General features: G+C 39.2%; 1 protein-coding gene across 3 annotated transcripts; it reads right to left on the bottom strand.

Moving 5' to 3' along the window:
* Nucleotides 1-327: 327 nt before the first annotated feature.
* On the bottom strand, nucleotides 328-44022 carry LOC149806606 (uncharacterized). Of its 3 annotated transcripts, none has more exons than XM_089955465.1 (6): nucleotides 43769-44022; nucleotides 31489-32075; nucleotides 24585-24893; nucleotides 23716-23901; nucleotides 2029-2169; nucleotides 328-946 (listed from the first exon to the last, which is right to left on the bottom strand). In XM_089955465.1, exons 2-6 carry the CDS (start codon nucleotides 32072-32074, stop codon nucleotides 564-566), a joined length of 1605 nt encoding a protein of 534 aa, XP_089811591.1. In that variant the 5' UTR covers nucleotide 32075; nucleotides 43769-44022; the 3' UTR covers nucleotides 328-563. The 3 variants fall into 3 exon arrangements, with proteins under 3 accessions (XP_089811591.1, XP_089811600.1, XP_089811610.1); XM_089955474.1 differs by lacking the exon at nucleotides 43769-44022 and adding an exon at nucleotides 39094-39237; XM_089955484.1 differs by lacking the exon at nucleotides 23716-23901.
* Nucleotides 44023-60948: the final 16926 nt, after the last annotated feature.

Raw genomic sequence — 60948 nt, 5'->3', positions numbered from 1 at the left:
CAGATACAACGGACTTCAGCATTCCTTTGTAATACTATGTAACACAATGACTGTAGGTAAATGCACAGATACAGCGGACTTTAACATTCCTTTGTAATACTATGTAACACAATAACTGTAGGTAAATGCACAGATACAGTGGACCTTAACTTTGCTTTGTAAATACTATGCAACATGATAACTGTAGTTTTAACCTTGAAAACTGAGTTTTCGCATTAAATGAGAATTATAATTTTCTAATTCAAACCATTCTAAAAAGAAATTAAATATAGCAGAAGAGAAAATGATCATAAAACGACGACACAATGAACATTTACTGTTCAAGAGTGAGAGAAGATAATTTTTTAATAAAACACGTATAAAATTTTACTAAAAAGAAACACGAGATGTCCGGAATGGGAATTCAGCAATAGGTAAAAATTCATTTTTTACAACTGGATAAAAGGTTCAGTAATCTTTGCTTAAAACACTTGCATCCACGTGACTAGTGACATCCTTTTGTTATTTTTCTGTTGTCATCTGTGATCAGTTTATTTATGTATTGTATGGTTGACCACGTTGCATTATTTATTAGCATCAATAACGTGGATGGCAATACTTTCCGGCCGTAAAGTCTCCACGGCTTTGACCATTTGCCTTTTCGGCAAGGACAATTCCAGACGTTTCCAAAATTTCTGTAACTCTTTCGGATTGTGGTCACCTGACCACATGATGCAGGTGACAGAGTTAAGGATGACCTTGAGAGTGGGATCAATCGTGTCCTTGATTTCGGTGATGTCCTCTAGAAGAATGGGAATAATACGGTGCTTCTTCTGTAACATCTCTTGTTGTGCGCACTGATATTCGAACCTTGTAAACTCGCTCTTCACGTAGTTCTTGGACATCACCAGAATGGTTCTCCTGCTGTTCTGAACTGCTTGAATAATGCTGTTGTTGTTTGCGATTGCTGGAAATTGAAGAATAAGACTGAGTATTTATTTTTCGTTTCTCCTCTTCGATACAATATTTCGATTGAGGAAGAGTGAGAGAGATCGAATATGCCATACGTGTATATGGAAGTGTTGCTAGAGGATGTTAGACGTGTATGCCAATTACCAAATTAACTGAGGTTTCTTTAGAGGTTAGATTTTTTATAGTGTAGTATGCAATAGTTCTGTTTCGTGTATTGCCAAGCATTTCTAGTAACTTCGTGGCTTCAAATAAGTTTACAAACTATTGACACGTACAAAATAATATTTTCACAAATTGGGACCTGGTATTAATGAAGTAAAGAAAAAAGGTAAAATGCATATACAAGTCAGTACAAGTTATTTTCTTCATGTCAGTAAATTGTTGTTTTGTTGTTGGGGGTGGGTGGGGGTGTACGCCATTTGTCAGCGCAAAAAAGTGCTTTATATTGCGGCCATGATGACTGGTGGAGAAAGAACCCTGAAAATCCCAGGTAAGAATCACCGACCCATGGGAAGTTATTGGCAGCTTTCTCACATAGGCCGAGCCGAAGACTCAGACCCACGCAGACAGAGGTGAGATGATAATGATCGGTAACGGAGATAGGTTCAGACACCGATGGAAACCAAAAAAGTAAACGAATGTAAAATTTCAAATCACTGAACATACGGGTAAGGTGGACAGAAATGCAGGCTTGAAAAGAGAACTATTTAAAAAGTACACTTCAGAAAATGGTTCCCGACATTTCATGATTAGATTACTGCGTTGAATAGTTCGTTATTCTATTGCACTAGTCTATTTTATACGTTTATTCTCTGTCTCTGTCGCTGTGTCTCTGTCTCTGTCTCTCTGTCTCTGTCTGTCTGTCTGTCTGTCTGTCTCGTCTAGGTCTAACTGCTACGCAGATAGTCATAAGCATATACTGATTTTACATCATTGTTACACTGATGATTCACATACAGTGTGTCGACGAAATTGTGTTGATAAATTAGTATGCGACCAATTCTCATTTTTACGCAATGTTGAAGTCATGGATATATCATGCTCTGTCTGAAAGGTAAAGCTAAGGAAATCACATACTTTCTCCGACTCCAACGTCCTTGAAGTGTATATTGACTTTGAAGCCCATTTTCTCTAGCATGGGGTAGAGCTTTCGAAGCACGAACTCCTCGTCAACCGGGTCAGAGCGGTACAACACTAACGCATCCCAGATACGATCATCTGCAAAACAAAACAAAACAAATATAAAGTAAGCCATGTCAGCGTGATGAAGACGTGCTCTCATCTAAATAAGAAAATAGTAGCATATCAAAACACCTAATGAGAGAAACACGTATTGATGGTTTCAGGAATTTGAGAATTGTGAAACGTATTTTATTCAGACATATTAATTATTAGGCTATATATTGCACCAAAAAAGGTTGATGGAAGAATAAAGTAGTAAAGTCAAGTGTGCATTGGAAGGAATAATGTGTTGATAATGTGAACCATACTGCGTGCATTGGTAGCAGGAATGTAGGAAAACTGCAATCCGTATCGTGTACATTGGTAGCAGGAATTTAAGGATACTGCGATCCGTATCGAGTGCATTGGTAGAAGGAATGCAATGATACTGCGACCCGAATCGAGTACATTGGTAGCAGGAATGTGAGAATACTGCGATCCTTATCGAGTGCATTGATAGCAGGAATGCAAGGATACTGCAATCCGTATCGAGTGCATCGGTAGCAGGAATTTAATGATACTGCGATCCGTATCGTGTACATTGGTAGCAGGAATGTAAGGATAATGCAATCCGTATTGACTGCATTGATAGCAGGAATGCAAGGATACTGCAATCCGTATCGAGTGCATCGGTAGCAGGAATTTAAGCATACTGCGATCCGTATCGAGTGCATTGGTAGCAGGAATGTAAGGATAATGCAATCCGTATTGACTGCATTGGTGGCAGGAATGTAAGGATACTGTGATCCTTAACGAGTGCATTGGTAGCAGGAATGTAAGGAATCTGCGATTCGTATCGAGTGCATTGGTAGCAGGAATTTAAGGATACTGCGATCCTTATTGAGTGCATTGGTGGCAGGAATGTAAGGATACTGCGATCCTTAACGAGTGCATTGGTAGCAGGAATGTATGCAATCTGCGATTCGTATCGAGTGCATTGGTAGTAGGAATTTAAGGATACTGCGATCCTTATTGAGTGCATTGGTGGCAGGAATGTAAGGATACTGTGATCCGTATTGAGTGCATTTGTAGCAGGAATGTAAAGATACTGCAATCCGTATCGAGTACATTGGTAGCAGGAATGTAAATATTCCTCTAAACCGTATCGAATGTTTTGATAGCAAGAATGTAAGGATACTGCGATCCTTATCGAGTGCATTGGTAGCAGGTATATAAGGATACTGCGATCCGTATCGAGGATCTCGATATTTTCACTAGAATACTATACACCATATCGTGCCCTTCCTTTTGCGATGAGTACGATACAATATTAGATCTTAGATAATTGGGTAATGCTCAAATTTATTGAAACTTGAAATTGACCAAGTATCCGTATCGAGTGCATTGGTAGCAGGAATGTAAAGATACTGCGATCATTATCGAGTGCATTGGTAGCAGGAATGTGAGGATACTGGGATCCATGTCGAGTACATTGGTAGCAGGAATGCAAGAATAATGCGATCCGTATCGAGTGCATTGGTAGCAGGAATCTGAGAATACTGCGATCCTTATGAGTACATTGGTAGCAGAATTGCAAGGATACTGCAATCCGTATCGAGTGCATCGGTAGCAGGAATTTAAGGATACTGCGATCCGTATCGTGTACATTGGTACCAGGAATTTAAGGATACTGCGATTCGTATCAAGTGCATTGGTAGCAATAATGTAAGGGTATTGCTATCCTTATCGAGTGCATTGGTGGCAGGAATGTAAGGATACTGCGATATGTATCGAGGGCATTGGTAGCAGGAATGTAAAGATACTGCAATCCGTATCGAATGCATTGGTAGCAGGAATGTACATTTCCGCTAAACCGTATCGAGTGCATTGATAGCAGGACTGTAAGGATACTGCGGTCCTTAAGGAGTGCGTTGGTAGCAGATATATAAGGATACTGCGATCCGTATCGAGGATCTCGATATTGTCACTGGAATACTATACACCATATCGTGCCCTTCCTTTCACGATGCGTACGATACAATATTAGATCTTAGATAATTGCGTAATGCTCAAATTTATTGAAACTTGAAATTGACCAAGTATCCGTATCGAGTGCATTGGTAGCAGGAATGTGAGAATACTACGATCCTTATCGAGTACATTGGTAGCAAGAATACAAGGATACTGCAATCCGTATCGAGTGCATCGGTAGCAGGAATTTAATGATACTGAGATCCGTATCGTGTACATTGGTAGCAGGAATGTAAGGATACTGCGATCCATATCGTGTACATTGGTAGCAGGAATGTAAGGATACTGCGATTCGCATCAAGTGCATTGGTAGCAGGAATATAAGGATACTGCGGTCCTTAAGGAGTGCATTGGTAGCAGATATATAAGGATACTGCGATCCGTATCGAGGATCTCGATATTTTCACTAGAACACCATACACCATATCGTGCCCTTCCTTTCACGATGCGTACGATACAATCTTAAATATTAGATAATTGCGTAATGCACACATTTACTGAAACTTGAAATTGAATAAAATTGTAAGATTTATTGACTTGTATAGTTTTCATCTGATATAGATTTTCTTTTATGTTGTTTAATGATTTTGCATGAAGAATTGATAATGAAAGACACTTGGCATGCATTCAGTACTAAAAAGAAAACACCAATATTATTAACTTCGTACGGAATTGTGATAGCAAAGTGAAGCTCATCATTTGTCATTTTAATGAGACCAACCAAAAAAATACGTTCAGGACACTATCGGGGCATATCACGTATCTGATGTGGATCGAATCTCAACATTAGTTTTCTTACACTCTCCTAAATGGCAGGGAGTCTGGAGATAAACAGTATTAAGCCACCATTTTAAGAAAGCCGTGTTATTGCAAGGATGGACCATCTAGACGTGAATAGATGGATTCGTGGGTGTTGCTTTCATGACATGATCTGAATGACCCGTTCTCAATAATTATATTTCCACATCTGTCAATATTTTTACAACGATTCATAGTATGTGTGCTTTGAGATTAGGCTAAGTTAAAATGAAATGACGACATTTGATATTGTCTGTGTTGACACGGAGTAGCATGCAAGCATGAAATGACGACATTTGATACTGTCTGTGTTGAAACGGAGTGGCATGCAAGCATGAAATGACGACATTTGATATTGTCTGTGTTGACACGGAGTAGCATGCACTCATGCAATGACAACATTTGATATTGTCTGTGTTGACACGAAGTGGCATGCAAGCATGAAATGACGACATTTGATACTGTCTGTGTTGACACGGAGTGGCATGCAAGCATGAAATGACGACATTTGATATTGTCTGTGTTGACACGAAGTGGCATGCAAGCATGAAATGTCGACATTTGATATTGTCTGTGTTGACAAGCATGAAATGACGACTTTTGATATTGTCTGTGTTGACATGGAGTAGCATGCAAGCATGAAATGACAACATTTGATATTGTCTGTGTTGACACGAAGTGGCATGCAAGCATGAAATGACGAAATTTGATATTGTCTGTGTTGACACGAAGTGGCATGCAAGCATGAAATGACGACATTTGATATTGTCTGTGTTGACACGGAGTAGCATGCAAGCATGAAATGACGACATTTGATATTGTCTGTGTTGACACGGAGTAGCATGCACTCATGCAATGACAACATTTGATATTGTCTGTGTTGACACGAAGTGGCATGCAAGCATGAAATGACGACATTTGATACTGTCTGTGTTGACACGGAGTGGCATGCAAGCATGAAATGACGACATTTGATATTGTCTGTGTTGACACGAAGTGGCATGCAAGCATGAAATGTCGACATTTGATATTGTCTGTGTTGACAAGCATGAAATGACGACTTTTGATATTGTCTGTGTTGACATGGAGTAGCATGCAAGCATGAAATGACAACATTTGATATTGTCTGTGTTGACACGAAGTGGCATGCAAGCATGAAATGACGAAATTTGATATTGTCTGTGTTGACACGAAGTGGCATGCAAGCATGAAATGACGACATTTGATATTGCCTGTGTTGACACGGAGTAGCATGCAAGCATGAAATGACGACATTTGATATTGTCTGTGTTGACACGAAGTGGCATGCAAGCATGAAATGACGTCATTTGATACTGTCTGTGTTGACAATACTGTCTATATTGACAAGGAGTAGCATGCACTCATGCAATGACAACATTTGATATGGTCTGTGTTGACACGGATTAGAATACAAGCATGAAAAGACAACATTTGATATTGTCTGTGTTGACACGGAGTATCATGCAAAGCATGAAATGACAACATTTGATATTGTCTGTGTTGACAATACTATGTTGACAAGGAGTAGCATGCACTCATGCAATGACAACATTTGATATTGTCTTTGTTGACACGGAGTAACATGCAAGCATGAAATGACAAAATCTGATATTGTCTGTGTTGACACAGAGTAGCATGCAAGCATGAAATGACAAAAAAAAAATATTATTTGTGTCGACACGGAGTAGCATGCAAGCATGAAATGACAAAATCTGATAGTGTCTGTGTTGACACGGAGTAGCATGCAAGCATGAAATGACATTTTATATTGTCTGTGTTGACACGGAGTAGCATGCAAACATGAAATGACAACATTTGATATTGTCTGTGTTGACACGGAGTAGCATTCAATCATGAAATGACAACATTTGGTATTGTCTGTGTTGACACGGAGTAGCACGCAAGCATGAAATGACAAATTTGATATTATCTGTGTTGACACGGAGTAGCATGCAAGCATGAAATGACAATATTTGATATTGTCTGTGTTGACATGGAGTAGCATGCAAGCATGAAATGACAACATTTGGTATTGTCTGTGTTGACAAGGAGTAGCATGCAAGCATGAAATGACAACATTTGATATTGTCTGTGTTGACATGGAGTAGCATGCAAGCATGAAATGACAACATTTGATATTGTCTGTGTTGACAAGGAGTAGCATGCAAGCATGAAATGACAACATTTGATATTGTCTGTGTTGACAAGGAGTAGCATGCAAGCATGAAATGACAACATTTGATATTGTCTGTGTTGACACGAAGTGGCATGCAAGCATGAAATGACAACATTTGATATTGTCTGTGTTGACACGGAGTAGCATGCAAGCATGAAATGACAACATTTGATATTGTCTGTGTTGACACGAAGTGGCATGCAAGCATGAAATGACAACATTTGATATTGTCTGTGTTGACATGGAGTAGCATGCAAGCATGAAATGACAACATTTGATATTGTCTGTGTTGACAAGGAGTAGCATGCAAGCACGTCTACGTTTCATTGCAAAGGGTAAAAGTACTACCTAATATCTGTACGTGTTCATCCAACAAAAAATTGTGGACAGTTTCTATATCAAATCTTTTTAGTAAAGGATTCGCACAAATGTAACGACGCTAATATATAGTGAATAATAATAAATTAGTGACGTGCGCAGGAAAGATGTTGGTTGTGTTACGACTCTATGAACTTAAACTAAGTAACAGCTAAAGCAATACCAACAAGTTTAGTAAAATTCACAAATAATTCATTTCTCAAGCAGCAGGGGGGGCGAATCCGACATTTTGTCCAATCGTCATTTGGCTTAATTAATACTTTCTGCACTCAGCGGATCCGGTGTCGTCAGCGCCTGGTAAAAAAAAAGACGACGTCATCGTTGGGGGATCGTCCAATCGTCATTTGGTTTAATTAACACCTTCTGCGCGCCGATCCCCAGCGTCGTCAGCGTCCGGTAAGCACATCGACGACCGCGTCGATGTCATCGCCCCCCCTGCTGCTAAGTGGCTACTTGCAATTTAACCGAATATTTGGTCAAGTCCGATACGATATCGTGTCCGAGGGTCATGTAAATTTATCGTTACAAATCCATGTGGGGTCGACTGAGCATGACTAAAAAAGTTTCGAAAAACATTAAAGTCCATGTCACCGCCGCACCATGTCTGCCAAATATTTCGTAGCGTGTGTGTATCAACGCCGTTGAATACAGCAAGAATATTACAGTTGTCTCTGATTACTTTTGGAATCTGAGTGTATCGTTGAGTGACATATATCACGTCAGTGTTTTTATGCCTGCCTCTGGAAAATATCCTAGCTGGGTTTTTTTGATTGTCTAACATAACATCATCGTACACGACTAGATTGTTAACGTCGCCATCAATATCATCGATACCTGGTGCATCATTGATATCTGTAATAAACTCGATGACATTTTTTTTAGCGATCGCTGATGCATTCTCGTTGAAATCTTTTAACACCTCGTAGCATCGTTGATCATCTACGCTAGGAGCAACCAAATACAACTTATCCCACTTCATCCATCTCATTATTAAATTGAGTAACAATTGCGTCTTGCCGGATCCAGATGGTCCGATGATAATCATCCGGATCGAGTTTGGTAACGCTGCAACGTGCTTAACTGGTTCTCTTGTTTTAGTCGCTGAAAAGTCAATTATATTCATGTCTCTATACATAAATTATGGATCTATATTGTGTAAAGTGTAGAGTGCGTACTGGCACAAATGATATGACAACCGTTACAACAAGAAATAACAGATCGGCGCTTACTGGCAAGTGTGCACAATGCGGTATAAAGAAATTTAGATTTATTTCTATTAGACCCGGAGATGTTTTAAAAAAAAGCGAGGAGGTGATATTGCAGCCAAGTTATCAAAACTCCCCGGAACCCCGTGGGCAAAGTATCCAGGAGAAAAACACCTCCCAGGATATAGCTACTGTGGCCCCGGAACACGATTAGATATCAGACTCGATGATCAAAATCAGCCCAAACCCGGTGAGTATCCAATAAACGCTATCGATAAGGCGTGTCATGCTCATGATGTTGCTTACAAAAGTAGCGATCTGCAACAGCGTCATATCGCGGACGTAAAATTAATTCACGCGTTAAATGCTATTCCTGATAAATCCGTCAAAGAAAAATTGGCCTCATGGTTGGTAAAATCGGCTATGAAAGGTAAATTAATAATTGGAAGCCGAGCTTCTCGCGCTGGTAATTGAAAACGCTAGCGTTTATAATAACAACATGGAATCCATCTATTATTCTCCGAGAGGATACTGGAAGGGGAAGGCCGCAATTGGTAAGCTTGCAAGCGCTGCAAAAGTAACGAGGGCCGTTGCGGCTAATTGGTTATCCAAACAGGCTATATGGCAAATCTATCTACCACCGCCTAAACAAATCAACTTCTCGCGCTTTGATGTCAGCGTACCTAATGAAGTTCATCAGGCTGATATACTATTTCTGCCGCATGACAACGGTTACAAATACGCGCTAACCGTAGTTGATGTTGCGAGTCGATACAAACAAGCGGAGCCGTTAAAAACAAAGTCAGCAACTGAAGTAGCCGATGCGTTTGAGCGGATTTATCGAAGAGGTCCTCTGCGCTGGCCAAATCTATTACAAGTTGATCCTGGTAGTGAATTTCGCGGCGCTGTTTTATCAACGCTGAAACATCATAGCGTCGCGATACGACGAGGTCATACTGCGCTACATCGTGATCAGGCAATTGTTGAACGATTCAATCGGACTCTTGCTGAACGGTTATTTGGGTATCAATACGCGAAGGAATTCATCCAAGAAAAACGATCTCGTGAATGGGTCAAAAGGTTGCCAGGCGTAATTGCAGCGTTAAATAACGAGATTACCCGAGCAATCAACATGAAGCCCAGCGACGCGATTAAAAAAAAGTATATACCCGGAAGATCAAAAATAGATAGCGTTTCCAAGCCGATTCTCGGCGATGTCACTGTTAGATATCTATATGAACCAGGAGAGCTTGAAGGCGGTAAAAAAAGAGCTACTGATCCTATCTGGAGTGTTACCACACATAACATATCAACGATAACACGATCAACTGGTAGACCACCGATCTATAGACTGGATTCAACTGCTCCTCAGCGCGGATTTACACGCGAGCAACTACAAGTAATACCTGACGATACTCAATTGCCCCCGCGTGGTCTTAACTAGCGCCGTTGCGTCTATTGCACTCAAGACAGGTCAACCTCACATTGTTTTTGACATGACCGAGACTGTTATCGATCCTGTCCACGGTAAATTGGCGAGTGTCTTTATCCGAATAACGCCAACGCATTACACAATTACAACTCGCGCAGTGATTATTCTGTTGTTGTCGTAACGCAATTATTAATTCGGCATCAATATCAAAACGCCGCTGATTTTTTTATCCTGTTGGCGGTAACCCGAGAGTTTTCTATCAATGACGCTTGCATCGATGGTGACTCCGTCACTGGTTTCGTCACTGACTCCGTCAATAACAATTCTTCGAAGCTGATTTATCCTCCGCACTCTGGACACTGCAAGATAGACTAGATTCGACCATTCGATGCGATTATCAACTATCCAAACAATTGTGTCCGTGATGGTTAGTCCCTGCGAGGAATGTATTGTTGTTGCGTATCCTAGCGTCCACGGGGATTTATCAGCACGTAGCGCGTCCTCGACGACGCTGATATCAACGAGCACAATATCATTCAGCACGAGAATTTGTTTTTTTGTCCCTGACGCTGTCGGGGTCGGGATTTCAACTTCAATGTTCTGCCGCCGTGTGTCAGCGGGTCTATAACATAACGGCACTGGACGCGTTGGAAACTTTTCCTTATGCAACGTAAACAACTTCCGCTGAAGTGTGTCTCTGACTATCTTTCTGCTCGCTACAATCAAATCGTTTGGTCTCCATGTTTCCCAGAATTCATTTAACGGCGTTTCCGGAATCACCTCGCGGATTATTTCACATTGAATTCTATCCGGCTGTAATCTGATTAATTTTTTAACCTCGCGCAGTTGTTCATCAAGTGCCCGGTAATCAGGATCGGTTTCTTCATAATAGTCCACAAAACCCTTTAACCAATCATGTGGACCCTCGCCGACAAATGGTGGTGGTTGACCATGGTCGCCACACATGATCACTGCTGTATTCGCGAGCAGCAACCAATCAAGAAACATTTGTAAAACATCTAACGAAACAGTACATATCTCATCCCAGATGATAACCTCAGGAATAAATTTTTCCCCCATTCGATCAGGAGTCCACTCACCACCGCTGTATCGAAAAAAGCTGTGATAAGTAACGGCGTCAACATTTCGTTGTTTTATCTCTCGCGCTAGTCTATGGGTCGGTGTAAGCACGATTATACTTGCCCGCGTTCGAAATAATTCAATTGCCCGAGTCGTCTTTCCTGACCCGCCACAGCCGCTTAAATAAGCTGTTTTATGTCTACAAATTGGATCAGAACACGGTGGTGCATTAGACCATTCTGACAATTTATCACCGCGTAAGTAATTGTTCTCAACGGTGACATCTGCTGACGGGGAATAATCGCGTCGTATTTCATTTTTAATTCTCCATGTACCCCAACTCTCGTCCGGACTAGTAAACTCGGCTATGTTTTCCTTGTACGCTACGTCTATATAAAATGAATCAACGGCTACTCTAACCGCGGTGTCGGGGAATCTATTTATCATCGAGAATAAATTGATAGCGGCGTAACCCAGCATAGACGCCCTCAAATGCGGGTATGCCGGGCTGTCTCCATCGCTGTAGGTAACAACTGTACCCAACTTTGTTCCATTGGACAAGAAAGCTGTTTCGCAGTTCACGTATTTATTTTTCGCCACTGCGTCATTGATTGCGAAATCATATTCTGCGTCATCTATAATCAGCCGTGAGCAATATCGTTTGTAATCGCAGTTTTTTCCACCTTGTGTGAACTTACCGATTATTCTTCTACCGAGATCTTTTGCCTCGTGGTTTCGTTGGTTGAATATCTTTTTGGACCATTCGACGATATATTCCTCGTCGGCATCGATGTGTTTTCTGGATTCGTCAATTATGCTATCTAGACGCTCTGGTTCTGGTAACCAGACTTCAGTCTGCGCCCGATATGATATAATCGCGTCACTGACAATCAACGAAACTAGCATTTTACAATCAATCATATACCGTAGCAGCGCTATTGGCAACCACTTCTTTTCAGCCATGTGTCTACCGATCCAAATATAACAACAGCGATGAAGTCCTGCCGCGAACTCAAATGATACTATGCGAGCGAATCCAGTTAAATCAAAATCAGGCAGTGGTCCATTAATAGCAACACGAGTCATTTCATGTCTGGGGTGTCCAAATCGTTTGAAATACTCAGCGGCGGATCCATACCCGAGAAAACTCGCTGGATAACAGGCAACCATATCAACGGAAATCATAGCGTCGCGGTTGTATTCAGTGTTCCATAGTCCACCGTGATAGTATTCCAAACAACTGGATTGTACATCCGGTAGAAATTCCTTGCGCGTTGGACTCCACGCATTTTTCCTCGCTGCAACATGAGCTACAACCGATGGAATCGTAAAACAATTTGTTAGCAGTTGTTCATCATGCTCTTCAAATTCTATGGCGGTTTTTTTCATCCTGTTGTGAAATGCTTCAGTGCGGTATAATTCACCGTTTGGTCTTACAAACTGATCAAAGGTATCAGCGCTGCGAAGTAACCACACTGATACAGGGTCGTTTTTACACAAACAAGCAATAGCATCAAATAGTTTCCTCTCCGCGAGAAACCCGTTCTCTTCCAGGAATTCCCCCGGGATATACTTTACCGTTCTATCCCGTGGAAACACTGTGATCGCGGGCGTCCATGCGTGTTCGTTATGATCAATAATTTTGATTGGGGCCCCATTTGATTTGTACTTTGATTCGTATAATACTTCACCGGTTATCGTTGTAACGGTTATTGGAAATCTCAACGACGTTTCTAATCTCGCTATGTCGCTGATGGTTGCTCCACGCTCTTTTACGGTTAGTTCCCACTGGTTGATTTTGCTACGTCGTAAATCAGTCAATTTGTTTCCTCGACATGCATTTGCAAAATGCTCTATTACTCGTTCTGCTACACAATTTATCCCCGTTGACTGTTTCATTGGTTTCAGTTTTCCGATATCAGGTTTCTTATTTAACGGGTATATTCCATAAACAACTGCTGTTTCAGGATACGCTCGTTCATAGTATGGTCTGTCAATTCCGGTTAACAGCCCCGGCTTGGAGTCGCGGCTAACAATGACTGTTTTCTTGTCGCTGAGAACTGGTTCAAATTTATCACGTATGATCCAATCACCTGATTCCACCCGGACAATGAATTTTACTCTGAAGAAATACCTTTTACCGTCAAGTTGTGATATTATCGTTGCTGCGCGGTTGTCGTTCATGGTAGCATCAACAACGCCATCAATTCGAAATGTTGACCAACTATGAGATGCGCCATCACGCTTGAATTCATCGATACAATCGCGTATTTTACTCAACAGGGTTCTATCGTTTATTAACGCTTTTGGTGCGTCCTTGAGGACTCTATCGAGATTGAACTTAATATTTTTCCAGGGCTTAATTGCTGCTAATCTCTCGAACTCATCCATATAATTAAAACAAGTATTTAAATGAAAGAATATAGTATAATGAATCACTGCAAATGGTTGATGATTGGGTCGATAACCCCGTGCAATAAATCATGTAGAGGTGAAATCTGCGGGTACCATTTACAAAGCGTTCGTAATGGTTCTCTTGGCCCCCTCCCGTGCTTGGTTTGCCACGTCGGTGTAAGAGGAAAATCGCAGTTGTGTATCAATTGTGGCGTAAAGCGATACAGAGAGTTAAAACGCTATTATGACAAGCGAATTAAAAACGCCGTCATTGACCCTACCGCTGACTTCGTCATCAAAACCCCCCAAGACTACGTTGAAAGATTCATAATTAAACCAAATAATAAATTAGACAAGTAGTATTATTATATAAATGGACCAAGAGTTCAGACCTCACCCCTTGCTCGTCAATTACGAGGCATCTCGCGACGGCATTGTTAGAAATTGTAGACTGAAGAAGCCGGTTGGATGGAAAAATAATCAGGGGTATTTGATGTTTGGTGCCGGAAAGAAGAAGTACTATGTTCATAGGGCGGTATTTGAGGTATTCAACGGATTAATCGAGAATGGACTTGTGATTGATCATATTAATAATAATAAGACTGATAATTCTCTTATAAACTTGCAAGCTATCTCGCAAAGCCAGAATGCCAAAAAGGGCCAAACTGGTAAATACCCAAAGAAAGCAAGGGGTGTCAAATCGTTTGATACAACAACGCACGAAGAAAAAACATTTCACTCCATGAATGCGGCAGGAAAATATTTTGACATTTGTATAACCTCAGTACGATTTGTTGCAGAAGGAATACAGAATTCAGCGATCTCAAAAAAGACTGGGCACAGAATTCGATTTTCATATATAACAGAAATTAGCGAGTGACGAAGTCACCGTGACAAGGCCACCGGCGCCTATGGCGCTGACGAAGTCGCCATGACAGTGCGAACGCTACAACAAATCGTCTGTTCCGGAAGAAAACAAAGTATTTAGTGTTGTTGAACACCTTGGGATTGATACGCGGGGTTTCATTTTTTTTATTTAAAAACAAGATGTTTTATAGGAATAATGAATATCGAAGACATCAATAATATATTAGCCGAGATTTCAAAATTAAAAAATCAAGGAATTGAATTATCTGATGGTCTCGACAGTGAAAAAATATTATCCGATTATGAAATTATTAACGAGCAATCAAAACGGGGACGTTTTACCCTGGCCCGCGAGTACTTTTTTATAAAACGATTACAACATACGATTAATGAAAACTTATACCACAATGACGCAAATGCATTCATTGGACTATTTACCGCCGTTGAAATAATACGAAAAAAACTCGGACGTGTTTATGAACGACGCCGGGAGATTTCTAGTAAGATCAAAAACATTAGAAGGATTATAGACGAAAACTCCGGCGAGAAATTAGAAATTGCGGAGCAATTGCAATAATGGTAGGCGAATCACTCACTACTCGGCTAGCCAGAGAGCGGCTAGCGGCGCTTAAAAAGTTCATACCGTTACGAGACAGGGTCCGAGAACAACTTCAAACGCGGCAACGAATGCAAACTGATTTTGCTGTTGGAAGTGAACAGTTATTTGCCCCGGTAACTAAAGCGACTAAGGATGTTACAGCGGCAACAGAACGAGCAATATATGGAGATATTCCTAAGGAGGGCGAACGGAAAGAGGCGCCTCTTCTTCCTGTACTTGAAAAGATAGCAGCAGAGACAGAACAAACACAGCAACGGATAAAACAACTTTCCAGTGATATAAAAACCCAACGAGAGTATGAACGATTAGCTGATATTGATGATTCTGAACAGGGTGGTGTTGGTGAATCTCAAAAAATTTCCTCTCAAAGAGGGATTTCCTTTGTAGGTAAACTCACTGAAATGGCTATAACACAAATAAAACGACCTCAATTACTGAAATCCGACGATTATAGGGTTTTTGGTAATTTTGCCGCTCAAAGCTATCATTCAAAAAAAGACTTTTTAAAAGACGAGTATAAAAACAGCAATATAAAACGAGATGACTGGGTTAATTGGTTGTATAAAACGAATAAAGGGATTGATCGCTTGGATACAAAAGAATTGGGATATAAAGAATTTAAAAAAGGAATTAATGATTATGATATACGACAACAACAAGAATTACTACAACAGCAAGAACAGCGAAAAGGAGAAGTCCAAGAAAAACGTCGTAAAAAAGCTAGTTCTAAAAAAACAAGCGGAGAGGGGTATCCAAGTGGTAGTGGTCTAGTTGAAAACGCTAGTGTTACCTGTCCTGGTAGTGTTCTCAGTGATATATCACGGCTGGAAGTACTAATCGGAGGAAAACGAGCCGGAAATAACTCTCCGGAAATAATCAATGAGGCCGCTGATATTTGCAAGCGGTTATTTGCAGGCGGTATTATGGACATTAATGCATATCGAACGCTCATAGACGAACTCGTGGATGATTAAAAAAATTATAAAATTATAAAATTATAAAATTATCGTTTTTGTTAATTTTTGACCGTTTTTGGCCATTTTTTGACTGTTTTTGGCCATTTTTTGACTGTTTTTGGCCATTTTTTGAGGGCAAAAACCCAAGGAAATCATTTAGAGAAAATCGATGTTTTTCTGAAAAATCGAAAAAAAACGACTATAGGCAACAAAAAACGATCAAAAATTACTAAAAATCAAGAAAAAACCTGAAAAAAACCAGATTTTTATCGAGGGCAAAAACCCGAGGAAATTTTGATAAAATTTATTCCGGTTTTCCACACGGCGGTGGGAAGGGGGGTCAATCACTGGTGATCACAATCACTAATTGAAAAACCGGTGTTTTTATAATAAAGATGATCATACACTACAACCACGATAAACCAGTACTCGTCTACGTGGTAAACTCGCGATTGCCTGTTTACCGCGCGTACTATGGAGATGGTCTCGGTAGCACCATTGCGGGGTTATTTACAAGAATGGCTCCAAAAGTAGCGCCGTTAGCCAAACAATTAGGAATGAAGGCTATTGATGTTATTCGTGATAAGGGAATCAGCGCTATTGGAGATGTTGCCGGAAAGGCGTTTTCAGCCGCGCGGGACAAACTAATGTCGTTGGTGAAATCCAAGAGATTTTCAAGAAAAAAACAGATGCCATGCCATCAACGACAGTGATGCCTGCAAATGTCAGTAAAGTAATAAATAACGCCGTGGAAGAAAAACTAGAGTCGTTGGCGGCGACGACTCCGTCGTTGGCGACTTCGCCATCAGCCGATGCGGCAACCAACGCGCTCATGAACGCGATAGCGGGGAGTGGTCTACGACGAAAACGACGTTAATGGATTTCAATTGAAAACATCAACATGATAAATAATAAAATGTTTGCGCGAACCGCTGACCCCGCGTTTGACATGGACGCCCCAGTGCGCAGGGATGATTCTGTCCGTGATTATCAATATTATTCTTATTATGCAGCGCAACCCGACCTACGATCGCGAATTGAACTTCAGGTCCAAGATACCAGTAAATATTTTTTGCCGTGTGAAGCGTTTATCGAAATTGAGGGAGAACTCGTGACAAATGCTGCCGATAATGCGCCATACGCAGATGACAATCGTGTTCGAGTTGGCTTTGTCAACAACGGTATCATGGTGTTATTTGAGAGCGCCAGATATCTTATTGACGGGCGAGAAATTGAATCAATAGAACGCGAGGTTGATGTTGCAACAACGATAATTGGGTTAGCGAGATACTCGGATGATTATACAAGATCGGCGGGCCCATCTATGATGTTCGCAAAGGATATCACTAATAACGCTGACCATCTTCAGTACGTCAACGTGCTGGTGGAAAGAGATACCGCAGTTGCTAATCAAGCTGAAGCAGCCAATCCAGACCGCAGGGCAAGACCGGGCGCTGAGTTCAATATTATAAAAAGTCTTAACGATAATTACAATATGGGATTTGCAACACGAGTAGAAATGTTGCAAAGACCACGCCGACGGTTTTCATGCGCGATTCCACTCCATCACATATTTGGATTCTGCAGAAATGTCAGAAAAGTTATCTATGGGGCTAAGCATACAATCGCGCTGACGCGAAGGGGCGATGATAACAATGCAATATGGCGTGCTGCTGGCGTCGCTGCCGGTAAAGTCGTTTTAACTAAAATGGCATTGTGGATGCCGGTGCTGACTCCATCAGTTACCACGGAAGCACAATTGTTATCATTTATGGAACAGGGAGGGAAATCGCTGTTGAGTTGGCTAGCGGTAACAACTGATGCTAAAGAGGATAACGTCGCCGATACGTTTACATGGCACCTGGCATCAAAACAGGGTGTTTCAGCCCCGCGTCATATATTCATAGCGCTACAGAATAGGGATCGATTGGGCAGTTAAGAACACAGCCATATGATATTTGATCAATTAGGAGTCAGTGATGTTTCGCTGAGAATAAACGGACAACAGGAACCATCCGAGGATATACAGCTTAATTACGGCGACAACCATATCGCACGTGTGTACCATCGATTGCTGTCATATATGGGCCGTGATCAAAACGTCGACACTGGTTTGCAAATATCACAACTTGATTTTAAAAAGCTGTATCCGATTTATTATTTTTCGTTGGAACATCTTGATTTAACGAGACAATCCGTCGTTGATATACACTTCCGAGCTCGTATAGCCCCGGGTGGTGTTAATTACAGAGCGGTTGCTGTCATTCTCAGCGATAAATCAATGCTGCTAGAAGGTGTTGGTGGACGAATGAGAATCGTTGATGCGCCAGTGGAAAACATGTAATTGAAAGCACAAAACGCGTTTACAATAAAATGTCGTATAGTGTTGTCAGTGTAGAGTTGACTGATGGTCAAGTCAAGAAATTACGATCAAAGTCGGCTAAACAATGCGGGACCACAATAACGCTGAAGCCGTCACAGATGGCGGGTGGTAATCATAAGATATCGTTGACGGCGCGTCAAATAAAACATTTCAATGATGCGATGAAGAATAAAAAGGGTGTTCAAATAGATTTTTCAGCCGCAGCAATTAAAAACATGGAAAAGACCGGTGGGATATTTCCGCTGTTAGCTGCGATTCCAGCGTTGATTGCCGCGGCGGCCCCAGCAGTGGCTAAGGCGGCTGCGTTGGGGGCCGTTGGTACCGCGGCGGGGATGGCATTGAAGAAGGCAACCGGGAAAGGCTACAAAAAAAAACGACCCGTAGCCGGAAAGGGTCTAAGACTACCGGGGACCCCGTATTCATGGTACTCGGGAAAGGGTCTAAGACTACCGGGAACCGTTTATTAACGCAGGAGTCTATGACTCCAATGTCTAATTTTGATTTAATAGACGCCGCAAACGCGCTAGCGATAAAAAAACTTCAGAGGTGTTTTTATGAGAGATCAATTACCGGCGGCACCAAGGAATATTGAAACAGGTATAATTAACCTCGATGGGTCCTCCGGAGCGGGAACTCATTGGGTTGCGTACGCGATTGATCCGCGTGCGATCGTCTATTTTGATTCATACGGGTTAGCCCCGCCGAACGAGTTCATGCGGTATATCCGGGCGTGTTCAGCCCGGGCGTGTTCGGCCCGGGTTTTTTATTCCACGTTGCCAACACAGCAGTTAAGCGACCCACCGATATGTGGCCGTGAGGTATTGAACGTACTCGCGGCGATTTCATCATCGCGGAAACCACCTCATGTGGTTGTAAACGAATACACTAGTGGGGTCGTAGAAGCTCAACGGATTTTAGAGAATAGCATTTACAATAATAATGATTGATATCTGGGGACGACCGGTTTCGGCGCTGAAAGAATCCACGGAAACGGCCGCCGCCGACATAAAAAAACTAATTGAGGATGAAATCGCCGGTACGTTGAACTTAACCAGTGTTGACCCAGGTGAAATAGTTGTATTTCAAGACCGCCAGGGTAAATTGAAATCCAGTAATGTGTCGCTGGATGACGTTCTAATACGACGGCGTGATGCCGCCGAGGACGTTATCGCGTTGTATACCAGAGACGGACGACTCAAACCGGGTGAACATATATTGGCGATAACGAATAGGATAACATCAACCCAAGACGATCTTATAAAGTTGAGTGAATTTATGATCGAATTCAACACGCAGATGAAAAAATCTACCGATAGTTTTTTTGGGATCCCGACGGTAACCGAACCAAATCTTGCAACAATAAAAAATACTATTTCGGAGTTTACAACGCTGTCGGGCCAATTTTACACGTTACGAAAAAATGTTAACAGGATCGATGACAACTTTGATAAATTCTTTGGTAAAAAAAATACCAAGCTGGATGAGATTACAATAACTATAAATGATATCACTGCGTATAGACAGGAAATAGAAACAATCAAAACTAATGTTGCAACGAGCAAAGGGAATGTAGACGTGCATGAACGGGAAATAGGAATAATCGGCGCTAATGTTGCAACGATCATAAATAATGTAGACTCGTATGGACGGAAAATAGAAACAATCAAAACTGATGTTACAACGATCATGAATAATATGGACGCGCGTACACAGGAAATAGGAACAATCAAAACTGATATTGAAGCGAACAAAAAGGGTGTGGACGCGCATACACAGGAAATAGGAACAATCAAAACTGATATTGAAGCGAACAAAAAAATGTAGACGCGTATTGGCGGGGAATAGGATTAATCAAAACTGATGTTGCAGCGAACAAAAAAGGTATAGACGTGCATACATATGAAATAGAAACAATTAAACTTGATGTTGCAGCGAACAAAAAAAGTATAACCGAGAATACACGGGAAATAGAAACAATCAAAACTGACATTAAATTGAGCAAGATTAATATAGACGGGTATGCACAGAATATAAGAACAATCAGAGCTGATGTTGAAGAGATTAAAGACGGACTACCGAGAGTAGCAGAGCAATTCGAAAAAATAAAAAACCCTCATGAGAACATCATCAACACAGTATACACAATTCGGCATGGATCATTTGATTGGACTCCTACACAGAATATATTAAGTATTACCGCAACTGTTAAGGGCATTTATCGATTGACACTGGTTTCAATGATGCAGTTTAATATGTTATCGTTTAGTTCATCCGGGTTTAACAATACAATATCAACAATTATAGACAGGAGCGCAACTGAACGGTTTACAATTTATGCCGTTGATAGAAATCTAGCCGAGGCAAACATCACATGGTATGTGGAATTTGTAGTGGATCTAAGTAAGTAATTGAAGACACTAGTTCTTTTAAATAAAAATGACCACCAAGGAAATTGAATCAGAGGTATCACCGACGTCACATCAATATCGATTCGATACCGCAAAAGAGTTCTCCGCGAACTTGAAAACGCTTTCCGAACAATACCGTGTAAAAATAAAAAAATACCGCCGAAAAATAACCGCCATCGACGCGGTCGTGTACTCGGTGTCGGGTATAGTAGCCGGTACCGGTGTTATTTTATCCACGGTGACCACGACATCCCCGATCGCCGTTCCAATCGCTATCTCCGCAATGACAACAGTTGCTGAAGTCGCCAACGCAATCACTAGGAAGATATCATCGTGTTTTCAGAAAAAACTCAACGAGTATACAGTAAAACATCAAATAGTATCCGACGCGTACTCGAAATTATCCGGGTTGATCTCGTTATCGATTGATAATTTGTTCGTATCCGATGTTGAATTCTCCACGATGGTCCAGTTGTATAGCTCCGCGATGTCAAAAATCGAGGATTTTTAACTGGAAGCCGGAACCACCTGGTTGTTGAAATTAGACACTAAAGACAACGAATAATAATAATGTCGCTGAACCCCGAAGGGTTTCAATTACTTCAACGGATCGCGGAGAACACAACTCCGGTACAAACAAATATGATATCGATAACGTCAACGAAGCCAGAATTCAGTGTGAACTTCCCGTCGCCGGTTCCAGTGAAGGAAATAGCGCTGGCAAAATTGCGAATATATCACAGTTGGCCTAATATCCGAGCGGACGCATTTAACGGACAACAACCTAAAACCTCGCTGGTTTTTGCACGGACAAATAAACCCGATGGGACCCCAGACTGGGAGGAGGTTACAATACCAACTGGGTCATACCAAATAGAACAAATCAATAAAGAATTTCAACGCAGGATAAAATCGATCACAGGAAAAGAATCAAAAATCGCTATTACGGTTCATGAACCAACGTTATCGTCGACGATTGAAATAGGCACACCGGGGTATATGGTTGATATTTATAACAGTTCAATAAGAACCATACTAGGATGGCCTGAGAATCCACCTCATGAAATCCCCGAGGACACCCCCCCCCCCCCCATCAACTATCCTCAGACACGATAACGGAGATGGTGGTAGGCATATTGCTCCATACAACGTAAATATTGCATCGGTGATAGCGATTAATCTAGTGTGTGATGTTATCGAAGGGAGTTACCAGGTGGATACCAAGCAATCAAATCAGGCTCAACAGGGATATATCCTTTATTCGTTTTCACCAACAGCCCCTCCGGGATTTTTAATCGTTGAGAGTCCGATTAATCCGGTCTATATGCGATGCCATAATCGGTTTTTAACGAGAATTAATTTTAGACTTACCGATCAGTCAAATAACCTAATTGATCTGCAAGAGGAGGAGTTAGTGATCACTCTGTTTGTAAGATCATAGCAGCAGGGGGGGCGATGACATCGACGCGGTCGTCGATGTGCTTACCGGACGCTGACGACGCTGGGGATCGGCGCGCAGAAGGTGTTAATTAAACTAAATGACGATTGGACGATCCCCCAACGATGACGTCGTCTTTTTTTTACCAGGCGCTGACGACACCGGATCCGCTGAGTGCAGAAAGTATTAATTAAGCCAAATGACGATTGGACAAAATGTCGGATTCGCCCCCCCTGCTGCTTCTCAAGGTATAAAGTGAAAATTTGTAAGGAACTTACAGTATTGTGAATAAAATCCCAAATAAGTACATCACTAATCAAAATGTATTGCTTGTTCAGAATGAATTTAGAGTTAAATGTGCTAATGTGCCAATAATCTTGAATGGGGTGATGTGTCAACAGTCTTGGAGGAACGAAATATTTCTGTTTACTTCAGACTTTTATAAAATCCAAAGAAATAATAAAACGACCACGATATGGGTCAAAATTCCGCTTCCATTAGCATCTAAGTTTCTATAAAAAAAACAGAATTTGAAGTCAAATATCACAACACAAGGCTATTTATAACGTACAAACGAGTTAAAAGCAGGTAGGCCTTCTAGAACGTTCTAGTGAGTTGATGTGCCAACAGCCTTGCAGAATGAAATAAATCTGTTTACTTGAAACTGATATAAAAACTAAAGCATAACAAAATCACCAGGATGTTAGTCACAACAGAATCATCTAAATTTATATAATAAAACTAGCTCTTGAACTCAGACATCAATAAACAACTTTTCGATAACATACATGCAATACAAAATGTAGGTATGCCTTCTAGAACCTTCTAAGATCAAACATTCATGTCAATATATTTACATTATGTTTAGGTACTATCTACAATCATGGACAAGGGTTAAACACACAATTTAGAGATACACAATAATGGAAAAAGGTTAAGCGCACAATACAGATATACATAAGAGTTGGGCATGGATGCATATTAATCATGGAGAAATTGGCAGGTGAGATAAAGAGCCAGTATTATACAATATGATGGTGTCAAGTGAATATGAAGGATACAGAAAATCGTGCAGTTTTTATGCATATCAGACTTGAAAGAATTACGTGTGGAATCAAAATGTAAGGAAATATTTAAAATGCATTTATGTAAAAAAAATATATAATGTCTTTAATCAAAACACGAAATACGTTTAGGTCGCATTACGTTGTATTCATTACAGTCGCGACTTTTTAATGACTCTTTATTATGCTATGCGCGCTTTACAATAGCGTCATTTCCGGTTTAGCTTCCACCTCGCCCCTCTGTTATGAAACTTGAAATTATGGGCCCCCTTCTTGATTTACCCCCGCAGGGTGGTTCATGGGGATGAGGCGATAGTTACGCCCGTGAAGTTTAAATAAAATAATCGATGTACCTTGATCCTCGTAGGGCTGAAAATAGTGTACCAGTTTCATGATCAGTATAACGCGATGTTTCCACATTAGGTAGGGCAAAACAATCAACATCACCAGCAGCATGAAGAGCAGCACAACGCACACTCCGACTAGCCAGAGGTACCAGGTATCTTTTTCCACTTGGACCCGTGGGTTACCTGTGTTCTCTATATTGACAATAAGAAGGCTTTTGTAAAATATATATGTACTTTTAAATCTGAAAATGAGCAACTCATCTTTGGATCGATTTAATTTTTTGCGGTAATAGAGATTGACTCATTATCAAAGTAGATTAATTTGTTCGATATTAAACACACGTGTATGTAGATCTTTGATAGAGCAAACAAATGCATCTGGTGTCATTTGAGTATCCAAGTGTACAAAATGATATAAGTCTTTGCGTCAGTGGAATTTTGGGTTAAATTTATGAAGTAATATTCTTCGAAATTGATATATAAACTTAATAATGAGCCCTGAACGGAAATTAGTATAACTCTCAAAACACTTTCATATGTATCAAACTTCTAAAATAAATGACATATTGTCGAATGATGCCCTGTTCCTATCTTTAGATCCCCATAATTCAGGTCTATCAAAACAATTCATCAGCTGTTAATGTTTACTTATCAGGTACTACATTAGAGTAATCCTTCCTTGAAGGTATGTGACATTTCGTTCCTGCTCAATGGCGTTTTTTTAAAAGAACTTTATAACAAAAGTGCAATGTGTATTGGGATCTTTTAAAATGATTAAATTGGGAGCATTTAAAATAAAAATTTGATAAAAAGTTACTGTATATAATTACCTTTTAAAATAATTAATTTAAGCACTAAGTGAACACATCACTAACCTACTGTTTTCAGTGTCGCACATCCTTCGCCGGTATAGTCTGGGTAACAGCTACAAAACTGAGAACTGTCTTCCGTGTTAACTCTACACTCCCCATGGGGTCCGCAGTCAAGACAGCACACAAAGTTACAAAAGTCACCTTGAGCTCCCGGATAGCACTCACATCTCGTGATCGAGGTCATATTGTCCGTGACACAGTCTCCATAAAAGCAGGGTATCCCTCCTGGGCAGAACCCGGTATTTTGGGTATAGTGACTCAAGCAGTCAGTGTTTTGCGTGAATAGTACTTTGGTGTTACTTACGTCACCTGCTGTATATTTGAATATAATGAGGTTAACGTCAGTTTAGCAGAAAGAATTGTCAAGAATGTTAAAGCTAAGATTTCGAAATACTTCATATTTAAGCAGTCACGTGGGCATATAGACAAATTGCAGACACGACAATAAAATACACAAAACTACTGAAAAGATTTACACTGACATATCGAGCAATAAAGCAAAATTCAGGGTAGATACATTTTCTTTTCTATACAGCATTCGACAATTCAAGACTGCCTGGCTACCCTCATCTCCCACCCCACCCACTACCAAAATGTGAGGAGCCAGTCCATCTGGCCAATTGGAGATTTAGGTATATCAAATAAATGTTATCTACAAAATTAAATAGTTTGTCATATTAAAACAATTAACTGAAGACACGTGAAAATTGCTAACAGTGATGTGATTTTCATCACCATCTGTGAATCTAGAGCATATCAATACGATAAGCTGGGTGAGGCGTAGTCTAATAAATCACCCCCCAATAGCTGTGTTGATACTGATGAACGATAGGTGGGTCATTGAAATGTGCAGTTTTTCAAGCATATCTTTCCGGAACGAACCCATGTACCCTTTAGACATATACCCGTAATTGGTAAAACCCATATATATCGTGCAATTCAAAATGGCCACATATCAAGGGTTGTGTTATTCCACGCGAACTTACCAGTCGCCCAACATAGGATTTGCTCCGGAAATATAACATACATGCAGTCTAAAGAACCTCTGCAGCCGCGAGAAATACCGGTAAGTGTATAAAATGTATACCGATGTGTGCAGCCAAGTATTGCTTCAGATTTTAGCAGGTTTTAATGAATATGCGATATCTTCTAAACCGTAAATTAATATCATCACGGGTGAGGGACTGATTTATCGACCTGGGTGAGACGAAAAGACAAATAGCTCGCGCATAGTCTGCAGCAATGGATGCTTGAAACTCTACTTAAAAGCTCTTCTGCGTCCATGCGATGCCTGATGACATACTAGTTACAAATACCAACGTCAACATGTTAAAGTGTTTGGATACCTCCAAGTACCAGAGGCTAAATAAATAGAACCGATCAGGAAGAAAGAGTGATTCAGAAGGAATAAAACAAAAGCAGACAATCCACTGCTGGAAGTCATCTTTCCTCATATATAATTTCATCGACAGTTGCACTTTGGATGTCATAGTCTCATTGGAGACAGTTTGTAAGTATTTTACGTGCGTTAGTTTCTCTTTTATTTCAAATAGATCCTGCAGAATTTAATCATCTTTATGTTTCATACTTTCTCGTATTGAACTTCGTGTTTATATATTTTTTGGAAGAGTGTATCTTCCAAAATTTATTTGCAATAAAATTTTACATTTTTCCAGTTTAATTGGCACCGTATGGACATAATTGTGCCGAGGTGTTGTACAATTTATCTTTTTGAAGGTTAAATTTCAGACCAGTCGGCTATTGACAGGCCCAGTTGCATTTTCAGGTTACGGGTCATGTAGGATTGTAAAGAGTTTTATACCCAGATTTAAAGCATAAAAAGAAATTACATAGACGCAAGTAGTATAGTATGGAAGTCTGGGGACAAGACGGAAAACCCAATGTTAAAGTTGTTCGTTTATTTTATTTTTCAATAAATAAGATTAATATACGGGGGACTATCTGGGGATATGATGGGCAATCCCATATTTAAAATATCCATAGATTTAAAATGTATGTATCTCTCCAAGGACAAGATGTAAAAACGACACTTATTTTTCAACAGGTCGTTTTTGAGACCAACAGTCACTCATCTCTTAATCAACAGATAGAAGTGCTCACACACAGATAAACATACGTAAAAGCATCATATATGGAGTAAATAAAAGGAAAGAGTAGGAATGCTTACAGACATGCACAAACATAACCTTCTAAAGATATTCAACACGATGTTGAAGAATAGCCACACACTTAACGACAGCCAATGGCTTACTTTTACAATCCAAACACAAACGGGTCTGACACTGACATTAATGATAAAAATAAATTTTGAAATTTAAATCTTAAAAGAACATTTAGAGTCAGGTCAATATCACGATCTTCTTGTCGAAACGGTGAATCCTCATAAAACAGTACGTTTGTCAGATTCTCAAAACGTCAGTCGACCAATGAGAAAAGTGTATCAAATCGCCTGCAGAAAAGGAGCGCGACTTACCTACGGTTCTTGACGTCAGTGTTGCACCAGATTCAGTGGACGGAAGTAAAAATGTTTTACAGCAATCAAGATTTAGTGGATTACCAAATATTTTTCAAAACCTCGTTCCAAAGGACGAGAAAATTCCTTTGAATTTTGAACGACAAGTCTTGTGTGAGTCGGCAGTGGGGTGTGTGACTACATTGTCTTTGATATCGTTTCCATGCAGATTTTGACTGCAAAATTTATATTACAAGCAAAGACATGACAGCCAATACTATATCTTTGCTCAATAATGTCGCTGTGTTAAAAGTGATACTATAAGGAACGAATCCAAATCTACCCCTCAGAGAAAAAGAGTTTTTTCTATTATCCGTGCTTAGCGAGAAGTGTGTATAGCAAGTTGAATACACCAGCATATTTAGTTTTGGAATGATATATGTGACTGGAAAAACCTTGGATGCGAGATTTAGACATAGGAGGTGACGTATTATGCTAAGGATGTCGTCAAATGAAATATGAAAACATGAACTTGGTTTATCTGAAATGTAAAGATGTTTTATTCAACCATGAAGGAAACATGAACTCTTTCTTAAAGTGTAAATTTTCTTGTTTCACCATGAAATCAAAAAAACCCATGAGCTTTTACTTTTTGGCCCATAAAAATTACTCAAAAGATTGTGATAAATCTTATTAACCCCTAAATGATCAACCAATGGACCTGCGCGGGGTAAACTAAGAATTTCCTCCCTACACAACATAGGAACAACAATTTAATAGCTCACTGACCACTAGTCACAAGCTAGCCACTCAGATGGTCTCCATTTCCTTATAATAACACATTTCTTACAAAATAACAAAACAGGTACTTATGTGGCTTCAGTTTTGCTAATAGCCCTCTGAAACAAAGTGGAGATCTCAGGATCTTATACCTGTCCGATAACGAGTGTTTGTTTTTGTGACCGTAATATAGAATAATGAGAATAATTAGTAAAAAGAGGATCACTGTGATCAATACCTCTTGACTAATCATTACCATCAAAAGACTGACAAAAAAATTGTCAGTTAAAGGAATATTTTCCTGATCAACATCATTCTCAATGCCTCTTTTTGCCATAGTTCTAGTACCTGCTCGATAACGAGTGTTTGGTTTTGTGACCCTAATAGAATAATGAGAATAATTAGTAAAAAGAGGATCACTGTGATCAATACCTCTTGACAAATCATTACCAGAAGAAAAGTGGTTTCATCAAAAGACTGACAAAAACAATTGTCAGTTAAAGGAATATTTTCCTGATCAACATCATTCTCAATGCCTCTTTTTGTCATAGTTCTAGTACCTGCGCATGCAGGGTCTAAATCAGGGATTTCGTGTTCAGTAGAATCGACTTTCTGATCGAAAGAATGCTTGTCAGTTATAGGGGAATTCACCACAACTTTATCTCCAGCTAGGTATTGTCTAAGTTGTTGTTGTTGTTGTAGGGTTTAACGCCATTTTTCAGCACACGATAGGCTATACATGGCGGCCAGTATTAATGGTGGAGGTAGAACCCGGGAAAACCCCAGAAAGAACCACTGACCCACGAGAAGCTACTGGCAAGCTTTCTCACATACCCACATTGGCTGGGTATTGTCTAAGAATTAATGAATATCTTCTATGGATAAAGACGGCATCATTCCGACTGTCACGGGTCCTGAGATTAAGTCTGATGAAAATTTGAAAATGGAGAGGAACATTAACAAAGCCGCACTCTACTCGCTGAATAAAAACACTTTCATAAGAAGAAGACCTCTCAGATAAAGGCAAAGTACCTCATAATAAAAAATTCTGATAAGCTCCTGTTTCATAATTCTCCAGAATAAAAACAGACTGGGGTTAGTTTTACCCAACAAATGTATTGTTTTGTTGGCCACTAGGCTGAGATAATAACACGCCTGACCAGAAAACATTATCATGATTGTGAGTTGGACATCAAGACAAATGTATCCTGATGAGGCAAGAAGACACATTGGAAGAGTATCTGGAAGAAGCTTTGACCCTCGTCTCTGGAGAGAAGATCTTGAAAAAGTGGTAAACATATATGTGTAAACATTCTCTACATCCACTGACTTCAGAGTACCGAGACTTCCCGTTCTTCGGCTTAGTTGACATATATTTTTAAGGGTTGAATCACATTACTGATCATAATATGTGACAAGGAATACATGGTAACTTTATTCCTTCGTAATGCAGCTCCCTGGAATCCAGTGATGTGTGCTAAACAGTACCTTCCTCAATGAAAACCTGAATACGTTCGAGCTTATGTCATCAACACAGAAGAACGTTATTGCCCAGGAACCCACTGGGTAACTATTTACTTTCCCAACTGCAGCAGTGTGGAAAACTTTGATTTCTTTGGATTGCCTCCTAATATCATCTAATTTATCACAAGATATACTGTATTCACTCAGTTCAAAGTTTTGAGCTTATACGGATCAGTTTCGATAGTCTATGAAAAATAATGTTTATTTTCTTCATTAAAGCAGTCTTGAATTTCCATTAGCACAAGTCATGTTTTGAAAGTAATTTCTCTAAAATAAGATGGCAAATTAGAAAAGTGGTAGTGTGAACGTAGCGACAATCAATTTTCTTTAGTACAGAAAATTAGTGTGTTGGTGGTAAATAACGATGTACTAAATCACCGGAAGTCTAGTCTTACTCCACATTAATGTGAACCTTGAAAACCCGTTCAAGTGCATCATGTTTTTGTTTGTCAGTTGAGCATGAAGAGGACGGGATTAATCCACCCTTTTAATTTGTCTGTTGATGTGATATATCGGGGTCATGTTAACCTAGAAAATATTTTGATGGGGGGGGGGGGGGGCAAAACAGTTTCTTTCGACTAAACTTCTATTTTCTTTTTCCCTCTGTCAACATTCGGTTTGGCACAGAAAATTCTGTCCAAAAATTAATGTAAAGATAAACAAGCCAAGACTATTGTGTTTCAATTCTTTCCAAAGAGATACAGCAAATTATTTAGCTACCAAGCACAAACACTTCAATGTACGTTTGTTTATGCCGTTTTCAAGGTCAAACTTCTTACAACTACACCCAGTGCTTAACGCCAAAATCTAACTTAGCTTTACAGTGTGGCAAATTTAACTTTCATCTCAACAGCTCTTAATTATCATTTCACGTTGGCTAAGTAAATATCAGTCAGGGTGCTAAATCAGTCAGTGTACAGTGTACTAAATCAGTGTACTAAATCTTGAGTGGCACAAATGAAACAAAATGAAGAAAGAAACTTTCTCATTGTTGCAAAAATCTTTCTGCCAGTGTTTTTCACGCGACGATAGGTAACAGTTTAATTTCAGAATTAAATCTTGGACGACAGAAAAGGTAGTACATATGCTAAAATCGTACGTAGAAGTACAACAAGCAGCCAAATTAATGGAATCGTACGTAGAAGTAAATGCTACAAAAATGAAACTGTTAAATTGCCAAACTTATATGTATCATTATTGAAAATACTTTATCCTGGTCCAACCGCTTTTAAACACAAATAGAAATTTTAATAAGGCAAGATATTTTGTGTCAGATCGGTTGATCCAAAAAGGGTACAGTACAGCCCCCCCCCTTCCGCATTTTATCTACTGCTGTAGTGTGTGGGCAGAACCCTTAATTCCTCTTACATACAGAAACCTATCCAGCGCACAAAAAAGAGCAGCCATGGTGATTTTAAATGTCATAGATATTTTAATCCCTACATCATTTCTTTCCATCACTCTTAGATTAAGGCCAGTTAAGGATTATATTATTTTTAGAAAAGTTGTTATTACTTTCAAGGTCTTAAAAAAAATTGTGCCAGGCTATCTTGGTGTTTTAAAGTTTGTTAGGAATATTAGCAAAAGCAGTACACGGTCCAGTGAAAACAATGAATTACGATATTAAAACGGTACCTAATATTATTAAGCAAATATACCTCTTAAGACACTGTAGTGAGCAATCCTGATTTTATGACCGAAAAACATTTGTAAATGGTAGCAGTGAAACATCTTTGTGATAATAGTATGCAAACATTGTATAATTTGTGTTTGTTATATTCCTTTTATTGTGTGTATTAGATATTATCCTTGTATAATTTGTGTTTGTTATATTCCTTTTATTGTGTGTATTATATATTAACTTTGTATAATTTGTGTTTGTTATATTCCTTTTATTGTGTGTATTATATATTAACTTTGTATAATTTGTGTTTGTTATATTCCTTTTATTCTGTGTATTAGATATTAACCTTGTAGACTATGACTAATTACAAGCTTATATATCGTATATTTGTCTTAAATTAAGAGCTATTATGCAAACTAGCTATTAGCTAATTATGTCACCATGGAAAAATAAAGGATATTATTATTATTATTATTATTATTATTATTAAGTAGGTAATCACTTACCTATTGGCTTCGCACAACGTTCTCCTGTGTAGTCTGAGTGACAGTTACAGTACTGGGTGCTGTCTGCCATGTTAACCCTGCACACCCCGTATGGCCCGCAGTCTAGACAACAAGGTTCGTTGCAAAGAACACCTGTAGCTCCTGGGTAACACTCACATTTCGCAATGCCGGTCAAGTCGTCCACGACACAATCACCATAGAAACAAGGTATCCCGCTTGGACAGGGCATGGTATTGGTTGTGTAGTTATTCAAGCAATCTGCGATTTGCGTGAGTGGTGTTCCGGTGTTACTGACCACATCTACTGTAGTATCGCCAAGATGTACTATGGTACCAGTCTTTGACGATGTCAATGGTGAATTTGTGGACAATTTGACCTCATCTGTCCTGCAGAGCTCGTGCGTGACGTTGTCCGTGCATACGCATTCCGATTTGCAAGTGTCTGGATAAGTGTGGCATTCCCGTCCGTTCCCGCAGAAATTCGGTATCGAGCACAGAGTGATGACGCAATTAAATGGCCTGACGTGTACAATGCATCCCGTCAGGATTATGGTGGCACATGGTATCCATAGCAACGTGTTCATCATCCTGTAGAAGCCAGAATAGGACTTGGGAATAATTTCAAGATAATGTTCATACTGTTATTTTTAGAATTCAAGAAGTAATGACAGCTGAGTATGAGCTTTAGTTACTTTATTTGCACATGCTTAATAAATTCTTATTGACGTATTCTGTATTAGTATTCATTTTTATTGTTTTTGGTGTTGTTCATTTTGGGGGCTGATAAAGTTTGGTTGGTCTTTTTGTGGTTTTAGTCAAGTTTTAAATAATCTGCAATTAAACCTTTAGATGAAGATTTGCTGCTGGCTACCAGACCTGTCAGTGTTGATCTTTTCTGTCGTAGTTGTGCACACTTAGCTCAGTTAATCATTTATCTCACACATAACTCTGATTTCTCCTGATGTAGCTAGACCCGACATCATCTAATATAGATTTTACTTCAAGTATTCATTTATTGTCATAGAAAATATAACATAAGTGTATGAGTAATAATACACATGGCAAGACATATTCTGTTACTGACCACTAACTACTCTGGCCAAATAGTTGACCATGCGACTTTTAATGCAACAATTAAAAGGAACCGACCAAGTTCACCACATACGACATACAGAGGGATATAAATGTCGACACTCAGTACGATTCTAAGTAACGAAAGATGCGTTTTTGCAACTTTAACGGATCTTTTAAATCGCCAGATTTAAAAAGCATATGCTGAAATTGATGCCGTGGTTTGATCGAACAGTTTTAGCTGACAATCAATAGGCAAAGCTAAATGAGTACGCCTTGTAAAGAAAATAATGATGATCTTTATTTTTGTGGCCATTAAAGAACGTTCTGTTTATGTGTAATACAAGAAGAACGTGTCTATATTCCTTTCCAACGTCAGTATGGGCATTTCTTACCTTTAATTTATTTGTGAGACTTTTTAAAAACTAAATAATAAACTACAATAATTTTTGTTTGATCTATATTGATTGTAAGTTTCCACTTTCCACAATATCTGCTTAACATATCAAGGGTACACTGCATGTCACAAAGATCATCTGCGACTATTATAGTCTAATCATCGTATAAAAGATACATATTTACAAAATTAATAAATTCAAAAGGTGTAGTATACAATCTATACCCATTTACTAATAAAACCGATTCTGTGTCATCTAGAAATAAGAACAATGGCGGAGATCAATTCTCCCCTTGTCTTACACCTTTTTCTCAGGAGGAAATGAAACAGAATATGCACTATTTACCCAAATGCATGCTTTAATATCATTATAAATACTTAATATAACATTAAACACTTTCCTCTGATACCGTTTGGATAAAATGTATGTCATAATCATGCTCTCAATAAGGTGGAAGAAATATATTGAATAATATGGAATAGCTTGAGTCTCAGATAATGATGTATTATCATCAAGGAATTTAGACAATCTTAAATTTAATACAGCATTAAAAACTTTACAACAGTTAACTAAAGTAACAGGTCTATAATTGGATATATACATTTTGCCACATTTATATTTATAAACTGGCACAATGATAACTTGAGTCCAACTATCTGGTACGAAGTCAGTATTCAAGATTGTATCTTACATCATTAATTTTAGAATCATAACATAATTTAATAGTTCTTCAGTTGTAATGAGGTCATTCGGACCATAGTAATCGACAACATCCGCCACTTCTACCGCTTCAGGGATTATTCGTCACTCTCCTTGTCCACCGAGTTTATTTCTTTAAAATATTTTAGCACTGCGTTGCTTTGAACAGTTCGTTTCTTGCCGACATTATTATATTCCGGTATCTCTGTGGATCTTTTGATTTTATTGTGCTTATTTTCCTTTGCAATGATTATTTTAGAATTAATAATTTGAAAGAATTTTTTATACTGTCTTGTAGCTGTAAGTTAATTAGCTTCACTCACTGCAGTTTCTATTTTGTGATATTTCCTCTACAAGTGGTAGTGTTTTACGGATATCATACACTCATTGCCAAAACTTTCCTTAGAGTCAACTTTTTTCTTGCCGAACTTTTAAAAGATGTCATTAAGAGAAAATGTGCAACATAGCTAATAAAATTATTACTTATATGTGCGGGAGGTCGTGGGTTCGATCCCCGGCCGAGTCATACCAGAGACTTAAAAAAATGGTACTAACAGCTGCCTCGCTTGGCGTTCATCATTAAGAGGTTAGTGTTAGAACTGGTCGTCTTGGTGTCAGGATAATGTGACTGGGTGGGACATCATGCTACATGTCTGCGGCATGATGCCCCACTGCTAGACATCACTATAAACTGCCACATTGTAGACATCGTAGCGATATGACTGAAAAATTGTTAAAGCTACGTTAAAAATAAAAATCACATCACATCACATTACTTATATGTTCGCTTTGTGCCTCGCAACAAAATTTATTGCATGAATGAAGATCCATTTGTTTTTAAAAAATTATTTAAATGTGAGCAAATATATTTCTTTATGACCTAATGATGTTACCAGTATGATATAATTTGGAGGTGGAATAGAGTACGTTTTAAATTGCGATTGGAATCATTCATATAGAGTGCTCTTGGCGTCAAATTCTGCCTTTAAGTAAGTTGTAAGAGTGAAATGTGACATTTTAAGTTGTGATTATTTAGATGCTAGTGAACGGTTTTCTGTCTCTGTACCAACTGTGTATTGGTGGTAATGTAGGTGCGATGATGCAGTATCAGTTAACATGGTCTGATGGTGACGATAGATTTGTGCGCGCTTTAATGTTGATCTCCGCGGGTTCTTGTGCGGCTTTAGGATTTGGTAGAGAAGCGATATGCTGTAGGAAGCGCAATCTGTGTACCCGAGTCTTCATAACGGTAGGCAGGTTGAACCGGCGTGTTTGAAATGTTCAAGACCTGTGTGACGATACGCTTTTTCCCACAGTGCACTTGGAAAACTATTGGGTAGCACATAGCATCAGTAATTGTATACTTGGTTTTCGTCATGCAGAGACTGAATAATCAGCTTATGAAGATCAGTGCTTATTGGGGAATCTATGAAAGAATGCTCATAAGTACACGAATATCAGTTAGAAGCATTGATAGATGGACCATCATGTCTAAAACTCTGGTGCTCTAAGCACGTTAGTCCTGCATATCTTGACTACTTGTAGTAATTTATTTAATATCGTTTCGACTGTGCTATCTGGCATACAACTTAATTGGTTCGGCTGCAGGATAACCAAATAGTTCTGGCTGGATAGCGTGCAATGCAATCTTTTGGATACACCTTTAGGAGTGATATCGTGATTGTTGATTGCGTGTATGGTAATCGAATAGTTTAAATTCCTGAGGATACTCCTTAGGTGTCAAAGCAGCGTGAGCATAAACACCTGAGCAGCAGTGTATTCTGACATGGTCTGTAGCCGACGGAGTGTTTTGAGTGCTGAGTTGTTTTGGAAGCGCCAAGTTTCTTTTTCGTTTTGTTTGGGCCACTTGTAGCTGGTAAAGAGGATGTGATGTCGGAGGTTCATCGACAATTGGGAGCTGACACTGCGACACTAGATGTGGAAAACTGTTTGGCAGCTAATAAAAATGGACATCACACTACCTGCGGTATCTTCGTCGTTGTAGTAGGAGTTTTCCTCGTGTCTGATCAATTGCTTGTGGTCTGTTGTTGGTACGGGATATATTCGATGTATAGCTGTTGTAGCAGCAGGGAGAAGCTGTCAGTATGCTCCAGTTAGCTTTGGAATACTTTTAGATCAACTTGTAAGAGATCGGAGTTACTCTGACGGCGCTAACGTCTTGACTTTTAACGAGCTCCCTGAAGATCTTGATTTCTCTTTAGCTGGCTTGTAACCCGCTATCAGTATACTCCAGAATAGCAAATACATTTTGTCATAGCAGTGTTGTATTGATGAACCCAAATGATTTCATATTTTTTGCCTCTTATTGTTCATGCTGATAAATGATGCGATTTGTATCTCCATTGGTTTGTGATGTCACCTTATAATATTCTAGCAGTTGCGGTATTCTCATATGCCACCTATGTGTGGCCAGAGATTTACTTGCATTAATAAAAGTTTTCTGTCCCGACAGGTGTCACACCACTTCTCCACTCCTCAAATAAATTAGTTTTATGATTGACAAAATAGTCTTCGCGCACGTGGAGCTAACCGGTTGATCTGTACACAAGCACTGATTTTGCAAAAGGCTGGTGAAGAAAAGACATCAAAATTTCGAGCCGTTTTTAATAATTGTCGGCACACCTCTAATCAATGTGCAGGTATTGATTTCAAATTTGTAAACACTCATTTTACACAGGTAAAAAAAAAGCCATTTTTGTGCCTGAAAACTTAATAATATGACGTCTACATCAGATAATTTTTGTAATGGCATTTAAGCAAACAGTACCTGTAAAGAGTTTACTTTCCAATGCCAAATATAGAATATTGTAGTATAATTATGTTCGAAAAATCTTTTAACATTTCATATTTTAACATTTCATAATTATCGTCCAGTTGTATTTCTTCTGCAAAAAGGAAAGGTTACAACAAAATTTAATGAAGAATGTTTTTTTTTTTCTTCATATTTAGCACAATAAAGTTATTACGGTGTCCAGTAACTAAAATATAAACTGTGAAGTACAATTTACTGCAAATTAAAATATTGTGTTCTATCTTTTCCTACTCACACGTAACATACGCTTCTTTATGCAGTTCACAACATGTCAACACATGTCGTCGACAGTGATGACAAAGATATTAATAGTAGCGGTGATATCACAACCCTTTCTCGTGAACATGACTGAAATCATTTTAATGAGAAGAAAGAGCAGAATGTGGAAAGAAGATGATAACGGCAACAAAGACGAAGACGATAGATAATCAATACACCACTTCATCCTTCATCTTACTATCTTTAAAACAAGATTTATATCACTGCCACTTCCACTAACGAAGATCTGTCATCATCATCATCATCATCATCATCATCATCATCATCATCATCATCTTTTGGGTTCCAGCATCATTCACTACTACAACCACTACCAATACCAACAGCAACGTCATGTATTTGGTGGAGATATTGCCAGTGGTGGTTGTAGCAATGGTGGTAATTTGTTATTTTTAGCAGTAGTTGTTATAGTAGTAGATCAAACCAGCATCTTGAACCTATATATCACAGACTAAAGTACTGAACAGATACAAAAGATAAGAGAGAGAGAGAGAGAGAGAGAGAGAGAGAGAGAGAGAGAGAGTTGGTCGACAGTGAAAGAAAACTATGCATAGAGTTCTTGTTTGTTTTTAGTACCGGTATATTTTTCCAATATCCACACAATATTCAGCTGCTGTGCAATTAGTTCACTTGTCCGCCCATTCTAAAGACACGCTATCGAGTACGGCACAGCGCTAGCGATAACTAATATCTCTCTTACTGATGTGTCACATTTATATGAATGCTTAGTTGTACTGAGAGTTGAAAGGTTTAATTTTTGTAGTTTGTTTACAGAGAAAATTTATTCCGGATCCACGGATGGTTAACCTTACCATACTTACGTAAATCCCGAAAAAATGTACATGTTGTTAGTTTTATACATAATTTCTGATACTGAATCATTACCCTCGTTGCCACTTACCTACATCCCGTAAAAATGCATCACACGTAATTAATCTGATACCGAATTGTTGCTCTTGTTGGCATTTTGATCAGATCTGGATCAGACTTGTTAAAGATCTATGCATATTTAGGAGATACTCTTGTACCTGATTGAAAATGTTTCTGACTAATCCGGGGCTGAATTTCGATCAGATTTTGCTCTGACGAGGTAAGCAATCCTTTATTAGCAGTGTCTTTTACAGGTTCTATAATAAGTAAGACAGCACATATTGAAAAAATAATTTTGCATCTAGCTGCTGAATTTGTTTCCTCTATAAACCTAGAGACTATATTTCTCATCCAGTTTCAATACAATTTGGTAAATGGTTTTATATCACGAGGATCATAGATTATTTTTCTGTTACAAGCGTACTTTCCTTTATCTACAGAATACATTTCCCTAAAAACTGTACATTATGCTAGCTCTATTAGGAACATGTTACATTGTGCAATTGCAACCATAGGGTCTTCATTTGCACAGATAAAAAACCATGTTTGCATCTGAAACATGGATATTATAAGGTATATTGTACAACATGTATCAGTTTTATGCGCTTATTTTAAAGGTATTTTAGAAAACGGTACCATTCAAGATTCTACTTTCATTAAATATAGAAAATTGTATTCTAAATATTTCCGAAAAATCTTTATAAACATGTTATAATCATTGTTCAGTTGTATTTGTTGCGCAGATGAAAAACTTTTCTGAAGAATACTTTTTCTAGTTATCACAACGTCGTCCTTAGAAAAGTTATTAGCATGTCATCTTCACAGCATGGAGACGATGACTGTGATGTACAATTTACTGCCAAACGAAAATCTTGTTTTCTGTTCTTTCCTACTCATACGTGACACGTACTCGGTTATTTAGTTCCAAATGTATTGTTAAGATGTCGACGAAAGTGATGACGAAGATGGTCACATCATCGATGTTTTGACAACATCAACGTGATCATTGCAGAAATAATTTTAGTGACGGAGAGAAAGAGCGGCATGTAGAATGATGATGATGATGATGATGACGACAGCGAAGACGAGGACAAGCCACCAATTTCTCCTTCATATCCCGGTCTTTAAAACACCCAGAACATCACTTTGGATACAGCATCTTTAACTACTGCTATTAATGCTACTACTATTACTACTACTACTACTACTACTACTACTATTACTACTACTACTGCTACTACTAAAACAACAAAAAACATCTCATTTGCAGAGATATTGCCAGTTGTGGTAGTGGTGATTGTGAAAGTGGTACTAATAGCAGTAGCTGTAGCATATTGAACCCTGAGTCCAATCATTTATATCATACACAAAACAAATTAAAAATGATACAACATGAGAGAGAGAGAGAGAGAGAGAGAGTTCTAAAGTGAAAGAAAAATATGCACAGAGCTTATACCTGAATTATTTTACAATATCCGCACAATATTCAGCTGCTATGCAATTACATTGATTCACTTGTCCACCCGTTATAAAGATACGCTATCGTACGTGGCACAGCGCTAGCGATAACTAATACCACACTGATTGATGTGTCACATTTGTATGAATGCTGAGTTGTAATGAGAGCCCAAGGGTTTGGTATTTGTAGTATCTGCTTACAGAGAAAACTGATTCCGGATCCACTAATGTTCACACGTCATAACATACGATATTAAATCGTTACCCGTGTCCGCAGTTAATAACATCTCGTAAAAAAAATCTGTACATTATGCTAGTTCTATACAGATGATCATACGTTATAATGTCTGATACTGAATTGTTCCCCTTGTCGGAATTTACCTACATCCCGTGGAAACTGTATATTATACTAATGCAATACCAATTAGTAAATTGCTGAAGTTACATTGTTTAATTGCAACCATAACAGGGTCTTAAATTCCACAGGGGGAAAAACCATGGCATCTGAAATATGGATATTATAAGGTATATTGTACAAGTATCAGTTTATGCGCCCAATTTAAAGGCATTTTAGAAAATGGTCACTTTCTAATATTCTACTTTTTATTAAATACAGAAAATTGTATTATAATTTTTTCCCGAAAAATCTTAAACATTTTATAATCATCCTTCAAATATATTGCGTTGAAAAATAAAATAGATTTCTGAAGTTCGGTTATTCTAGTTATCACAACTTCATACTTATTAAAGTCATTATTATGTCACCTTCACAGTCAGAAAATTATGATTGTAAAGTACAATTTACTGCAAAATGAAAAGCTTGTTTTCTTTTCTTTCTAATCACACGTAACACATACTCGCTTGGGCAGTTCCAAATGTATTGTCAGATATCGTAGACGAAGATGGTAACATTAACGATGTTTTGACAACCAACAACGTGAACATGACGGAAATCGTTTTAATGTGGAGCAGAAAGAGCAGAATGTGGAAAGATGACTATGATGACGACGGCAGCAAAAACGACAATGTAGATGATGATACAACACTTCTCCCTCAATCCCATTGTCTTCAAACTACAATCCAGAACATCACCACTCACCTAACTATCTGTATCCATCATCATTCCTTCAGTTCCAGTATCTTTAACTATTGCTACTACTACTACTACTACTGCCAACATCATCTCGTTTGCGGAGATATTGCCAGTCGTGGCTGTGGCAATTGTAGTAGATGGGTAGTAATAGCAGTAGTTGTTGAAGTAGTATTGTTACGACTCAATGGATTTAAACTAAGTAACAGAAAAGAGCAAAAACCAACATGTTTTATAAAATTCAACAAATAATGTATTTCCATGGAATACAAGGTGAAAATTTAAAACTAATTTACAGTAATGCGAATAAAATCCCAAATAGTCCTTAAAGATTTATCACAAATCCAAACGTATAAAGTTCCTACTGATTTCCAGTGGCATTCCAAATAAGTTCCAATATTAAATGTGCTGACGTGTTTGTAGTCTCGAATATCCTAATGTGCCAGTGGCCTGTAGTGAGGCGATGTACCAACCGTTTTTTGATGTATCACAATAATATAATTAAAAATTGTTCTTTCTGAAATCACTATAGTTCCAAATTAATGTTTCAGTCCAAGAATATTATAGATGAGCACTTTGTATTACCAGTGAATAATAATTTGAATAAATAATTTCGCCCCAATTAAATACTGAACACAACAAGACGGATTCGGTCTCCGATATTAAATGAAAAAATAGGTAATTCTCAAGTAATCAACATTATATAAAAAGCTAAGACACAAAAGTAGAACCTGAATTAGGTACAAACGTTCATTTCAAGATAAGGTCTATTACTAAAAGTATAATAAAGAACATATGAAACGTCAGGTAAAACAGGTTCTTCACTGGTTAATTCAAATGTCCTAGACTCAGACCCAAATAAACATATTTACATCCATTGGTATGATTCTAATAATTAATTTATTCTCATAAAGAAAAAGTAGCTATGTATTATATTGTTAATCAATGGCCTTAGCCTGGTACACAGTGAACTTGATTTTGGACAAGGTCAAGTTCAAAATACAAATGTAGTAACATAGAATCATTAAAAAGACAACAAATAATACAAATTAAATATACATAACAGTATACTGAATCCTAAAGCCTGAACCTATATATCAATCACTAGACAAATACAAAATGATACAACATGCGGGTGTGGGGTGTGGATCAGTCTAAAGTTAAAGTTAAATTCCCTATAGAGATTTTTGGCCTGGTATCCTTTCCTAGTATTTAAAGGTTCACTTGCTCAGATATTAGTAAGATACTCTATCAACCAATGCACGGCGCCATCGATGACTGTTACCAGCCTGATTGGATGATTTAGGAAGGACCAATTGCAAAGGGGACGAGTAGGGCTGAGTAGTTGTAGTCATTGTGCACTCAACAAATTTATTCCGGATCAACTAATCATTACATGATGGCACCATATACGAACTTGTGACTTTGACAGGCACTTGTGACACACCACAATAAGTGTACATTTTTCTAGCTCCGAATCAGTTAGTTATTGAAGTTATATTGTTTAATTGCAATCATGACTTTGTCTTCATACCATGTTGTCTAAAATAAATGTTAATTTATTGGATCAGTACCGTGCCATACTAACAACCATGTTTGTCAAAGCTGTGTACTTGGAGTCATTTAAATAGTCTGGTCCTGAAAATCATGGTGAACTTTGTTAGGTTACTTATAGTCTAGTTATTTCAATCCTACCTACAGGAACTCTAATGGAGTTTAAATACTTTGTTCTAAGCATTTCTGAGATTAATGTTCGAACACTTTTACTTTTATTGTTTGAAAATTAAATTTATTTCATATTAATTTTCACTAAATTAGTCCATATTTGATGTAGGAAATGACATAGTTAAAAGCACACCATAATAATACGTGGCAGCTGCGCCTAGAATATACCGTCAGTTTCCACTTTGAAGAAAATCCATGGAGTTAAGTCAGTAAAGCAATCCAGTAACAAACAGACGTGATTCGTGAATTAAACAAATCTATAGTTGACGAAACATGCCTGATATATGGCCATGTATTGATTTCATATTTGTAATCACTTACTCTTCACGGGTAAAAGGCGTCTAAAACATGCAAAAGAAAAGGTCCATTTCAAAACGATTCAGTTTTATTTGAATGCGCCTATTTTAATAGGATTCAAGAAAATTATTGCCAAAAACTTAAAACAATATTATAATTATGTCCGCAACATCTTTAACGGTTTCAAAATAATTTGTCCACATTTATTTCTTATGCATATATAAAAAGTAATAGCAAGAGTGGTTTGAGAGGTGTGTGTCATTTGGACTTTTAACGTAGCTTTAAAAATTTGTCAGTTATATCGCTACAATGTCAGATGTGTTTCAGTTTATAGTGATGTCTGGCACTGGGGCATCTAGCCGCACACAAGTAGCATCATGTCCCAACCAGTCGTATTATCATTACACCAGGCCGACCAGTCCTAACACTAAACTCTTAATGTTGAGCGCCTAGCCAGGCAGCTCTTAGTACCAATTTTATGTCTTTGGCATGACTCAGCCGGGGTTCAAACCCGCGACCTGTCGCAACCGAGGCGGACTCTCTAACCACTAGACCACCGCTCTGGTCGTGTGGTTTGAGAGATTTCTGAGTAATGGTTGAATCATATTTCTCGCAACTTTGCCCTTAATAAAGTTACTCACTGTCTGTGGCTGATCCTGAAATAATGTTGGTCATGTGAGGACTATTAGTAGGCTAGGGGTCTGTTTAACAGAAACTGGGGGGCAGGGGCTAATCCCACAGGAAGCCGCATTTTAAGAGTTTCCAGGGTATAATGAACCCATCTAACTGTTAACAAAACTTAATTTAGGAAACGTTCCGGTTGTTTCGGGCTCAGTATTAGTCAGTATGGGGAGGGAGTAAGTGAACGCGCACCAGATTCGCCCAAGGTTATGTCACCTTCTCAGGCATACGACTCGGAATGGAAAGTCCACTTTGCTGCGAAATTAAAAGCTTCGAAATGTGTTCTTAGATGTCGATGAAGATATTAGATGCAATGTTTGCTGAAGTCAATGAGTTTCATAATGATAACGACATAGCATTTTTTCACCGGAGATGAGGCCGAAATTATTTTAAGGAGGAAAATTACAATTACAACGATGATGACGACAACGACAAGAAAATCATTATTACCCAGCATCTGTTTTCATTTAATGATCTAAATTATAGCCACTTCCAAATATGCTGTATCATCATCTTTTTTTTTAACCGTCAACATCAATACTCCCTCGACTGGTACTACTACTACTACTATTACTACTAATACTATCATCAACACCAACATCCACATCAATACTTTTGTGGAGATATTGGCATTGGTGGTTTGGGTGATGGTAGTATTAGTAGTTGTTGCAGTAGTAGTAGTTGTAGCCGTAGTAGTAGTAGTAATAGTAATAGTAGTAGCAGTAATAGTAATAGTATTAGTAGTTGCATTAGTAGTAATTTTAGCCGTAGTAGTATTAGTAGTAGTTGTGGTAGTTGTAACAGAGACAAAGAGACAGAGAAATACACGAGGATCGGTCTAAAACCAAATACTAATTTTCCCCGAGATTATTATTAGTACCTGTTTTTATCCTTTTCTAATATCCAGAGGAATTTGAACGCACAATTCAGATGCTATCCAATTTCGACAGTTTACTTGGCTGAAAATATATATTATCAATACGGCACAGCTCTAGCGATGACCAGAGGCTGGAAATATATATTATCATTACGACACAGCTCTAGCGATGACTATAGGCTGGAAATATATATTATCAATACGACACAGCTCTAGCGATGACTATGCCACCGTCACTGGTGTGTTGCAGCTATATAAAAGCCTAATTGTAAATGAGATGGGATGGGCTTAGTATTTAGTATTAGTATTAGAGAAATGTATTCCGGATCCACTTACGATCGCCCATCATGATTTCTAAAATAGAATTCTTATCTTGATATGCACTAACATACAGCTCTGTAACCAATGTACGTTTTGATAGTTCTGACATAGTTAGTCATTTATTGAAAGGTACACTGTTTAACTGTAACCATAAAAGGATATTTACCTCATTTGATCATTAATATATACTAATTTAGTGACTAACCACAAAACCATAGTAACACAACTAGCAACTGAATATGTATACTACTGCAAACTGTAAAAATTACTAAACCAGACATGAGTATGTCACAAAGCAAACAAAACATTATATCCCATTATATCCCAAGAGAAACCGATCTTTAGTTCGTTTTGGTGGTATTGCGAGTTATTTCCCTTAATTATAGCTATAAATGGCATAAGCACAACATATGCAAACTTATCTACACCATCAATATAATATGTTGATCATGATCATCTTAAATTTAATTAAAAAACGGGTCGCAACATATATAGCTTGAAAGTGCTAGGTGTTAAAGCGCGAATGACCAAGTTCTCACAATTACAAAATTATAAAGTTCTCTTCTTGACCTGAGATCACAATTAGCATTTTCTATAATAATAACAAAAATTAAATAATGGGAAATAACCTTCTAATGATTTAATGTGCCTTCTGGAAAATAACCTTCTAATGATTTAATGTGCCTTCTATACTTAGAATACAATAACCTGTAAAATTCAATTTGGAAACTCCAAAACCCTGACGAAAAAAATTATTTATTCCTTCTTGTTTACCTGAATAATAATCCTGATATTAAGCTCATACACACAGAGAATAATTTAGCTATGTATTAGTTGTTGACATAATATAAAATAATTTTTTTAAAAATGAAATAAAAGTTTTTTTTAAAGTCAATCAGGTCAAGCAAAAGTGAACTCAGTTTTGGACAAGGTCAAGTCCAGTAAACAAAAATTACATTGCGATAGCATGTAACGAAATGAAAATTATATTACAAATAATAAACAAACAATTAAATAAAATATACGTAACAAATCGGTGATGCAGTGTATAAAGATTCTACTTTTCCTTTCATGAGAAATAACGTGGTGGTTGTTGAGGCCATCAGTTTGTCAAGTACTTATCTAGACTTGTTCTGAAGATTTGTTTCCATTGCATTTGTCAAGTTCTTATCATGACTTGTTCAAACCATCTGAAGATTTGTTTCCATTCATTTGTCAAGTACTTATCATGACCTGTTCAAACCATCTGAAGATTTGTTTCCATTCATTAAGTATGGCATATGATAATTTGAGGTAATAAAATTATCATTTCATTCTCATTAGGCGAGCTAAATAAAGTATAAATGTCTCGATCTGCTTATGATAATGATGTTCGGCAGTTAAAACTATTGACTGATGACTTTGCAACACTTTGTTCTATTGTTTCTAGTATGGGGTAATAAGGTCACGGGTCTTTGGTTCTTAATACTCATTTAGCCTTACTGGCTAAAAATCGTGTTTAATATGCGGTATCTGCAAAGTTTGAAATGAGAATTAGGGCAAGACCTGGAAGAAACAATACCTTATTATGATTCTCCTAGGGTGGTGAGCACGATCTTGTCTCTCAAAGTGTACACTAGTATATCAGGATTATTTCGATATTACGTGTCGAAGTTTATTATTTACTCTTCTTTTCTCCGTTAACTTTACATTGTCAGAATTGTCATGTATATTGGATTTAATTTATTTTTGATTTAATTTAATTGTTTGTTTGTTAGTTTTATTTTTTTTATTCCATTATATGCTATTGTAATGTAATTTTATTTACTGGAATTTGACATTTTCCAAAAATTAGTTTGACCTGACAATAGTTTTCATAAACACCTAATAATAGAAACTTTGTATCTAATTGCTGATCTATTTCCTGACCTTGATTCAGAAATCACTGAGTTGAAGTAAACAACATTTTTTAAAATTATTTTTTATTATTCTTTCTTAGTGGGGGCCCCGAGTGGCCGAGTGGTCTAAAGCGCTCTTCGTTACGGATCACTGCCATCTCACCTCTGTCTGCGGCGGTTCGAGTCTAGGATTCAGCCAATGTGGGTATGTGAGAAAGCTTGCCAGTAGCTTCTCGTGGGTCGGTGGTTCTTTCCGGGGTTTTCCCGGGTTCTTCCTCCACCACCATGTATAGCCTATCGTGTGCTGAAAAATGGCTTTAAACCCCACAACAACAACAACAACAACAACTTTCTTAGTGTACGATTCAAAGAATAAAATCGAGGCCATACTGGGTATACGTGATGTTAGGGGTGTAAAGCTTGTATGTGGTTCTAGAAACATGATCACGTGACCTTCAAACGGGAATTTGTTTTGCGTCTTAAATTAGTGTATAGCCTTTATCTATAGAGAATTTAGTCAGTTGGGCTATTAACTATTAACACTTAAAGGTGTTTTTTTGTGACCAGATTAAGTTGAAATTCTATTTATGGAATTATTAATTCTTTCCTGGAAATATTTAAATGCTCATACAGAATTCTTGGACAAACACATTTATGAAATTTTATTCGGAATTCAAAACTGGAATATTATTTTCTGTGGCTCAACAAGGAACTGTTGACTCATCAAGAGAACACTGACTACTGCATTGGTAATCGTCCTCCATCTTGGAATTTTTTATCAGCACTACAACTCAGATTCATTTAGGACTTTGTATTTCTAGCACTTCTATTTTTTAATTTTTGGGTTATTCTTGGATTATTTTTGGATTTGATTCGTAAAACCGTAAGTTCCTTTTTTTATATCAATTTTACCTTTTTTCTATAGAAATAAATTATTGTTAAATTTTACAAAGCTTGTTGTCTTCACTCTTTTCTTGTTGCGTTGATTAAGAGCCTAAACGTAACAGAATCGTGCAGTATTCAGGGACACTGGACTCTTTGATATTGCACGCAAGTGCACAACACGTTTGCCTAAAAATAGTATAGTTTATTTGGATCTACTTTGTAAACAAATCATGTACTCTCATGTAGTAGACATTTTAGTTTTAGTTTATTAGATTTGTTGGTGGAAGAACTAAAGCAGCTGTTTCGTTTATTTCAAAGTAGATAAAGTGAATAATGTGGATGAGTTTAATGAGTCACAAATTAAACTTTTAAACAAGCAAATGAAATAACGTGATATTCTCAATGTTCACAATACCATTATGATCATTTAAATAGTTATTTAGGAGAAATGTTTGTAACAATTCGTAAATAAAATGATTCAGACTACGACCATTGCCCTTTGATGTATATAAAAATAGCATAGAAAATGATATTGAGGCCAAGGGCTATCGCATATCTATCAGAGACATACCATTTTATAATTCAAAGCACTAAATATGTGGGGGAAAATGCAAATGAAGGTTTTAGTAGAAAAGGAAGGGCCTCAGAGCTAATAAGCGAAGACGATGAAGAATTTTTATCTCAGTCGGCTGAATTGATTGACACACAGCGACTAAGTTGCAATTTACCACGTTAACTTTGTTGATACAATGTTTCAGATTTAGGTTAGCGATAGACGCCATACAGGTCATAACATTAGTGGGGCCCCGACTAACAGCACGTAAGTGACCAGGCAAAATATACTTATATTTTTGCATCTTGAATTTCCTCAGAATGCACCTTCCAAGCTCTGCAAATCCAAATTACGTGAGCTATATACTGTAATTTCGACTAAGTTTTCTACCGCAATAACATTGTCCTTACTGCACTCGAAATGAAATGAACATGATATTCCATAGCTTCGGTTAGACAATTACACGAGATAATTGTTTTCCACATTCCAAACATTTAATGACAGAACAGAAATACACATGCAGCTGAGTCAAGACACATTTTTCATAACCCAAATCACACGTACTTAATGTGAAATCGACATAGCTAAATCCAGTCCATAATCAGCAGAATTGAGTAGAATCGACAAAAACAGACCAAAATCCGTTCATTCCACACCAGCTGGAAAGGCTGATGCAATGCGCATTCATACACAATATGACTCAGAAAATGAATTTTAAGTAGATCAAGTTTAAATTTTGCTGGCCGGTCCTATGTGCGCCCTAATATCGTTGTTCTGTATTGATGAATCTACGGTAGTTTATTATATTGGAATACAGCATACATTTCATTCTTTGTTTCTTGAAGTGTAATTTTAGCTACAATGAAGCTTTAGGTAGAATAAGAAAATGAATATATATAAAAGACTACTACTTTTGTATGGGAAAATATGAACTCGTTTTCTCAGATGGATACGTCACTCTAATAAGTCGTGCAGTATCCATCAGAGAAAAACTCGTTCATATTTTCCCACACAAATGCATTAACCTATAAATTACTTTATAACTCACTAACTGTCCCATCTGCTTGTGCCTTTTACTGATAATAAAAACAAAAAGCATCAAGAATACAAAACACTGTAGGCTCATTCATGAAATTATAATTTCTAATCTGATTGTCGCCAATGGCTAATATTGTCATCTTGTTTCCGCTTCAGGCGAAACAGAAAATGTCGAAGTAAACAAACAGACAGATTGTTCACTGTCCTTTTCCAGTTTTAGAAGAGTCCATTTTTAGAACAGTTGTTATATAATATTTGCAATATTTGGGTTTAATAATTATAAAAGAAATGAACAAATCAAAATGTGTAACTCTTCTACACATGTGTTTAATAGTTAATAGTTTAATTTGGGTTTAATAATTATAAAAGAAATGAACAAATCAAAATGTGTAACTCTTCTACACATGTGTTTAATAGTACGAAACTCTCAAGGTTAGGGAAATTTGACGAATGTTTAACAACTTATTGAATACAGCGAGCTACATTACAATTGTTGCCTGAAAAAAATGACTCGTCTACGCAAATATGACGACCGTGATGGTAAAGAAACTCTCGTTTGATTTGACACTCAAACAAGTTTTCATTGTCAAGGACCTAATGGTGACAATCAGGTATTAAACTATAAATTTATGACTGAAATGAAACAGCTGACTTAGAGAAAAGAATAAAGAATACGGGCCATATATATATATATATATATATATATATATATATATATATATATATATATATATATATATATATATATATATATACGTGGAGTGCAATGACAGGTAAGGTAGAAGTGCTCAAACACTGACAACCATACACAAAATCATCCATGGAATGGAAGAAGAGAAAAGAGTACACACATAAACATAGACTCCTAATGATACTAAACAGGATGAATAGCAGAACAACAATTTACGGAAAAGTAAATATGTTGCAACATGAAAGAAAAGAACTTGAACTTTGATTAAGGAGAAGTAAATATTGTTTGTGCCATATAAGAAAAAAAAGAGTCTGGAACTTTTGTTTCGGAAATGTGAATTTACATGTATTTACATATTTACATTTGAAAAAAATACAGATCATGTTTTCCTTGATGATGCACATGAAGGAAAACATGATCTGTATTTTTTTCAAATGTAAATATGTTTTTGATGAACCATGAAAGAAACAAACCATGTAAATAGTTTTTCTAACGCCGAGAATAATGAAATATATCTAAAATAATAAAATGTCTTGTATTTTTTATGGAATGTCAGAATTGATAACAATCTTGACTGTAGAGGCTGCAGCCTCCATTCTTTCTAAGTAATTCAAGAAAGGTCGCATTGTCAAAAGCGGCGTCAAAGTATCATCTTTATCCGTTTAACATACTCATTACTGGGCCCAGCGGTTCAGGCAAAACCGAATTTGATACAAACCTTTGATCGGATACAAATCACTTTTCTTCCATCGCCCTACACGCTGTATTGTGTGGTGTTACAAACGGTGTCAATCCGCTTACACGTTACTCCAAGAAAGTCAAAGAGACTCCATTTCGATTGTAGAAGAAATTCCTCGCAGAGATGATGGGAAGGTGTATGATTCTCGTCAAACACATCTTGTCATCTTCAATTACATATTAGGAGAAGAAGAAATCAAACTTTGGTTTACAGGATATACCTGTGTTACTTACATAAGTAGTGAATGGGCTGAGATTAGCGACAATAGGAATTAGCATTAAAAACACCCCCTGGGTAAGATTAGCGACAATGGAAATTTAACATTAACCACCCTGGGTAAGATTAGCGACAATGGAAATTTAACATGGGCAAAAAACCCTGGGTAAGATTAGCGACAATGGAATTTAACATTGGAGAAAGGAGAAAAAAGGAAATATCCATTTTAGCGAAAAAGGCATTCGAACAATGGAAAAAAAATATCGATTCTAGGGACAAAGGCAATTGAACATGGGGAATAGAGTTTGGGTCTGTCTAGGGACAAGGGGAATTGAACATGAGAATAGAGTTTGGGTTTGTCTAGGGACAAAAGGGAATTGAACATGTTAGAAAGAAAAAAAAACTACTTTAGGGACAAGGGGAATTGAACATGGGATTTTTTTTAAAAAAAACAACAATTAAAAAAGGGGTAGGCAATCGAAAAGCTATCTCTTTTCGAGAAATGTGGGTGGCCCTGAAAAGGGCCTTTGGGTTTATGTTAATATTAATATTAACATAGACGGCATCTGTCACATCTTCTTCTTCTTAAACTCCTTCTAACTTTCTATGTAAACTCTTCTCATCCATAGACTAGTATCTGTCCAATCAACAACAGTCCACTTGGACCGGACATACATGAGCATGTCCGTCCTAAACATCATTGAAGACACAAGGGTGGATGATTCAACTGTGGTCCACATCGTGAGGCGACGAGAACAGGTGCATCGATGCAGTGAACTGCGCTTATTTATAGGGAGAGGAAGGATTGAAACGGATTGAGTTCATTCACCAATCCGAACACGCGTGACAAAATTCAGTCAGTCCGCATCCAATCCGAAGAGAGCAGTCTGTGACGTCATGTGGTCTATATAGATTCGCTAGCGCCTGTGTGCTGTCAATCTATGCGACAGTGATTCAACATGACGAAACTCAGAAAACGATCCATTGGGGTGCACCAGCAGTGGAGACCGCCCAAGGGAACCCGGACTTACTTTCAGAAGAGGTACATCGGGATTTTGTGGATTTTCTTACCTCGCAAGAATTTGTTCCGGAACCTTCGTCTCATTCTTCATTACCGCAAGTGGAGAATTTTAGACAGAGACAGAAAGAAGAATTGGAGAAATTTATACAACGACAAAAGGAAGCGGAACAAGCTTTTCTCCTACAGCAACAGCAACAGCAACAAGAAGAGGTAAGAAAAAAAACAACAAGAAGAAGAAGTAGCAGCAAAGAAACAAGAGGGTGAAAATCAAACGGCCACGGTACTGTTGGACATTTTAGCGGAGTTAAGAAGTCTGAAACAAATGTATCAGACTTCTTTATCACGACCGAAGAGAATACGACCTTCCCGAGCTAAACACGCCAACCCTGTGACTAAGCCTATCGTACCACCCTTAGTGATTTCAACCCAATCATCATCATCAGAAGTAGGCCTCGGCCGTGGCAAAGGCTTAAGGCAGTTAAAGTTGATTGCTTAAACTCACCCCTACACCAAAAAAGGCCCTTTTCAGGGCCACCCACTTCTCTCGAAAAGAGATAGCCTTTCAATTTGCCAATAACTCAAAAATCAACACAAAAAAAAACATTTTACCCTTATAGTACATGTCTGTGTATGAGTGCGTGAGTGTAGCTTCTTATTTAAAATCAAAACTCAAAGACACTTACCTTATATAATTAATGTATTCTTTTCTCCATAGTTACAATCCAATTCACAATTCACAACAGAACACTTTATAAATTACATTCACTTCTTCTGTTTCTTTTTTTTTACTCTCTCTTTTTTTTCAATTTCTTCACCGTCACAGTCTTTTCCTCCTCTTTCTCCTCACTTTCTTCCCTTCTTCTTTTCTTCTCCTGTTTCTTTTTCTCCACCTGGCTGCTTTCTTCCTCTGAAGAATCTCTCTCTTCTTCTGAAGAATCCCTCTTTTCTTCTGACTCCTCTTGTTTCTTTTTTGGGCAATCTGGAGACCAATGTCTTTTTTCTTGACAATTATAACAGGTATCTTGACTTTTGTCTTTTCTAGCCACTGTTTTTGTTCTTTATTCACGGTCTGGACACTCTCAAGACCAATGCCCTTTCTTCTGACAGATATAGCAAGTATCTTGACTTTTATCTCGAAAGGAAGGAGAGTAGTCCGTCGGCTGGTCTGAAGAGAATTTTCTAATGACCCCTCGCAAAGCTCTGATGAAACGTTCCATCTGGGTAGTCTCTTCCATCGTTGTGCTCGGTTTGAGAGTGAAATGAATAGTGAAAGGACAAGACACACACCCTTTTTATATACGCTGGTTTGCCATGACTATAAATTAGTCTATGGTGTTTAAACTTGAGTCATTTGACGTTTCGCACTCAAGATGAAACGATCCTATTCATTCGAGAAGAAAGAAGAAGAAAGTAAGAGGCAGAAACGTGATCTATCGCCTCGTACCAGAGCTGAAGTCTTGGCACAAATTCATGCCAGTGATTTTGAAGAGGACATGAGTGAACCAGAATCCGAACCCTCCAAACAAAGTTCACCACCCTTAGTTAACCCTGAAAAGTACTATTCCATTCGAGAGACGGAAAAGCGACCAGACATAGAGAGCCCACTCCAACCCAAAGTCCACCAGTTAACCCTGAAAAGTACTATCACATTCGAGAGACGGAAAAGCGACCCTCTAGAAAATTTAGAACCACGACTTACACCTACACGGTGAAGTTTAAAGATTTCAAGTCCGACGTACCATTGGAGAAAGCAGAAGGGTTTATCACCGAGATATGGGATTCTTTGCTCACCACACTAAAGCGACAATGTCAATCCAAAGAAGACGATTTCTTGACACTATCCATAGATCACGACAGCTTGAAATCCCCTGTTTGGATCGAGTTTAGCAGACCCGCAGAACTAACCCCTTCCAAAGTCATGGACAAGATTCAACACATACAACAATCTAATGACCAGTTTGACATCACCGATGGTAAAGCCACACTGAAAATGGCCCACGTCTCTCCTCCTCAAGGGACCGGACAACGCAATAAGGTGTTATTGGTGAACGACCTTCGCAACACCAAAAAGAGTCTCGTCCAAATTCACAATTCTCAAGACCAGATGTGTTTAGCCCGAGCCATGGGACGAACCTATGCCAACAAGAACGACACGATAGAATGGAAAAGAGCCTGGAAAACTATTCAACGATCCGACTGAGCCAAACAACGAAACGAAGCAGAACTCCTGTTACAACAAGCCGGACTGTCCAAAGACACACCCTGTGGCATTCCTGAGATGCAGAAATTGCAAGATGTCCTAGCTCCACTCTACACCTTGAAAGTGCACCCTCAAGAAATGTGCGGACCTCTGTTGTTTCGAGGGAAAGACTTTAAGGACGGAAAATACATTCATGTCTATTATCATGATGACCATTTCGATACCATTACCACCATCACTGGATTCCTGGGATACAGTTATTACTGTGAGAAATGTGGTTATGGCTATAACAATCGAGAGCAACACAAACATTGCGGATGGAAATGCTCAGGATGTTTGGCCTCTCCACCCTGTCTGAGCGAAGGACAAGAAGAAGTACATTGTCCTGCTTGTCTGCGCACGTTTGTCAGCCCTGCCTGTTACCAACAACATCTGAAGACGCAAGGTTCACAGCAGAAATGTGCTTGTCAACTGCTGAGATTGTGCCCTACATGTCGACAAGACCTACGTACCAACAGTACCAAGACACACGTATATTCAGGAAAAAAAAAATGTCACATTTGTCATCACATCGTGGACCTGCAACACGAATGCTACGTGCAAAAATACCAACCCCCACCAGAGAAAGAGGACGGTCACAAGAAGAAAGGCAATTTCATCTTTTTCGATTTCGAATGCATGCAAGAGACTGGCATTCACATTCCTAATTTCTGCGTGGCTCATCGAGCGTGCGAGAAGTCCATTCAAGAACCTATCTTCAGTCATTGCCCTCACTGCAGCAAGATCCCCGGAGGGCGTGAAAAAATCTTTCGAGGACCGAACACGTTAGCCGATTTTGCCCAGTGGGTCTTAGATCCCATCGACAAGACGTGGAGCCAAGAGGACATCGAACGTTACGGAGATTGTCATCGTCATGCCACAGTGATGGCTCACAATTTCTCCGGATACGATGGACAGTTTCTTCTCAGATACTATACGGAACAAGGCACCGAACGTCCTAAAGTCACTTTGAACGGAGCCAAAATCATTTTCATGCAAGTGGGACAAGTACAGTTTAAAGATTCGATGAGCTATTTGGAAATGCCTTTGAGTTGAATGCCTAAAACGTTTGGAATGACAGAAATGGCTAAAGGGTACTTTCCACACTTTTTCAATACGGAAGCCAATCAACACGCCGTTCTACCCCATTTACCTGAGGCTCACTATTACGACTCCAACAACATGAGTACCGAACAACGAGAAGCTTTCTACGCTTGGTACCAGACTCACCTCTCCGACCCTTTCGACTTTCAGGAAGAAATGCTAAAGTATTGTCGTTCTGACGTGGACATTTTACGGCGTTGCTGTGGAAAATTTCGAGAACTGTTCATGGAACACGGAGGGGTCGATCCTTTGAAAGAAGCTTGCACCATTGCCAAAGCGTGTTCCTTAGTGTATCGACAACGATTCATGCCTGAAAACACCGTGGCTGTCATCAGTCCTCAAACGACCCACTATGTCAAGCGTCAATACTCGGTCAAAGCCCTACGTTGGTTACATTACTTGTGCGACAAGGAAGACAAATGGATTCAGCATGCTCGCAACGGAGAAGGCGAAAAGACCATCGGAACGTATTCGGTCGATGGCTGAGACTTAGAAAACCCCAAGATCGTGTACGAGTTCAACGGTTGCTTATTTCACGGATGTCCCGTCTGTTACCCTGATCGTAGCACTAAAAATCAGTTTTTACAACGAACCATGGAAGACTTGTACCAGGACACTTGTCAGCGACGCCTAAAGTTAGAACAGCAAGGATACCAAGTGGTGGAAATGTGGGAACACGAGTACGATCACCGTTTGAAAACCGATCCCGAGTTTAAACGTGCCGTGGAAAGTTACAAGCTGATGGACCCCCTAAACCCGAGGGATAGTTTGTACGGAGGAAGGACCAATGCCACCTGTTTGCTGTAGCAAGCCGACGAAGAGAAAGGAGAAGAAATCAAATACTTGGACGTGTGTTCGCTGTATCCCTACGTGTGCAAATATTGTCGCTTTCCTGTAGGGCACCCGCAATTGTTAACGGAACACATCGACCTGAAAAAAATTCGACAATACGAAGGCTTGATCAAGTGTAAAGTTTTGCCTCCCACGAACCTATACCATCCCGTCTTACCTCACCATTGTCAAGGCAAACTGATGTTTCCATTGTGCCGTACTTGTGCCGAAACGTGCAACCAAGACCAGCCTTGTCAGCACACCCAGGAAGAACGTGCCTTAACGGGAACCTGGGTCAGCGTAGAATTGTTCAAAGCTCTCGACATGGGATACCAGCTGTTAGAAGTGTACGAAATTTGCCACTTTCCCAAGACACAACAATACCACAAGGGTGACCCCACGCAGAAAGGCATTTTCGCCGACTACGTGGATGCCTTTTTGAAACTGAAGCAAGAAGCTAGCGGCTATAATTCCTGGTGTCACACTTCCGAAGACGAAAAGACATTCAAAGAGAAATACTATGAACAAGAAGGCATCTCTTTAGACCACATCGAGAAAAACAAAGGCAGGCGGTCGTTTGCCAAAGTGATGTTAAATTGCTTGTGGGGTAAAATGGCACAACGACCGTGTTTACCCAAGACGGAATATTTGACAGAACCTTCCCGCTACTTCCAGATGATTCACGACAAAACCAAATACATGAAACACGTGGACGTCGTTCGCGAGGATTTGATCTTGGTCAATTACGAAGAAGATCTGGACTTTGTACAAGACGACCCTTTTGGAAATGTCATCATTGCGGCTTACGTGACAGCTCATGCTCGCTTAAAATTGTACGAAGCTTTAGAACTGTTAGGGGAACGTGTCCTGTACTTTGACACGGACAGTCGCATTTACATCCATCACCCGAGTCAACAGCACCCTGACATCGAAGGAGACCGTTTAGGAGCCTGGACAGACGAACATCCCGACGACAAGATTCTAAGTTTCGTCAGTGGTGGTCCCAAAATTTACGGCTACGAATACAGGGACCCACAAGGAGAATTGCACACGACGTGTAAAGTGAAAGGATTGACTCTGAATTATCGTACCAGTCGTGTGGTGAACTTTGGGGTATTGAAAGAAGGCTTGCAATCGGGAGAGGATGCAAACTTTAAAGTGACCACCTATCAACCGAACAAAATTGTACGTTTACCCACTCACCACATCGTCAGTCGACCCTTGGAAAAAGTCTATCAAATCGTGTACCAGAAGCGAGTGCGACTTCCCAATCATTTCACCTTACCGTATGGACACGTCGGTATTGGTCTGTATATAAAAAGGAACCCTAGGCGAGATCGATAGTTCATTGTGAGTACCAAGACCGAGCGAACAAGATGAATACTTTCAGAGAAACACAAAACAAGTTTAGACAGGCACAATTCAAGTGTAGGGCTTCTGAAGTGGAATGCGATTGTGAGCCTTGCGACTTTTCAACCTGTGTTAGTGACGGTGCCAGAAGAACCCGTCACCCAGGACAGGACTGTCGTTGACAGGCCTGAAAGACCCTTTCGGGAGGACACTTGTGTGACCTTACCCCCTATAGAACTGGTCAGAACATTACCCAAAACATGTTGTACAGACACTTGTGTTTATTCCACGTTGATGGTTATCATGTGCCTTTTATCCTTGTACTTAAGCCTTTGGCTTTTATGTATTTTTTTTTGTCTTTCGTATTCATGTTTGAAACATTCAATAAACGTGTTCTGAAAAAAGTATATAAACTCTCGTCTTGTTTGTTTTCGTGTCACAAGTGACATTCCAGCAAATATGGCTACCTCTGCTGTCTCTGCTCCCTCTTCCTCTACTGTCAAAGTCATCGACGAACACTTAGATCGTGCCAGTTGGGAGGCTTTGTATCTTCGCCATCCCTTTAACATGCTCATTGCTGGACCTAGCGGTTCAGGCAAAACCGAATTCGTCAAACGTTTTATCGAACATAAACATCATTTGATCGATCGACCTCCTCAGCGGATCGTGTGGTGTTACAAAGAGTGGCAATCGGCCTACAGCCTCTTGCGAGAACGTCAAGGCGATTCCATCGTGTTTGTGGAAGGCATTCCTAAAGAAGACGACGGAATCGTCTCTGACTCCCGTCAAACCCATTTGGTCATTTTTGACGACATGTTAGGAGAAGACGAAGAAGAAATTAAACTGTGGTTCACGCGCAAAGGGCATCACCGTAATGCCAGTGTCGTTTACATCACCCAAAATTTGTTTCAACAAAGTAAAGCCCATCGCACCATCAGTCTCAATGTGCATTACGTGGTCTTGTTTAAAAGCCCTCGAGATAAATCGCAAGTGCAAGTCTTAGCCAAACAGTTAGGGACACCTTGGCTGACTCAGGCGTACGACGATGCCACTCAAATGCCACACGCCTATTTACTCGTCGATTTGAAACCTACGACCCCCGAGGATTTGCGATTTCGTACCCACTTGTTTCACCACTGGTGCCAAGACGGAGGGCCTGTCCTGTACACGTCTCCGTCCTCGAGTTAACTTCACTCCACAAAAAAATCTATAAAAACCTCAGACCCTTTTCATCTGTCTCACACACATTTTGAACATGACGTCCCTTCAGTCGCATCTTCCCGTCAAATTGATTCGTGCCTTGTATGGCATCAGTCGAGAAAAAAATCCACAAATACGAGCTCGTGTCTTAGAAGCTAGTCTCAAAGAAGTCTTACGATGGTTCACGGTGACGGCACGTCAATTACTCCAAGGGATCATTCAGATTCCTCATCAAACCAAACGCTTTTTTGATCGAAACAAAGTCGCTTTGGTCCAACTGGCCGATCCCCGCATCGACATTCAAACCAAAAAACAAATCATTTTGAAACCTGGAGGGAGCGGTACTCTAGGAGGGGTCATCATTCGCTCACTCTTAAGATGGGATCCTAATGCCCCCAAACTTCTCCCCAAGAAAAAAGTCAAACGAAGCTCCAAGACGAAGAAAAAGACCAGGTCCCCAAGGAGAACTTCTCCAGTGGCGGGACCCTCCTCTTACCAGACGCCACCCCGGAAAAAGAAAAGAAGCCCCCAGAAGAAAACTAGTCGCAAGAGAGGCACTTCGGCCAGGACGCAACTTTACACTCGCAAACCACGACCTGCCACGCCGGTGACTGCGTCTCCGGCAGCCTCACGTTCATCCACTTCTCCGTTGATGACACCAAGAACTGAAGAGTACTTGGAGACGTTGATCACACCAAGAACATCTCCGTTGATGACCCCAAAAAGAACTTCCCCAGTGGCAGGACCCTCCAATTTAGCGGCAGTGGCTGCTGCTCACAAAGTACCTTCTCCCAAAATCAAAGTCCAAGAAAGATCGGGCATGTTACAAAGTTTACTGGATTTGTCCAAGCAAGAACTGGCTCGATTTAGTCCGTTACGTACCCCTGCACGACGTGTCATGCCTGTCCTCAAACTGATACGACGTAAAGACAATCAGTGGCGACGCGTTACAGTATAAAAAAGGTCTGTGACCAAGTAAGGGTATCAGCGTTTTTGGTGCTGAAGACTCAAAGATGTCACCCTCCAGAAAACATCCCTCTTCTAAACAGACCCAAGGAAAGAAAAGAAAAGGTCTGCCTCCTCGTTTAGTTAAACATGGGGACATGTTATCTGTCCTGTCCAAAGCTGGAGAAGTACCCCTACGAAAAAAACTCATTCAATCGGCCTCCAAAGAGGTCATCGATACCGTGTGCGAATGCTGTTTGAACGTCTTGAAAGGCACGATCCCTTTGCCAAACACCAGAAACAATGCTTAGGTAAACATCGTCACGTTCTTCGCCAAATGGTTCAAAAGAAAATTCCCATTCGTCAAAAGAAGAAGATGTTGGTCCAACGTGGAGGCATTTTATCCCTCTTGTTAGGTCCCTTACTCAAAGGAGTCTTGGGAACCATGTTGGGAGGACTGGTGGGAGCAAGATAAAAAGGCCCTCGGAAGTCATAAGATCTCAGAATCGACCCCTGACAACCCCATGGAAGGACGAAAACTAGCTTTAGTGCCTTACAAACGATGGCTGGAACACCATGGTTGGCAAGAACAACGCACCCCGCATTTACCTCCCAATCCCCATTTGAGCGAGATGTCCCAGTTACAACACGAATTGCAGTCCTTGATGGATCGCCAAGATTTGTCCGAAACAGAAAAATCGCAAAAGTACGGTCAACTCTTGCAACGATTGCAACTCTTTCACCAGAAAGCTTTAGACCAAACAGCTCTACTCACTCTGAAAGATTTTAAGACCTTCATGAAAAGTCTAGCACCATCACCAGTACCAGTACCACCACTACCAGTGACCAAGACAGAAAAAGGAGAAGAAGAAGAAGGATTTCAAACTCCACCAGAAAAAGTACGCAAGTTAACAACACCACCTACCTCCAGAATTGGATGGATTAAAAAGTTGATGGCCACCCCTTCTTCATCACAAGAGAAAAAGAAAGTGAAGACAGAAGTGAAACAAGAACCGATATCCCCCGCTCAGACATCCTCCTCTTCAACACCTATTGCCGGTCGCACACGCAAAGCATTGCAATCCAAGAAAGTACCCCAAGAGAAAAAGAGTAGCATCCTCCAAGAGTGGGTGTCTTATTAACACAAAAAAAATGGAAAAAGTCTTAGCCAGCATTTACTACGATCCCTCTCATCCTGCAGGTTACGCAGGAGTTCCAAAATTGTATCGTGCTGCCAAAACTCGATTGAAAAGTCTCCGTTTACCTCAAGTGCAACGATGGTTACAAGAACAAGCTACCTACACTTTACACAAACCCATTCGACGCAAGTTTGCCAGAAGTCGCACCCGAGTGGAAGGCATCGATCATCAATGGCAAGCCGATTTAGCCGATGTCTCTCATTTGGTCAGCTACAATCGTGGCTACAAATATTTGTTTTGTGTCATCGACGTCTTTTCCAAATTTGCTTGGGTCGTGCCATTGACTTCCAAATCGAGCAGCGAGTTAGTGCGAGCCCTGCAACGGGTGTTGAAACAAAGTGGCTGTCACCCTCTTCGATGGCAAACGGACAAAGGCACCGAATTTCTGAACCAAACTTTCCAAAAAGAATTAAAGAAACGTGACATTCATTTTTTTACCACCGAGAATCCCGAAACCAAAGCCAGCATCGTGGAACGTTTTCAACGCACTTTGAAAGAACGCATGTGGAAATATTTTACGCATCACCACACTCTGAAGTACATCGACATCTTACCGCACCTGGTGCAAGCGTACAACCAATCTTACCATCGAAGCATCGGATTTGCCCTGCAAGAGGTGACTCCCGACAACGAAGTGCTGGTTTCTGATCGCCTGTTTGGTACGTCCCCGACGGTGGCTGTCCCCAAGAAAGGTGAAGTGTTGGCCGTAGGAGATTGGGTGCGCATTGGCAAAATCAAACGCACTTTCGACAAAGGTTACTTACCTAACTGGACAACCGATTTGTTTCGTGTCACTGGACGAGTGCATGGATGTCATCCTACCGTCTATAAATTGGAGAACATAAACGGAGAAGTGCTCAAAGGAACGTTTTACTTACCGGAGTTACAACGTGTCACCAAAACAGAAGACGACGTGTACGACATCGAAAGCATTCTCGAACGCAGAACCCGTAAAGTGGGCAAACGACGTGTCA

Source organism: Sinohyriopsis cumingii, chromosome 1 (assembly GCF_028554795.1).
Source record: "Sinohyriopsis cumingii isolate HCF-2022 chromosome 1, ASM2855479v2, whole genome shotgun sequence".
NCBI lineage: Eukaryota > Metazoa > Mollusca > Bivalvia > Unionida > Unionidae > Sinohyriopsis > Sinohyriopsis cumingii.
Note: the sequence above shows the minus strand (reverse complement) of the source record. Positions and strands in the feature narration are given on the sequence as shown.

Coding starts and splice junctions, on each gene's coding strand:
- LOC149806606 (XM_089955465.1), bottom strand. CDS start 32,074: ATGATGAACACGTTGCTATGGATACCATGTGCCACCATAATCCTGACG. Junction 23,902..24,584: donor TGCGACACTGAAAACAGTAG/GTTAGTGATGTG, acceptor TTGTCAATATAG/AGAACACAGGTAACCCACGG. Junction 947..2,028: donor GGACGTTGGAGTCGGAGAAA/GTATGTGATTTC, acceptor TTCAATTTCCAG/CAATCGCAAACAACAACAGC.